Below are 72,089 nucleotides of genomic sequence, written 5' to 3'. Positions count from 1 at the left end.
CTAAGCTAGTTTTGGTTTATGCATAGACAGCATAGTGGTGAGGGACAAACCCAGAATCATTTCACTTTTTTTTTGTCTTATGTTTATGATTTTGTCCATCAACTATATCAGTCATGATATTACTTTACTCACCAAACAGTAGTTCACAATCTGTGTGATCTCTGACCATTCATGTTCACTGGTTTTAGGCCATGGATGTACTGAAGGGAAAGTATCATGCTTTTTATGATTTTCCGTTATGTTTATACTGTTATGATGTCAGATGTCTGCGTTAAACATTGTCAAAAGTCCCGAACTTGAGGTGAATAACAATAAGAAGAAGAAGAATCTTTATTGTACAGTAATGTATCCAAATTTCTTATATTGTTGTCTGACCCTAAATATAATGACAACAAAGTTACCACTACTACTACTACTACTACTACTACTACTACTACTACTACTACTACTACTACTATTATTAAATGTGGAAATTTGCCTTCAGCTTCACAGGTTCACATTACATCACACTAAAACACAATACATACAATAATAAATAACAAATAATACAACATGCACAGTATAGACAACAATAACATACACAGTTTCAGGGTGAATTATGCTTACGAATTTATCAAAGTTAATTGCATATGGTATAAAAGACTTTTGGAAAATGTTCTTGGTTGCTGCAGTGGCTCTATGTCATCTTTACATCTCTTACATACTATTCAGGGTCAAATTTGACCCATTTTTACATTTAAAAGCTGTGAAAACAATTCCTGCATGTTTTTATTAGCTGGACTTTCCCTAATGCAACCCAGAATATACGATAATGGAAATAAAATGCATCTTTTTTTACATTTCTGTGCAGCTGATACACATTTTTGTATATGCAAATGCAATTATTTATAAAGCAATTTATATTTGCAAAGCAAAACTCAATGTGCTACAAGAAAAAACTAAACAAAACCAAAACATAAAACATCAGAAAATAATTAAAATACAAAAGATCTATTAAAAAGAAATGTTTTAAGTCCCTTTTTCAAAAGTCTAAATAGACATTGGCGCCCTCAGCTGTTCGGGAAGGGCGTTCCACAGACGAGGGGCAGCTGAACAAAAGGCTCGATCACCCATGGTGCTTAGTCTAGTCTTGGGGAGGAGGAGGCGATTTGAATTTGTAGAGCAGAGGGGTCGAATTGAGGTTAGTGGCGTGAGAAGTGAGGGCATTGCTATAGAGGCACTGGTGAGTCAGGGCGGAGATCTTGTCATCAATCCTGGCGGAGACGGGAAGCCAATGAAGTGTATGTAGAATAGGTGTGATGTGTTCATGCTTTCGCACTCTCATCAGGATCCTTGCAGCGCTGTTCTGAACATATTGTAGTCTCTGGAGACTCTTGCTAGGGATCCCAATGAGAAGTGCATTGAAGTAATCCAGTCTGGAGGAGACAAAGGCGTGGACCAGCTTTTCAGCATCAGATAAGGTTAATGTGGGACGGTAATAGTTCTAAGATGGTTAAAGGGAAGGCAGAGGTGTTTGATATGGGCTTCAAAGGTGAGCTGAGGGTCAAATCTTACAGCAAGGTTGGTGACTGATGAGGAGAGGGGAGTGTCGTGACCAGAGAAAGTAATGCTGGTTATGGAGCATGACTGGATCTGGGGTAGCGTGCCAACTAAAATTGCTTCAGTTTTTTGGAGCTGTTCAACTGGACTAAGTCGTGTATCAACCACACCTTTATCTCCTTAGCAGGCGGTGAGTGTTGATAGAGAAGTCGATGATGATGATGACGATAACGAAGCTGCAGTAGCTGTCAGTTTTCATGTAAAGTTGTGTGTCATCAGCATAGCAATGAAATGAGATTCCAGATTGACTGATGACATGACAGAGGTGAGGCATGTATAGTGTTAAAAGGATGGGGCCCAGGTCTGACCCCTTGGGGACCTCGCAGGTGACGGAGTGCGTCCGGGACTTTGCTAATCTAAAGGAAATGTACTCTGTTCTGTCGGTGAGATAAGATTGAAACCACTTAAGAGCAGTGTTAGTGAGTCCAATGGCGTGATGTAACCGGTTGAGGAGTATACCATGATCAACAGTGTCGAGTGCAGCAGATACATCAAGGAGGATGAGGAGGGAATAGAATACACTCCTTCTGCTCTCTGACAGCTTCATTGAGGGTTAATCCAACATTTACTAATGAATGACTGTCAATTGGTGTAGAGACTAATAATGAGTCAGAATATGAACAGTATGTAAGGGTTAAGTGAATATATGTAAAATGGGACTTCAACTTGCTCTGAATGCTTCATTTGCATAGTTCCTCTACTTCGATTTCATGATGTTTGTTTGTTCACGCGTGCCCAAAAACAACCGCCCAATCTTTGTTGCTAAGATTTTTATACAGGTTGTTTCCCTTGTTGACTTGATTAGATTCCAGGCTCAAACATGTACGATAATTAATCAGAAGAGAGTGGACTCATTGGGAGGGGGACCTTAAACAGAGTGGAGCTAAAATGGCCTGTTTTAGACAGAGGCCAAACTGAGAGGTTGCATAAAGAGCCAGTATAAAATAAATAAGGAGGTTTTTTTAAAACTGCAAATCATGCAAAGATAACCCTGCACATCTCCAGAATATAAATATAGACCTTAAGAACTAAGAGCTGGATAATGTGTTCCCAGATGACTCACCAATTTGCTCTCTGGGTGCAGTAGAGTCCTTTTGACTGAGACTTTTTTATTGTATTTAATGGATCAAATTATGATGAAATAAAGAGCCGAGAGTGTTTGTGATACTCATAAAAAATGTGTTAATCATTTCACAGGTTTCTTTTGTGAGGAATGTGCATTGTGTCGTTTTGAGCCAGCGGGTATGACATGATCTTCAACTCTGCACCCACCAAGATGACTTCACAGCCCAGTGCTGTTTCTGAGGTTTTTAGACTTTAGTGATGATGTTAGTGAATGAAATGTAAAATAACCACCAGGAATGATAATGGAAAATATTTTTTTAAATATTTTGGGGTGTATTGGGTAGTTAATATAAGATGAAGTGTCCCATACACTCTTGCATTCAGGCTTTCTCTTGGTTTCTCTTTCAATTTCTCTTTCACAGACACACACACACACACACACACACACACACACACACACACACACACACACACACACACACACACACACACACAACACACACACACACACACACACACACACACTGTGTGCGAGGGCACAGTGTTGAGATGAGTGACACCTGAGCTCAGGTGTCCCTGGAGCAGAATGCAGAGAAGGTTTGCTTTGCTGTGTTATTCCCGTGAGAGTGTATCACAGACAACCGCATGAACAAAGACACACGTGAATACACCCGGCAAAAATGCACCACAGTTATGCCCCACCCAAACCCATCTGTATTTGCTCAATTTGAAATGAAGTATCCTGTATACTATATCTATATCCTATGTGTTGAATTCAGTTGTGATTCAACACTTTCTGTTGACATTACCTAACAAAAGAGTTTAATCTACCCAGAGTCTTTTTGACTGTGGATATATAACCTGTGGTGGAGATAGGACACATACACTAACTAACACATACCGAGAAACTGAACACAGGCTATGAGCTTGACATCATAACACCTGCATTTTTATACAATAAAAGACAAGTAAGTTCGCTTTTCTGCCAGATCCCAAAGTGTATGAACTGCATATAAAATACTGTAATTTCCTGTAATACTGCATCTCAGGTTTGCTCGCTCAATTTTCTCACTAATCATATGTTTTAATATGCAGATACAGAATACTTAGTTCTCATGTAATGTGTTTATTCTCCTATGAAATAAATGTAATACATATAAAAAAGTTAAAAATATGCAATGAATTGTTAGTAGAAATGTTTAAAAATATCTAGATTGCACTATACTTTCTCCCTTTTTAAATAACACAAGGAAATAGATAACACAAGTTTAAAATGGTTAATTGTTACCGGACAAAATGTTACACACGTATAAACTCACATTTCTTAGGCCTACAATGACTTTCAAGACATGAAAATTCTCTGTGTCTCCATTTGCTCCCTGTCTTTCCCCAAATTACATTCCAAGAGCATAATGTGATAACCATCGTGGAGGGCCCATCATGGATAATTGCAGAGCTTTCAGGAGAGTGGGGAGACCGCAGATCCAAACAGTGACGTAGGTGGTGTCTGAGGAATTTCCTCCGAGCAGAGGAATCCTAATGGCAGCAAAGTTTGAGATTTATGCATTTATTTACAGTACATGCTCCTTAAAGAAACAGTCCACTCTAAAGTCCACTATAAAGAAAGTGCTCATACATCTTAAAAAACAATGTTTATAGACTGAAGAAAGTATTAAATCAAAAGTCTTATTACAGTATTATAGAGCTGTGTTTAAATATGATAAATGAGCTATAATCTATATCTTTTGTTATGTGATTTTTATCTAAAAAAGAGTTAATGTGTTATACGGCTGAAATACCAACTGATATATTGGGTGTTTTTTGTCACTCTCAGTGAATTCAAAAGGGCAAAGGAGGCCCTATATATATATTATCTCAACTCTAAACTCATACCCTAAAGAAGGCTTTAAGGGAATGAAATACACACCCAGTTTCAACTCAGTTTCGTGTTTTTAACATCCAAATCACATCAATCAGCATGCCCAGATTAACCTGTTTGGTGCCCCGGGGCAAAAATGAGCTGTGAACTCTGTATTTTGTACAGTACTCGTGTGCTGGAATCATATATAGCCCAAACGTTTCTTGTGTGGTAACCTGATTCAACTCAATACATTTAGGAATTCCCCAAATGTACATACAATGTCAGCTGGAAAATACAGCAGAAGTATGTGTTACCAAATAAAACTAGGTTTAAGACCTCAGCATAAAAAAGCAGGAGCAACCTTAAGTATGTCAGTGCTTTAGTTCACATTCCCAAACTAAGTAAAATAAATAAAATTAACACCGGTGAACTTCAGGCCTCTGTCTGGTGCAGCTGTGTGCTTTACCCAGTTGTTCATTTAGTCATTTCCTAGAAGATCTGGGACCACAACAGCAGTGTGCATGTATGTTTGAGTCTTCTTTTTTAGCTATTATGTATGAATCTCCTTTTTTTCCTTCTTTACAACACATCCGCTCCTCTCTGATATCTGAAATGCACCTGAAATAACATATGTGTAACTTTTCAGAGTCATACACACACCAGAGAATCTACTGGGTCTAGGAAGCTGGTTAATGTTTAAAGTCCAATTAAACTGTGCTACGTCATACACACAGGATAAGGTGTAAATAACATCTGTCTGGTCAGTGGTAAAACAACAATTTGTCATCTAGCACTCACACAGTTTCCCTCTATTAACCCTTGATGAATGTTTAAATCTCCATGGACACTGTTTCCTCTTCCTGACCCAAAACAAAAGGCAGTGCAAACACGCGAACCCTAAAACCTGTCTAAAGCTGTGTCCTGATTATGATGAATACACACACTCAGTCACATATTTTCCTATCCAAATCAAGGATATTTGTGAGCTCTAAATTGGTCCAGACACACTTGACTGGGAGAGAAAGCAAAAGGATATTTGCATCTAATATAAATAATAACTTCTCTAAACAAATATGTGCTTTTCATTGATGCACCAAATGTGATTTTATTTAAGACTTTTCATCTCTTTTACATCAGATAAGTTAATGGCCAGATAAAAGCATATCAAATTCAAGTTCAAATATTTGAATTTCAAATAGTTTTTATCAAGACTAATCCTCGTATATTATTTGCGATTTAAGTGAATACCACTCTCAGTTTACTTGGAAAGCCTGACATCAAAGCGGGCTGAAATAAACTATGAAAGTTTGAGTTGCTGCTGTTCAATGAGGCGCGGTGCATTGTTTCCTTTCTAATCTTGCCAGCTTTTGTCCTTGACTGCAACATGAGAACAGGCATCATTTACGGCATTAGATCTACAGAAGGATTTCATTTCGGTGCTTTGCTCACTTCGCTGGCATTAAACTGGGTTTGAAAAGGATGAGTCAGTAGGAATGACTGCAAGTTAAATGAGGGATTTTTTCATAGATAAGCTTCATGGAAACTCGACTCAGCGCTGAAACACGAGAGAGGGAGAGAGAGAGAGAGAGAGAAATACAGCAAGTCTGTGAATGTGTGCAACATTAATAAAGTTTAAAATCACTAATGTCTGTATTTTTACATTTGCAACATCCTAAGACAGTTTTAATCAACACTAACCCAACAAAAATATCAGCAACATGAGTCAATTGAAATTTTAAGCCTTGATATTCTTTTTATTTTGTGTTATTTTAATTCTAATATATTCATACGATTGTATTTTGTTCATATTTTGTACTTTTACTGATCTGTTTTTCTCTCTGTTCATTCTAGTTTGGTTTTTAAAAGTTTTTACACAAAAAGTAAGGATTGGACTTTTCTGCACACTCTTCAAACTTTGCTTAGATATGCACTCACTTTCCTTTATGTATAGTATATTATACTGTATAGTCTACAGTATTTTATGCAAATGGTATATTAGAGACACCTCTCAGCATAATCTAAGAGCACCACAAACAAATGACGATACAATAAATCTCTCTCTCTCTCTGAAATACATGACATTAAAATGGGACATCATAATTTATTGCAGGGCTCTTGTATTACATTGCATTAGTTTTATCTAGGTTTACCTAACAAACTGAGTTTCAATTGTACCAACTAGCGCTCACATGATTTTTCCGTCTGTCTGACTCATCAACAACCGTCGTCTGACAAATCCTGTGATTTCAGCAAGAGGAAGACACACACATGCACGCTTACACATATGTTTACTTAGGCCCATTTTAGGGACACTACATAGACTTTGCATTAATTTCCATAACCACTGACCCAAATATGAGCTTTTTTCCAAATTGGGCTTTGTCCCCAGTTGTACAAGCTGACACCAGTTAACCAGATACCTTTTGTGTGAGAGAAGTCCCCAAAAGTAGCCTATGACACACACCGACACACACACACACACACACACACACACACACACACTTATGCACGATTACAAAACCAAAGTCAGAACATCTGTTTGTGTCCCGTGACCCTCTGGGTCAAATGTTAAAGATACAATCAGCATAATATTTCACTCACAGTTTCATATTTAGTCATCATTACAGAAAACACTTCGGCCTTATAATTAAATGAGATGAGATAATAGGCATGACTTCACTTTCAATTGGTTGATATATTCAATTTGGTAACAGGACATGGGGTAATAATACTAATTATAAAAATAACAATAAAAGTAATTAAGCAATAAAATCACATTTCTTTAAAAAAAAAACATCTTGGTACTACATATCATACACATTGTGTATGTGTATATTTCTTACTGTTTATAAGTTGGATAGATTCAAACTACTTCCTAAATTCAATCATGAGAAGTTCAAATGATGGGCAAGAGCTCGACAACTTTATGGCTGTGAAACACATTTACTCTCAGCGTCAAAGAAATCTGGAAATGACAATGACATCACAAATCACAAAAAATAGAAAACACAGCTCACTGTTGGACTGTGCTGAAAACAAATGATGCAACATACCCATTGCAAAGATATGATGTGCAATCAACAGGAAAACGAACGTCACTATGAGGTGCTCAGGATACATTTCTCTATCAAACATGATACTGAAGTGATAGCTGCTGCATTCCTCCCCAATCAAGCCAGAACATCCTGTGCAGACTGTCAGTACTGTAAGTAGCTACAGTAGCTAATGTTATAGCTAATGATTAACATGTTAACCAGCTCTGGGAACCTGCTTTTGCTTCACATATTGGCCTTGGGTAATAATCTCTTTTCCGTCATGTATACTGTTTGCACAGTCCAGCTTGGCGGCATGGCCAGAGCATGTCCACTGATAGATGGTGAACTCCTACATGCTCAGTCATTCTAATACACTCTCAATGAGCCATCATCCAAATGTTTAAATCATTGTTTTAAGACAGACTTGAATGGAGGATGTCAATCAAGCACAGTTTGTTCACACCTACATAGTCTTGAGAGGAGATCTAACCAAGCAAAATAAGTAAAAACGCCTTTGTGGGTGCTCTATGGATGTGAAAGTGCTTTTCTTAGAAATATTACATTCGTTTTACAAAATCATATTTAAAAACTTGGAGAGTTGTGCATTTATTGGCCAGTGGTCCAAATTGTAAGAGAAAGAACTTTTGACATGAGTGTGAAGAGAATTCACTGGTAGAAAACTGAAGGTGGCATAAAATACATATTAAATAAATCAAGTGAAATTTGAAATTCAGTTCGATATTTTAGAGATATTTTGTGACATTTTGTTACAGACTTTTCTTACAGCAAACATTATAACTTGTCAAACACAGGTTTTACTAACAACAGTAATTTCTGGAGACATCTGCTGCAAGGAAATACTCAAAGACCATTCATAGTAGGAAAAGCACAGGTGTTACTAATTACATTAACGATGGCTCCATATTAATTCAAGTGGCCCAGTTAGCAATGATAGAATGAAAGTGAACCTGCATGCACAATAGAGAGCCAAAGTCAGATGACAAGTTTACATGCTGCTGAGCTTGAAGACCTTTCAGTGGGGAATATATACCTTTATGTGTGTGCAATGACCAATAAAAGAAACGCCAAATGAGAGATTGCATTGAGAAGCTAGTGGAGCAGAGGCTAACCAGATGTGACGTCATGACTTAAGCTTCCTGTAACAGGACTCTGCAGCAGCTACATTTTATTATTTACACCTGTGCTTTTCCTTCTCTGATGTCCTCTTTTTAAAAATGCCTGTGGCTACACCTAGCTTTAACCTGAGCAGAGTTTTAAATAAACTGAATAATTGAAAACACCTGTGTGAATGCAGAACTTTTAAAGGCACACTTCCTACACTGCATGGCAGAGAATTAATGCTGTATCGTCTGCCGGTGGATTCACCTTTACGTTTACCTTGATCCATCTCACTGGTCTGATCAGTGATTATGTTTTATCAGCTGCTTAAAACATAATGGGAGACAGCCTTCTGATCTGCCCCCACCAATGGGAGCAAAAGAGTGGTTGGATTGTGTTAGAGGAAGGACACCAGGGACCCAAAGTCACAGGACCCAAGGATATCGCTGCCAGGATCTGGGCAAAGAGTTACAAAGCTGCTATTGTTGCTCCAAAAGGAACCTCGAGCAGACAAATGACAAAGAATTTCAACCAGCCCTCCACTTACATCCAACTGGTTACTGTAAAACAAAAAGAAAACAAGCTGTAAACCTTGTTTTTTGGTTTGCATGCAAACTATCTCTGCAACACAATTTGCATATACAGTCCCAACAACTTTTAATGTTAGGCTACAACAGCCTGAGTAAAATAAACTGAATAACCAGTTGTGAAGCATGTCCTGTCTTTTGACAGAGTCAAAGGTGTGAATACACAGATGGACACTTTTTTAAGCAGCTTTTTGAGTTTCCAGAGTCCCAAAATCCTTCAGTAGCTATTCTTTTTTTTTCCTTTTTTTTTAATCTACACCCTCTTAGCAGATAAAGGGATAATGGTTTATTAAAGTTGTTCATGTTATAGAATCTGGGTTCTGGTTTGCTGGAGGATTTCTTTTTTCTTTTTTTTTTCACTTGAGAGTGGTTAAGTGTGTCCGAATTGTACTGTGTCTGAAGCCTGACTGTGGTTACAGTGTCTGTTTTTCACATTTCATTTGAACCGATACGTGACTGACTGTCACCTGACTGCAAACCACATTTGAGCCTTCGGAGAAAATAGACAGGAAGAACAACTGATTGAATTCACTTTGAGTTTAACAAACTAATTAAGACGCAGTGAAAACGAAACGAGAAACGGCAGCTGGTAAACTTCTTCAGCAACACCCCCATTGTGGTTTCGTGCTCATCTTGTTGACCTGCATTCCATTTTGCTGCACATCCCACCCACCAAACGTTGGTTGGGAACTGCCTCATCAACAACCACAGGCATCTGCTTTAACCCCAAACTACCTCCTCCTAACATATTTAACATACCGGGACTACTGACTGGAACTGAAAGAAACAACCGACATAGCATAATGTATTTCAAAACATATTTCCTCTTAAAACATTATTAGTTATATAGATTCAAAGAATAGATTCAAAGAATAGATTATTATTATTTTAGGAGACCATGGCAAACATAAACTCAATAAATACTTCCATCTATTAAAATTGCGTAGGTGGAATTGGGTGCTTCTGACTGGGGTCCCCAAGGAGCCTAATATATTGGTATTTTTAAAGTACTAATTAAAACAGAAACAGAAAACAATGATATGAAATCATAAAAAATATGAATAATAGAATAAAGCACCTGTGAGATATGACATAAAGTATAGCCCTGGGGTCTGTGGGGTAGGATTAGGGTCAGTAGATTGTGCACTAGTGCAGAACTATGACAAAAATAGCTCATATTTATAGTTCAACTGAAATCTCCGACAGCAGATATGTCTGCTCTGTAAATAACTTGTCATGTGTTCTCCTTCGAGGAAAGAAATCAGAAACCCAAAAGGGAGATCATTATTTTCCCAAATCTTTGGATTCATAATTGTGCCCAGTAGTTATAATTTCAGTTAAATATCATTCTGTTATCTGCCTATGTAGTTGTAGACCTTATTTCAATACAGCAAATCAAATCTTGAATAAAGCAATAAAGCAACGTGGTGGATAGTCAACAGTCACACTGAGCCTTCATCCTGCTACACAACACGAGAGCCACAGACTGTAATCATCAATCCACTCTAGCTTTCCTGCTAAAGTTTACTTCTTATCTATCTTACAAACATGATCACACGTCTTACTCTGCACTATAGCTTGTTGAACGAGCTTCCAAACAAACGTTCACCAGGGAAAAGTGCTGAGAACATTAAATAGCATGTAGGCATACCTGAAAATTGGAACCATTAGATGCTTGTTTGCTCGTTGCTCTTCAAAATCCCTGTTAGCGACACAGCTAAAGGAGAATTCCTGACATTTTTTCTTTATTTAAATCATAAAAAAAACTTCTACCGATATGTTTAAAAACGTATTGACATTATTTTTTTGAACACAAAGAGGTTTCAATGATGATTAAATGGGAGAGAAGTTGGACCTCAAAGCCCGCTGGTCAAATCAAATGAGTGTATCACCCAGGGATTCATCATGCAGCATTATCTAAAGTATTTTCCCATGACACTGACCTGTTGCAAATACTACTGAGCTCTTTCCCCATGTTTTTTTGCTTTTTTTTTTTTACATGAATGTTATATGAGGTTTTGTGTGCTTGTGTGACTGAGACCACATTAGATGTCATACCTGATTATGAGGTCTCCCTCCAGCTTGACCCAGAAATACAATGTCCCTGCGGCTCTGAGACGTCTCGGGAATTTCCCCTCATAAACTTGGATTCCCCCGACATCCGTTTTACAGCCGTTTGTTGTGGTTTGGATGTCCTTTGTTTTCCTGTGTGATCCATTGTCTCCTTGTATTTACAATTAGGGTTAAAGCATCCTTTTTGGGAAAAACTACTTAACAAAATGTTGGCATATATCTCTGACAGCTAACAGACTTTATTTTAATGACTGTGGTGCTTTTTTCTCCCCTGTCTTTAATCAAGAGTTTGTTCTTTCAGTTTGAGAGCATGATTTATTGATTTCTCATTCAGACCTTGTAAAGCGTTCCCTAAACCCTGCCCTCACACACTAATAGTTGCCGCTTGCATATAGATCTGCTCTGCTTCTGCTCAGACTGTATGCTTACATACGCTTGCAGCTTCAGATGTATTGTTGATTGCACAGATTTCCTGTTCCAACTTCAGCCCTTTTCCTCGTACTCAGGGTGTTTCTTTGTGCTTCTGAAATGTCTGCTCTCAGACTTTTTTGCGCAACAAACCAGTCAAAATCCCGTACAGGCAGTTTCTCTTTTAATATAAAGATATATGTATGTACAGTATATATTGCTAACAACCGCCTTATGAAGCAAGGGCAGAGGCCCATTGGTTCATTTTCTATAATGACACTAGGCTGGCCCAATGACATCTCTTACTGGGATCCCTCCCCCCTCTGTTCTCTCTCTTTTTCATATGCCATTGCTCTGAGTCAAACATCCAATTTTTAAGATGGATAAGCAAAAACAATAGAAGGGGGATGCAGAGAAATCCAAAAGGCCAAAAAAATTAAGAATCTAGTATGGATGCAGATGCTGCATGGGCTGCAGCAGTAGCTTTAACATCTAAAGTGACAGCAGCACCCACCTTTATGCAAAAACAGGTGAAAGGAGGAGAGGTGGCTGGTTATGGCCAGGAGGAGCAGAGGAACTGAGTGAAGAGGAGAGTGTAGTAGAAGTGGTACGCTTGGAGTGACATGAAGGGAAACAGGGAGTCTCAGGGAGGCAGGCTAGTGTGTGTGCCATGATGACGATGATGATGATGATGATGATGATGATGATGATGATGATGATGATGATGATGATGATGATGAATTCAATTACTGACAATGATAATGAGTTGGGATAATTGTAACACTAACTTCAGCTGAACATTCTAATGGTAACCAGCTAATGTTAATACAGTTTGAGGCGGACACGCACATCCAGAAAGACGAATAAAGCAGGTGTTGGACCAAAACAACAAATGAAAAACAAGAGAAAAGTCTGCACAGTGCAGCTCCCAATGCAGGTATTTATTTGGATAACACCAGTGTGACGTTTCGAGCTGAAGAAGAGTATTGTCCTCTAAAAGTCACGCTGGTGATATCTAAATAAATACCTGCATTGGGAGCTGCAGTGTGCTAACGTTAGCATTTGGCAGTGAGGGATAGTAAGCAGTGATATCATACTTTTAAACATTTTTGGCTAAAAGTTCCCTTGATAAAGATCTGAAAAAAGGTTGTACAAGTTACATCTGTAGCATATCTGTGCTCAAATGTATACCTGCTTATGTAATAGCCTAGTAAAGGAAAAAAGTTTTCATTTCCAACACAGGCAACAAAGTTGTCCTATGTTTATTTTTAAACAGTGAATTTAAGATTGTGTACTTGTATACTCTAATTTTATTCATTCATTTGAAATGATACTTTGACTTTGAGCCAAGCTTTTTCTTTGACAATTACTTTGATTTCTACTTGAGTATGGATATTGCCAGTACACTGGTCCATTTTTCCACTGCACTTGATTCTCAGACTTGTAGTGGTTCGGGGGAATAGTCCAGTATGCATATTTAACAGGACCACAAGGTTGGTGAAATGGTGGGTGGCGGTTGACCGATTGTGAAGGGTTGGTCTGGACCAAAATTGCCAGGGTTGATTTCCAGTCTCAGTCCAGGCCTGCTCTCATGATTTCAGCCCTCATGAGTGGCTTCAAATCCTCAGCACTCAGTGGAAGAAGCTGCATGCTGGGAAGTGTCTCATCTTTCATTTGTACCTACATGTTTCATGTTGGCAGGGGAAAATTTCCCTTACATTGAGGTTTAACACTTTGCATTTTGCATTATTATCGCATGTTGTCACAATAACCATTTTATTTTGTAAACAAAGAGTTTCTGCTGTGTAAACAACCACCGTCCTGAGAGCTGAGTCAGACAGGCCTCGACTCTACATTAGCTCAGCTCAGCATATCATCATGATTTTGAGTAACTTCAACACCATTATCTCACTTAAACGGTGAGATAATGGTTATTATTGGGTTGAAACAGGTCTGTCAGACTTTTACCTACTTTGAAAAACAGTGAAGTTATATGTATGTTTTTGGCAAAAAATAAAACATTTGCACCTCCAAGAAGAAATTAAGTTACTTTTTATAATTTAAAGGGCAGATGTTTTCTCTGTTTTAATTATTTTATTACACTATTAGATACAGAACAGATACACATCTCCTCAGATAGAGCCAATAGACAGACGTCCAATGTTTCTAAAAATAAGGTCTAATAAGGTCAAACTCACTGTAACAGTTAATAATTTGACTAATTTCAGATAAATTGAGGTCATATTACACCATTCATGAGGTGATAAGGAACATTAGGGTCAATCTATGTGTAAGATTAGATAAGATAATCCTTTATTAGTCCCAGGATGGGGAAAGTGTGTGTGTGTGTGTGTGTGTGTGTGTGTGTGTGTGTGTGTGTGTGTGTGTGTGTGTGTGTGTGTGTGTGTGTGTGTGTGTGTGTGTGTGTGTGTGTGTGTGTGTGTGTGTGTGTTTGTGTGTTTGTGTGTGTGTGTGTGTGTGTGTGTGTGTGTCCGTGGCAAAGGTTTTCTGACAGACTGTTGAAGCCCAATACAAATTTTAACACATGTAGTTCAGTATTACAGAAATCCACCTTTTTATAGTTTCCTGCTTCTCTGTTGATGTCTTACAGGAAGTAGGCGTGTGTGTGTGTGTGTGTGTGTGTGTGTGTGTGTGTGTGTGTGTGTGTGTGTGTGTGTGTGTGTGTGTGTGTGTGTGTGTGTGTGTGTGTGTGTGTGTGTGTGTGTTACAGGGGTGGGTTGGGCTCCTGCCATTAGCTAGACTATGGAAACTCCATTGTGTCAAGTCTTGGCTCAGTTACCCTGTAGGCTGTAATCATTCACACCATCTATAATGGAGCGGCATTGCACTCATTAAATAATATAGATGAATGCCGTTTGAACCCCAGAACCAAAGCAGCATCTATCAGACTGTGAAAGCTCCGTCAAAAGACAAAATCTGGAGAGAAATGTTTATTCACACATAACAGAGGCTAAAATGGAAAGAGATGCTGTGCTTTCCAAAAGTGGCAGCTGGAATCAAAGCAATATTAAAGCATATTACGAGTTATCACTGAAGTTGAAAGTTATGTTAAGACATTTGTTTTTGAGATTTAAGAAATATGTAATATTTCCTAAATCTAAAAAATAATTAAAAAAAATATATAATAATTTATTAATAGTATATTTTTTGAATGAAGAATGTTTGATTTGGGGTGATGTTGATGCAGTCTGTGTAGCTTAAACGACGTCATTGTGGTCCCTGGATAAAAGTCCACTCCTTATTAAGATGATCATACATATTCTATCAGGTGTCAGCCAAGATAAGAAGTCTTCCTACTGTGATGTGATCAAAATTAAAGTGATTAAACTCGTCAGGGATAAAGGCAATTTAATCTGTCAAAACATTTCTTGTTTGATTCAGTAATTTCATCAGAGCTTCTTGTGCTCAGCAACCCATTTGATTTCTCGCTCTCTTCTCCTGCACCCCATTAACAGTGGCGTGTCTTAGCCCCACTTTGATTAAACCTGAAAGATAAGCAGTTGGGTGGCAGCGGTGGCTACAAGTGCCAGCGTGTGCTCTGCAGACACCCTTGGGGGATCACATAAGCAGCAAACAACGCCTCACTGACCACCTGAGACTCTAGTAGGCGGATGGAAGAGACACCTGAGTCCTGGCTGTCTGTGGGCTCCTTCACACCCGCTGCTCCGTATCATCTTATCCTGTCTCGTTAACGTCATTAGCTGCTGTGAGCATGTGTGCTGCCCTCTGTTCTGATGACACAGTGATCAGTGGAGGGCTCTAATGCACATGGAGAATTAACCCTAATAAACAGCATGGTATTGACCGTATGCATATAATTATTTTCTTATTCTATTCTATTTTTAACTGTTTCAACAAATTTCCTTCCTCCTTTCAAATGTATTAATTGATTGTATGTCTGCCATTTCACTTTGAGCTGCATTTAAGGAATAAAAGGTGCTTTATAAAAGAAATTTGAATAAGAAATAAAGTTCATTCATGTATTCACATATATGACAGTAATCTTCGAGAGAATTTATGCATTTACTCTTTGTGGTAATATCGGCAACTATGTTCATGTTCTATTCAGGAGAATACAATTTGATGTGATCGATTAGCCTTAAAATATTAATACAGTATATATTGATTCATTCTGTCAGTGAAGAGCCACATTGGAGGAAGCTCAGGAAATATATGATAGCCCTAATTGGACAAATATATATTATTCCATCATGTCCATTAAAGTATAAGCCTGGCATTATTTTGCATCTTTGTATCCACTTCCCTAATGAGTCTAAAGCCCATTTATTTTCTTGATGATTTTTAAAATGGAATCACAAATGCATGATTCATTTTTAAAAAGGCCAAAAAATTCCACTTTGACAGCTGGACGCTGTAGTTTTTAGAAAACAGGAAGTAGCGTGTTTGGGTTTTTTTTTGTTTTCTTTACACATTCAGTTTGTAAGTGAATATTTCCTGCAGCTGGACGGCGTAGGTTGGACTGATCAAAAAAACCTACAGTGTGTGGGTTCATTGTCATGAAGGAACATGTTGCTTGGTGTAATGAGCTGTTTTGTAATTAACATGATAGTTTTTTAATACCACCAGCCTTTTCCTTTAAAAGCCAACAGTTCTCTCAAATTGTGTAAATATTGGCTACTAACTGCAGCTGGAGGATTAATGAAGACTAGATCTACGAAGGAGCTGGGGAGCCAAGGGGGAAACCTTTCCCATCAGCTTTCCTCAAAACAAGAAGTACTATAAACCATTTAGGGGCAGTTGAAAGAAGTTAAGTATTTGCGAAGATGAACTGTGGATCATTGATCACCTAGCTTTCTTAAAATGTCAATGATCAGTCAATAACAATCACCACATGTTTTTTTATTGCCACAGTTTTCACAGCTTAACTATTCTTACCTGTAACTGGTAATTTATAGTCAGCTTTACTCCCGTTAACTCTGTGTTTGTTGTTTTTGAGTAAATGTTTAAAGTCCCTCTCAAAAATGTGTTTTTCTTCTTATTCCTTCAGTTTAATATTTATGTACAGAGTTTGACACTTGAAAGCTGTTTTCACATTCACCTGCTAGTAGCTAGATTTTGAAGGAGGTATTTGAACTGTTTTGAGGTATTTTTAAGAGTTATTTTTAAGAGTATTTTATATATTTTCAAACATATCTGTAGAGTCATATCTGTAGAGTCATATCTGTACATCAGTGAACAAACAAACCTATGATGAAATATTGACTCACTTCTGTAATAAGCAGCATGGTGTTAGCCGTGAGAGCAGAAAGGAAAAATCGCCACCTCAAAACACACAACCGCGATGAGTGAGTGCAAGTGCAACGTATTTATATGTGCACCTCAGGATGATTATGTATGAGGCAGGGTGTCCATTGTTTCCATTGGGTGACCAGCTGTGTGTCTGTTCACCACAGAGAGGTAGAGGCTCCAGTTCTCCACACAGCACAGCCCCATTGTCTTGGCCTGGGTCATTAGGAGTAGACAGCCTGGGGACTGGCCCCCTGCTGTTTGGAAGACCCCCACACCCATCACACACACACACACACACACACACAAACACATACCTCCAACTTCCAACTGCCATCTGAGCGCTTCTTGTTTGGTTCCTTCAGCAACGTTCAGTGCACGTTCTGCTGCTGAAGTGTCAGGTTAAAGTAAGAACAAACAGGGACAACAAGTTCATACAGTATGTTAGCATGGATGGAGTATAATCTGGATCAGGATATACAGGATGAAGTATCAGTTCAAGGGGAGAATAACCAGACTTCTTTTCCTAGACAGGAAATATGTAAAGAGGAAATACTCTCTTTGTTTTTGTTTGAATTTGTGGTTTTTGTTTAATAAATACTGCAGGGGAGGCAGAAACACTTTGTAATTGACCAACAGTAACTGTTTTTTCCTTTCATAAACAATAACAAATAGCAATGTTTTTTGAACAGAAATAACAATAATAATGACAATAATAATAATAATAAACTTTATGTATTGAGCAACTTTCATACAAGGCATGTAGCTCAAAGTGCTTTACAGATAAAAACATAATAAAACAACAGCATTAGATAAATTAGCCAATTAGTTTTAAAAAAAAATACATTCAGTAAAAATAAGTTAAAATGACACTAATTAAAAAACAAATTGAATAGATACTGTATTTTTTCAGCTGTCATTTAAAAATGTTCACCGAGCTCACATCTCTTATAGCTTTGGGTAGACTATTCTCGTGAGGGATTATAAAATGACAGAGAGTGTATGTGATGTAGGCCGGTCCCCAAAAACCATTCAGAGCTTTAAAAACAAGTAAAAGACCCTCAAAATCTATTCTAAAAGCCACGTCATGATAGAAAGCTGTCTTGGTCACTTTCTTTAAGTGGGAATTACATTTCAGCTCTGAATCGATAATAATGCCCAGACATGTCACCTCTGGTTTAATCTTTGCAGCAAGCAAGTAAGACTATAATGGCAATAAAAACTAAAGGAAACAGACCTTATTTGCCAAATTTGCTGTGATTTGTGAACTGTAATAGGTGTAACTCATTTCACAGACTGATGACAGTCACTGTTTGCATGTAATTTAGCAAAAAGCCAGAGAAAGCTGCCTGAACGCTTGATGAAAAATCTTTGATGGGTTTTCTTTTCAAACTGCAGTTGACTCCTGGTTCTAGCTCCTCTGAGAGTGGTATCAATCAAGTAAGCAAATTATCATATTTCCTTGAATGTCAAAGTCTTTATGTTTGCTGAAAATAGCCACTATACATTTGTTGCTGTTGTTTGCGTAGGTATTCACTGGGTGCTCCAGTTTCCTTCCTCCATCAAAGACATGTATGTTGGGTTTAATACTCTTGTCTGCGCCCCTGAAGAACTGGAGTTGGACCCTGACCCCTGCCCGCTGCTTCTCGTATATAGGATGAGTCAAATGCAGAGAATACGTTTCTTGAGTGTTGAATGTAAAATTACAGTAAAGAGGAACTCACTTCTAAATGAAGTTGCCAAAGAGGTCTTAAAACTTGCCAAACCAAATGACGCAATCACTAATGCAATCATCTAAGGGAACTTGTGAGGTTGCATTTCTGACATGAGAAGTAATCAGGATGACATTCGAAAGATAAAATGTAGAGTTCATGTCAGGTTTGATGAATAGAAATGAGAATCTTTACCACTGGTGAGTGTAAGGTGAGTAAGGTATAACTTTCAGCATGGGTGTGTGTGTGTGTGTGTGTGAAGTGATGATCATAAAAATAATCAATTAAGTTAACAATGAATGTCTGTTCATCAGAGACAATGAGACAAAGAAGCCAGGTGTCAATAATAAGGTATGTTCCGGCTGTAATGTCAAAAGAATTTGGCTTCAAACAAGCAATCAGGATGGCATTCGAAAGATAAAATACTAGTAAGCTGCATATTTTGGAGCTTTCGGGAAAAAATCAGTTTCCCAGCCATAATTACAACTTGAATGTTGACATGAACGCTATTTACAAGCCGAAAACTGATACTGTATAAGTCCTGAGAACACTTCCTGCTTAACAATTGACAGCCATGGTTGTTGTTCCCTTTGTAAAGATTGTCCATTTTAATTATAATAGGCCTTCATTTTTATTCATAGCGCTTCCTACTGAAAGATGCGATACACAGAAGAGGAAAAATCCTTACATCATGTTTATGAATGATGGGAAGTACAGATTTAAAACAATAAACATCACATTTACATAAATCTAACTATTCTCACAACCTTTTTGAAAGCGCCACGATGGCAGCAAGTGCGCCTCATTGAGTCACCACATTGTGGTTGATTTGTGCATTTGTTCTGTTCCTGGGGTGACTTAAGGTTGAAGGACGCCTACAAACCAGCCCAGTGAGTTCATGCAGCCCGGAGTAGTTTCTGTTAGGATGTCAAGTTTTATTGATTACTATTTATTGCTCATAATAAGCTAACCTGCTCAGTTAGGTATAACTGTCAACCTGGGTGTGTTTGTGTAAAGTTATGCTCATAAAATGAATTATGTTAAGAATGAATGACTGTTCATCAGAGACAATGAGACAAGGATGCCAGGTGTCAATAATAAGGTTTGTTTTGGCTTTGATGTCAATGATTGTCACAGTTGGCACACATTAACAAACTTAATTAAACAATTGCATCCTCATTCTTCTTAAATATAAACATGAGTAAACAGTATAATATTCATTATCTAAATTTTGCTTGGATTCTTTTTTTAAAGACCACGATGGAAACAGATGTGCCTCATTGAGTCTCCTTGACACTGTCATGCATGTGTACTTAGACAATGGATGTCAGTTAATAAGTGACAAACTGAGCCAGGTGAAAATGTCAATAATCAGTTTAGTTTGGGCTGCAAACAAGGGCCACATTCAGCTTCGACTGCCATAGTTTGCACAGGCTAACAAACAGACATTTTCACATCCCCTTTCTTGTTAACAATAAATTGTTACCTGCAACTGGTCAGCTTCATAGTCAACTTTACTTCCATTTGTACAGTGAACAGTAAAATATCCACTATCTCACATCTTACAATTATCTTACAAATTTGAAAGCAGCTTGACACCTAGTTTTGCATTTTGAACAATGGATGTTAGTTAATTAGGGACACTGACACAACCAAGTCATATATAGGACTAATTATCATGTGTAAAGTCAATGCAACTTGACAAAGATATAGCCTGACATATTGTGTGTGTTTGGAGTAAGAGAGACAACCTTACCTACAACTGGTCAGCTACAGGGTCAGCTTTACTTACATTTGTACACTATCTCAAATTTCAAAGCACCTTGATACTGTTGTCCATATGTATATATGTGTGTTTGAACAATGAATGTCAGTTAATTAAAGACAATGACACAACCAAGCCAGATATGTCACTAATTATCATGCAACTTGACAAAAATATAGCCTGACATCTTGTGTGTGTTTGGAGTAAGAGCGACAACCTTACCTGAAACTGGCCAGCTATACCTTATACCCTATACTTTACATCCATTTGTATAGTGTGTTTTTAGATTTTTGCAATTTGTGCAATTTGTGTATATGCACTGGAACAATGGATGCCAGTTCTTGTTAACAATACATCCCTACCTGCAATTGGTCAGCTACATGGTCAGCATTACTTCCATTTGTACAGTGAACACTATAATATCCACTATCTCAAATTTCGAAGCACTTTAACACACTGCTGTGCATTTGTATATGAGTATTTGAACAATGAATGTCACACCCAAGCCAGATATGGGACTAATTATCATGTGTAAAGTCTACGCAACTTGACAGAACGATAGCCTGACATCTTGTGTGTGTTTGGAGTAAGAGCGACAACCTTACCTGCAATTGGTTATCTACACGGTCAGCTTTACTTCCATTTGTACCGTGAACATTATGATATTCACTATGTCAAATTTCAAAAGCACCGTGACACATTTTGAACAATTGATGTCATTTAACACCTTTCATACTGTTCAGGGTCTTTTTTTTTAGTTTTGTTTACATTTGAGGGCTGTAAAACACCATATACACATTTTTCTCATCTATGCTTTTCCTAATGTGACCCACAGTCTACAAAAATGGAAATAAAATGTATCACTTTTTTTTTATTTTTATTTGTGCATCAGATACACATTTTTATATATGCAAATGTACAAATTTGACTTGTGTTTCTTTTTTTTAACCCCCCCCCCCCCCCATAAGATTAATCAAACATAAGGATTAATCATATAGACTGACGGGGGAATTTATGAATGTAAATTGGAGTAGAGACTTATTATGAGTTAGAATATGAACACAGTATGTAAGGGTTAATTACGGACATTGACTTGGTACAACCAAGCCAGGTATCGGTCTAATTACCCTGTGAAAGGTCCATTGATTGAAGCACCTTGAAGCCCAGAAAGAGGGAGAAACAAAGAGAGGTTGGGAAAGGGAGGGAGAGAGAGAGAGAGGGCCCACCTTGCTCCGCCTCTTTGAAGGCAGCGACTCCTCGGGGTGAGAGAAATAGAGACAACCCCTCTGCGTACAACTCAGTGTTTCAGTCGTCTGCACAGAGCAAACTCAACTCAGCTCACGACGTTCAGACGCCGACATTAAAAAAAAAAAAGACACATGGATTTATTTAACTTTTCCGCTGTTCCTGGACTCACTTGTTGGGGCTAAAAGCAGGCAGGGCGGCTTCAAAGCAGCCGAGTAGATTTACTCACCCAGGAGCAGTTTCTGTGAAGAGGACGCTACGTGTGTTTTTTTTAATTATCGACGACCATCAAACAGCTCCGAGGAGTGAGCTAACCTGCTCAGCAAAAAGGTATGCTCACTTTTAGCTTGGGTGTGTGTCGGTGTGTGTCTGTGTGTGTGTTAGAAAAACAACCTCTTATGAAAACAACCCGCTTTTAAATAACAGACATGTGTAATTATAGTGACTAAGCTCCGGTATTCTCATTATAGGAAGATTATATAAACTATAAAGAGCAAGTAAAAGAAAGTAAAACATTAAAACTCATATGTTACAACTACGCTGTGTTTTATGGCAACAGTAGCTTCGAGTAGTTACACTTATGTTAGTGTTTTACATCCATTTAAAGACTTGTAGCCAATGTTAGACTACTAAATAAAAGCCAGAAACTTCCATTTATCTGTTTTATACTAACATAAGCGTAATGTCTTTATGTTTTGGGGGGTAAAGAACAACATTTCTCAACAAGGTTTTGACTTTGTTGAAAATGTCAAGTAGATGAATCCGTAATGGGAATAGTTATTTTCAGCTTGTAAAAGGTCAGTATAAACATAAGGTTTATACCACACTCAGTGATAAGTGTCTCTGTAACGTTGGAGACACAAACACAAACATTAATAGTAGGCTTTAATCCAATATTTAAAGGAGAGAAATTGAACGGTGTTTTTATTGCCTGCCTGTTCACTCTCTTTATTTTTATTTCTGTCAACATTTTAACCTTATACTTTGCTAAACTTGCTTTTTTGTCTTCTTCTTCTTTCCTCCTACTCCTCCTTCCTCTCCATTTCTCTCTGATGCCATATGTACTCTCCAAGATAAAAAGTTTTTAATCACATGAGTAACATTTTCCAGGGTTTGCAGCAGATACAGATGTGTGTGTGTGTGTGTGTGTGTGTGTGTGTGTGTGTGTGTGTGTGTGTGTGTGTCAGCTCTGAGTCCCATGCTATGTTTACATGGAAAAGTCCAAACCACACTCTGGTAGGCGCAGTTTCTCTCTTACTGGATAAAAATGGGGTTCAACTATGATAGGATTGTCAATATCATGGAGGGAAAGAGAGCTAAATGAAGATATATAAGCCTTTTTTTTTAATATATATCATTAAGGATATGAATATATATTTATATTCATATCCTTAATGATCATAATCCAAATGATAACCCTACATAATGCTGAGTCCTCACAGTTTCCCCAGTGGCCCACTTGGCCAGTAGATCAATTATACTGGCCCTTTTGTATATTTTCACTGGCCCAGCAGCCAAAAAATGTAAATAACTCCTTTTTCTCCCCATAATTTTAGGGATTTATTCATTGTATACATAATATGTACAACAGTTAAGCTCCTGTTTTGTAGATGGTTGTTTTCCTTTAGTTATCTAATATTGATATAGTACACAAATATGAAAATACTAAGCTAAGCACATACTGGATCAGTAAATAAATGTAGGTTTCTACAGGAATAAACAGGCTGGAAAGAACAGAGTTTATGATAGTAACATATCAGCTAATGGATAACCTTGGTATTAAAACTCTTGTGTCAAGTACTGAGACAGTGCAGAGGGATCTGTAGAAGTGTACTTGTTAAGATAAAAAGCAGTGAGAGAAAGTACATAACGGCCTTTGTTTGTGTACGTACGTGTTCATTCCTTTCATGCTGTCTGTCTGCTACTGTGCACCTGTCTACTGAACACATGGAGCTGAACTGTAAAGACTGAATGGAAAGTGGAAATGAGTAAGAGAGGCAAGAAAATGAAACTTTGAGCATCGGTCTCCACAGTGAAGCGTCTAACGGCTAACTTTATATACGTGCTTTAGGATGTAACCACAGTGAAACAGTCAGGTGGATTATCATTGGTTTGTTCTCACTATCGCTGCTCGCTCTCCTCACTAGACCACCGCTGTCGGAAAGCAGACAGAAAAGCCTAACTTTACTTTTAACTAGGGGTCAGCAATATGGCAAAAATATAATATAACAAATTTTCTTTTCAGGCAAGATCTTGAACCACGATCCTCTTTCATTTTTGCAGCATATGCAGCAATACTCAATTGATGTCGTGCAGAAGTGTGCACTGTGTGGTTTTGGATAGCTAGCAGGATGTGCACTATTTTGAATAAAAGGCAGAAACACAGAACGCCAAAGAAGACATCATGCAACTTTGTGGCATGACACACCTTAGTTCTGCCACTTAGCAGGAAAGCTAACCACTATAGAGGGAGCTGTGGCTCAGGAGGTAGAGGGGGCGTCCACCAATCGGAAGATTAGCAGTTCCTCCAGTCCACATGTCGATGTGTTGTTGCTCCCTTTGCTGCACCAACAGGATGTATGTATGATTAGTTTTCTCCTGATGGTGGAATGTGACATGTAGTGTAAAAACACTTTTGAGTGGTCAAAAAACTAGAAAAGCGATGTATAAGTGCAGTCCAGCTGTCAGTTTAACATGATGTTCAGGCAGCTTTCTAACTCCCCTCTCCTGCACCCTGCCACAACAATTGCTCTTTAACAAATGACCCTTTTTAAATGTTGGATTTGGTAGGAAGGTTCACACTCGCATATGGATACATGATCTTAGATTCATATTTTGTAGCATCTCTAGCTTTCCGTTCTGCACAACAGGATTCAAGTCTCTCCTTTATTCTCCTGTGAATCATGTCATGTTGTAATGACATGATCGTTGTAAGCTGCGCTGCATCTACGCATGGTATGCATAGTAGCCCAGTACAGAACAGCATGTACATATGTCTCGTGGTTAGTTGCATTAGAGGAAGGAAGTTAAAATAACCACTGTTTGTTGGTGTGTGTGTGCGTGACGGCTAGAGGTTTTAGCGAACGGCTTCTTTTTAGAAGATCCAATTAGCTTCTCAGTTGCGCTATCAAGTTGCTATTTTAGAGGAACAGATATTAAGCTTTGTTTCATTTCATGATCAAAGATGACAGCAGCCGCTGCAGTATTGCATGATTTTTAGGCTAGTTTGTGTGTATACGCCACTGACATGGATTCCCAAATGGACTTACTGAGCTTCTTTTTATTCAGAAACAAACATCACTCAGCATGAATAGCCAATCATTTGTACCCCTCATCATTTGTAGAGACATTTGCTGATCTCCTCCAGCTCAGCAGCAGTCAGCGAGTCGGCTTGAGCTCCAGTTTCCAGCTCAAGGACACTTTGACCGTCACATAATGTGCATTCACCTGTTGATTCAATCAAGCCTGTGACCCTTTTTTTAAAGACATTTCCCCTACCAATTCTTTAATCCCCCTCTGTATTCATCTGTAACCTAATGAACTGTTCCTCATTATGAGTCCAGACACTCCTGATAGCAGCTGACTAACAGTTTCTAGGAAGGCGGAGAGGAATAGCAGTGAGTAATAAATCATCTGCATAAGGCATGGAGTTTTTCCCTAGAACATCAACACAGGCTGATTATTCATCAGATCGATATGTGTGATTTTTAGTTGCAGACTCTTTTCAGCTCAGTCCTTTTTGGAGGGCTGCATTATTAATCAAAATACAATTACAATTAAGTATACAGGCCTCTATATAATCAAATATTAATGTGACAAAAATTCAGACATGTTTGTATTAGTAGTGAGAGTCACTGCATAAAAGTAAACACACCTAATTTCTCCCACAGCTGTCTCAGACAAACTCCACGGGTGGAGAAGGGCAAATAAATAAATCGCATAGTTAATGCTGACAAAGAACAATTTGCATAGGAAAATATGGTTTCCATGAACATTGTCATGAAAATATGGTTACCTAGTAGGTAATGCTCTTATTGTTTGTACTGTCTGGATTAAGATAATATTGATTTCAGTTTTTTTGTTTATGAAATGGTAACCCTAACCCTTAAGAAACATGGAAGAAAACAAGTGATACTCATTTTGACCAGAATCAATCAGTACAATCAGTTTATTTTAATGAGCATTCAAAGGTTTAACTTGTAATTGATTAAATTAAATGAATAAATCTCTGCATTTTTGGCTTAAGGCTGAAGCGATTGCCTCTGATTGTAAAGATCCAGCTCACTAATAGACTTCTTCACACTTCTTCAAGGTCAGTCATTTCAGCACATCCCACATGGGAGACCTGCAGATGCCCAGGGGTGCTGCTAATTCTGGTGACATCCCATTAAATCTGTACTATAACCATACTGTAGTCATTCATGTTACAGAAATCTTGCCTTGTCCTCTTTTTAGATAGCCTGTCCCACAGTCCCTATTAGTACCAGCTTTCATTGCAAGCAACTTTTCCAGCGGTGAAACCAGACCAGCCTGAGCTCCTAATAACTCCCAAATTAAATCAAGCTCGCCTAACGCGTCTGCAAACAAGACAGGCATTGTGTGGATGTTTATGATATGGAACAACACAGAAACAAACTGAGCAGCTGAGCAGATGGTAAGACTGTGATAAAACAAAGAGCATCCCCTTTTTAACTCTGCTAACTAGCCTTGGTAAACAGATAAGACAGTCAGATTTAGCAGTAACATGAGCAGAGGACACAATTGCAGCCAAATAAACACTCAGCAGTCATCAGGGTTTCCATCAGCTGATTTAATTGTATGTTGAGGCAAAATTTCTCGACAATCACGCTGCCACTATCTTTCTCCTTATGTCAGCAAAAGAAATGATCACATTCGACTTAATGACTCACTTTTAGCTAACATTATTGTGTAACCTGAGCTGAAAAACTCCCATTTGGCTGCTCCTACACCAGCTGACTGCCAGCCAGGAGGGGAGTCAGCCTGAACCTTTTGTTACAGGTTCTGGCTCACAGACCTCCACTTTGTCTCAGAATTGACAAGATGTTTAAAAAATTGAGGAGTTCATCTTTTGTTGTTATCTTAACTAGATGAAAACATCAATGTAAATGTAATCTCTGTACATTCATTTGCAGCACTGACCGGTCACCAATGTCCCAGTGTAAGAATCAGCAGCTTAAATATGAGGACGGCACTAATGAGATGCTGTCTGCAGACACTGAGCGCAGCTGTCGTCTGTCAAGGAATAGTTCCACTGCATGTGCTAAGTGCTCAATAAACCACAGTGGCCCCTGTTCAGTTTCCATATGTATGAAAGTACAACGTGAGCCTTTTAGACACAGAGCTTGGCTCACAGTTTTCACTCCTCAAACAAGCAGATAGTTTGGGGTATTTTTTTTCATGTAGGATACTAATAATCATTTCCCCAGCATCAGCGTTTGAGACTAGACATACAAACCAACACAAATGTGATTGTTTATCAGAGCCACTACACACCCCCGCAGGTGTTTACAGGTTGAAAGTGATTCAAAGCAAAATTATCTCCTTGAACTAATCAGAGTAATAAGGTCAGACAAAACTAACAGGAACCTACACAGATCCTAAGAAGATGCCTAATCATCCAAATATTAAGAGTCTTTTATTAAATGCTTTGTAGGTCATGTATTTGACACTCAGTCTGTCTTAAATCACTCCTTATTTACTCCACGGTGCATTTTATTTGAGTGTCCAAATTCTGGATGTGGTGATTGATGATTAGTAAGTCTCAGTTTACTGCTCACTATTGAGTAAGTTATTGATTGTCTGTTATGTAGAGAGAAGTGAATGAGTGAAAGAACAAGTGATTGATTTGGGACACAGCCTCAACATTGAGTAACTGCCCAGCATACCAGAAGTTAGTTAACATACTTTTGTTTTGTTTTTGTTTTTTTGCAGAAAGTACAAAGGTAATTCATGGCCAAACCAATATCTTTAGCAATGCTGCATGATGTCGTATTTCCCCACTTCCTTTTTTGTCGTCACATGATATCCACTTTTTCCCCTTTTAGGTTACCTTTGTTCTGGCATGAATTGTTTTTGTAATCACCCAATGAAGACACAGCATTTATGAATGACTGCTCACTTTAACTACTATGATCACCAGGTCTATAGTATCAATTTTATTAGATATGAGACACAAACTGAACAGAAGTTCTTTGTCGAACCAAATTTCATTCAAACTTCTTACATAACTGAGAGCCGGGGTAAGAGGGCAGGTTTCTTTATCACCAAACAACCAACCCAAATTATATTTATTATATCCGCCCTAGTCAGAATAAGCTGCTGCCATGAATCTACTTCGCTCCCACTGTTTCCTGAAACATTAAAAAGAGTTCACAGTGCTGCATGGACAATCCTCTTCCATTATGTTGCAGTCAGCTGTAGCTCCTGTCTGCTGCAAATACATCAGGGGGTTTGAACTCTTTTTAGAGGCATTAATGGCAATAGGAAGAACATGTATCTAAGTGATTGAGTACTGGAGCACATTGGATTTGAAAAAGTGAACATAAACTTAAAAAGACTCATGTTTAAAGGACCATACTAGTGGTTTTGCATGTTTAAGCTTAATAGCTAACATCTGCTCACACCTTCTGTTAGTGCCGGTCATTTTCACAAACAGTTATTTTGGTAATTGCAACTTTTCTCATAAAACAATCTTTTATCTGGAAGGTAATTGCAATGAAGGAGATATGCATTCCTTGCTCCAGCTCCTCCAGCTGTGTCTACAAAATGTCTCTTTCAAGAGTGTGATGCTGTAGTTGATCCAGTGTGGATGTTTTTTTCAATTTGGATGTATTAGCTATGTTGAGAAAGATTCAGGTCTCTGCCAGATGAATTTCATGAATGGAAACCAATGGGGGAAACGATTGCTTAAACAAGACTGGGTCAAAACAAAGCATAAACAATGCTTTTCCACTCATATCTTGGGTTGTTTGATTTGAAAGGGAACTATTTTCATTTTAATTTTAATCACAACTGTTCTAATTATATGTTAACTCCCCCTGCTCCCCTCCTGTTTCTATCTTCAGATGCCTGCGAACATATAATCTCATCCATACTTTTACATAGGATCAGAATGCTAGGCTAACAGTCTGTCAGCTCTGTAGCTTTATATCCACACTGTAAAACCTTTCAGAGTACACAAACACACCTGCCGTCTGCAATCTGCTGTTAAACTGGAAACACCACGGCTACACGGCTTATTTTTATAGTCTATGGGCCAGCCATGCTGACAATCTGCTAGCTGCCATGCAGGATGGAAAAATTGTCTCTTTGCATCCACTGTTTGGTGCTCCTCTGTGTCAGAGCCTCCATGTGAGACGGTTCACACGGTCAATGTGCATTGTGAAAGGATCACCGGAGTGGTCCTTTTTAAAAAATATTTGGTGGCAAATACTATGGTGGCCGATGACAACCTGAAATCGAACACACATATACACAGATGCTCTGCGAGGACTGTCCTGCAGACGCTTTCTTGCTTGTTTCAAAGGCTATTTGCTCTGTCTGGTCTTCAGCATGTGAAACTGTTGCTCAGGTGGTTTTAGGTTAGTTTTCTTGTGCTTCTTTTTGGTGAACTATGTATAAAAGTGGCTACTGAGCAGTCACACCTAATAGTGATTGTTACATTCAGTTCCAGTGTGCTAAAAAAGACTCGAAACAATGAAAAACATGTCACTGGTTTGTGTCGTCTCACTTTGAGAGACACATTATCACTAATGCTTATCTCTCTCTTCTGTTTGCCTACTTAATGCTATTATGTCTGTTGAGTCCACTTAACTTTCACTTCTTGGTCATAGTCCATTTGCTTCCCAGCAGACTCACAGAATGAGTAGACAGGAAATGCACTAGTTTTATTTCACTCACTGTGGGAGTTCGTGTGGCGTTTTTCCGTCATTCGTGGTTGAACTATTCCACTTCCTGTGGTTCAGTGAGGACGGGGTTGCCCCTCCACACATGCTGGGAAAGCACGGACCAGAGACGGTTTTTATTAATTGATTCATTCATTTGCTATACTGCTTATCCTCTAGAGGGTCACAGGCTAGGCTGAAGCCAATCCCAGTTGACATTGGGCGAGAGGCGGGGGTTCACCCTGGTCAGGTCGCCAGACAGTCCATCACAGGGCCGACATATAGTGAAACCAACCAGTCACACTCACATTCACACCTACGGCCATTCATTTAGAGTGACCAATTAACCTAACCTACATGTTTTTGGTCTGTGGGATGACGCCGAAGCACCCAAATAAAACTAATGCAGTCACCCGGAGAACATGCAAACTCCATTATCCTTTGAATTAACAGGAAATGTGCTATATTGTGATATGTATCATTGTCTGGATTTAAAGGGACTTATATCAAGACATTTTTAACTGTGCCAAAATAGGTCTTTACCTCATTTTCTGACATTGTAAAACCAAAAGTAATCAACACATTAAAAAGTACTTGCTAGTTGCAGCCTTAAACTGGGCTGGAGCTGGTCTGGTGGTCTTTTCAGCTCCATTCTGTCAACCTTAAATATTGGTGGGACCCTCCTGTTAACTTTAATGGTACTGATCTTTAAAAGTTATACAGTGTAAATGTGAAAAAAAAATCAGTGATGGAGCTGCTTATTTATTATGTTATCTGTTATCTTTCCCACCAAACTGTGCCTAAAAATGACCATGTTTGTCCCTGTGTTGCCTTTTTGATGATAGCACATATCCAAAATGTTCTGGTTTATAAAACACATCGGAAGCGCAAGGCTGAGTCTGGTACCACAGCCTTACAGATTTGTAATAGTTCCTGTTATGGGGAGCAGCAGGATACAGGTTGTCAAGTTCTCGTAGTGGAAACGTGCCATGTGACAGCCAAAATATGTCACGGATGCCGTTCCCTTGGAGGTTGTTGGGGTTTTGTGCTTTGTTTCTGTTAAATGTTTGGCAGTTTGGTTAATGAGGCAGGTTTCAGTGCTTCGGCAACAGGATATGATTGTTTGGACTTTGGAGAGTTGTGAGCTGTCGCTACGCACCAGGACACACAAGGAGATAACACAGCCTTCGAAGAACTAGCTCGCCACCAGACAATTTTACACCAACACACATTGCCTTAGAGTGACCTAAAAGAAGACTGATATAACACAAGTTCAGAGTTTAAACTAGATTCACTGATGCACAGAAATACATTGAGAAAGAAGTGAAAAACGTCATTTATCTATTTGTAGCTACACATCTCAGCATCGGTTGCCCCCTTCCTCTTTCTCTGCTCGACTCCTTCTTCCAGCCCGCTGTCCCTGAGGATATGTAACATACTTTTTTAGCAGTTTATGTTTCATAATCAGAGACGTAAGGCTGGATAGTCCAGTTCTGTGATGTTTGCACAGATATAATCAGACTTTCTGATCTTGTTCCCATATGGCTCTACTTCTGAATTTTCTTTTTAGTTATTTTCTTTATAATTATTCTTTCAAAAGCATAATCCAACTTTTTACAACTTTTGTCCCTTTCCTTTCATGTCTGCTGAAGACTCATCTTGTCTTTTCTCTTGTATACAGTCCATTTTTGCCAGTCTTAATCCAAGGTCTATGCCTTAGTTCTTAGATAGTGAGTGGCTCTACTTTTACAGTATTTGCAGGCCTGTTTCTTTAAGGAGTTGCATAAAAAAGAAAAGAGGGGTAATGTGAGGTTATCCAAAGCTCTGGCCTCTTCTTTACGTAATTACCCACATGCACTTAATGCACATGGAACATTATAACGTGATTATCTTCATGTGATTTTGCTCTTAATTGAGATTAATCACAGCCCAATATTAGGTACTTAATTTTATTACTTTGATAGTCACAAGCTAAACCCTATTAGACATTTCACAGAGTTCAGGGTCATGTTTTGAAATACGGTCATGTTTGCAGCTCAGTGTCATGACAGAAGAAGGGCAAGTGTGCTAGGTTACGTGGTGAGTAGGCATTTTTCAGATTATCAGAAAAACCAAAGAAGCACTGAATGTTTTACTGGAGAGCTAAAAAGAAAACCAGTGGTCTGTTTCTTTCACTGCTTAAAATCAAGAAATTCTTTCATTCGATTTTTATCCCTGGGCTTTGTCCAAATACATCACATAAACAGCTTAATGAGACTGTTGCCTTCCTCACTGCATTAGCATTAGTTGCATTATTACTGTAAACACAGCCGCTCTGTATGTGTGTCCCTTTTCCCTAACTAGCACACATTTCCTAGACTGCCTCATCCTATCTTACTGGCTATCAGTTTGATGTTTTCTTGTGGCCCGATCTTTGTGAGAGGATGTACTCTGTAATACCCGGAGACTGTGTTTCTCTGGTTTAGAAGAAGAAGAAAAAAATCCCCATCTATTTGCCTTCTAGTAATAACTGCTGTCATTAGCTGCAATTTGCCATTTTCCACTGCTAGACTGCACAAAACCTCAACCACAGCTCTTGTGCATGCTTTATGTCAGTCTATCTTTTTAATGCATAAAATTAATAAATGTGGAAATTCAACGTCCAACAGGAGAGAAGCCAGAAGTCTTTTTTTTTTTTTTTTTCTTCTTGGTAGTTGCATCATCATCCCAAAAAGTACACAAAATGAGTTATTTATACAATTAAATTTACCACACTTTGCTGCTGTCTCAAATTGCGTACTTCTGTACTTACACTTAATATTTTGAGTGCATAAGTGCCTTCAAATTGACAAGTATGGAAAAATGCAGTGCACTATGAGTACCTGGTTGATGCACTCAAAACAGTCAAAAAATTGTGTTTGGAACTATGGACACTTCTCGCCCTCAACGGTCGCCATCTTGGCTCCGTAGCAGAAGGGGAGGGACCACTTTTCAACCTGGAAACTACTGTGAACATCGCCACATTATACATGTGTTTTTTGCACTAAGCACCACTATACCATTGTCACATATAAGCCATCATTTGGTTTATTGGGTAAATTTAGCAGTGTGTGATGACTTGGCACTAGCTAATTGTCATTTCTGGTAACAGTGCGTGAAAGCAGTGTTTGATTTGAGACAACACTAACATGTCGAAATCGGTGCACTACACAAGTAAGTACATAGTGTACACAGTGTACTAACAGAAGTATGTGATTTAAGACACAGTGTTAGGTAGAGCAATCGTCGGTACTTTGTCCCACAGATCCGATATAGATTGTCCTAGATAGATGATCTGATTGCCTTTTTAATTATCATGTTTTTTGTCAATCACTGACATAAGTGATAAGATGGAATAATGAGAACACAAACATATTTTCTGTAAGACATTCATGGTTGTAACGGTGCGGCTTGCTTTGAATTATAATCTTGCCTTTTTTTTGTTTTTATCCCACCACTCTACACATCTTACAACATAAAGTACATGATTTAATTTAGCAGCCTTACATATGCTCACAGTGTCTTCGCTCATCAGGTCACACTATGAGTCATGTGCTAGGTTTAAACTCAGCATGTTTGTGTAATGCATTAACTGAGCATCGTTATGGACGGTGACACACACGCACGCACACACACACACATCTTTCAGTTTAGATTACGTTGAGTGTGAGTGACCAGATCTCACCATGCTGACAGTTGACCTTAGCGTGCCGAGTTTGAGTGACAAGGATTTGTTGATAATAAGAAATTCCTTTCTATTTTAAGTGTGTGTGTGTGTGTGCGGGGAAGGACTATTATCAGCTCATGTAAACTTCCCTTTATTCCACCATCGTTTCAGCCCAGTAATCCAAGTTAGAACATTTATACTGGACAATTGTGCACCTCACAGTTTACAGTACCAGTCAAAAGTTTCTTCATTAAAGGAGATAAGAAGGTGTGTCCAAACTATATACTGGTACTGTATGTCCAGTGCTAATATAGGAAGTAGACTGCATTCACACAGAAAACAGTCCGGCCTTAAAATAATGTAAGTGTGTGTGTTGTTTAAAGTATCGATGAGAAAATGAAATGCCACCCAAGAAGTCCAGTTAGAGCTACACTTTTATCCTTAAAGTCTTATCAGATGTGAAAACACTGCACTGACTGATTTTTACAACTCTGGAAAGTTATCGAGGTGGCAACTATTTTATCTTTCGTAGCAACAATTGCGAGGTAAACACAGTACAGAAACACAGTGTCCACATTACAAAATAATCCACCAGGAATGTGAGCTTGCACGTACAGTACGTGAGCGGCCAACGCAGCAGCGCCTTGCCGGATAACGTCACGTTGCCGGAGCTCTCTGTGTCAAAGCGTCTTGGTCACACACTGTATGGCTATTCTGATCATATCTACCCCCCCACTTCTTTTTACTTAGGGAATAATACAGTAATGTCAGCATGTAGTATTTTATTTTATTTATTTGACAAATTTTCTTATAATTTTGTCCAAATTCTATATTCATAGATCCAAATTTTCCAGCCAAAATAAAAACAAAATTCCCAATACAATACATTTCTACACCTCTTATAGCTTTAAAATATTTTTATTTTGCTGTTTATTTCTATTCTTATTCCACCTGGCATGGTATTAACTGTGTTCCTTGTTCTCAAGTTGCATACACAAATCACTGTGAATATGATGCTACTTGTTTCAATAAACCACTTTTTTTTTCTTTCTTTTTTTTTTTAAAGCTCTTTGCGTAAGTGCACTGCCTAAAATACCCCCTTTTACAGTATTTACTGTTAAGAGAGGTATAAATTAGAGGGCTGTATTTTTTGTCGCACTGGGCTAATGTAGGTCTAAATGTCACTGTAATGTTTCTTTTATGTAGTGAGGTGGAACAGAGTTCGCACCATCATAATTTTGCCTTTTTTTATTGAGTTATAACCTTGATTTTATTTATTTATTTATTATATATATTTATTATTTATTTATTTATGTATTTCTGTGTAAGATGGTATGAGGTCTAGCTGTGGCAGAAGTCTGTGACTCAGGGTGCTTTTACACCTAACCAACCATTTTTCCCAGTTGGTGCCGCTCATTTCGGCTGTCGTGAAAGCCGTCCATTGAACTCTGATGCACGACGGTCTCGGTTTACCACCAAATAGACTCTGGTTTAGGCCTTTTGTGGTTTTAATGCAGTGTGAGAAAAATAAGCTGCATGCATGCTGAGTCATAGCTAACCTGGTCTCCACAGGGATCAATAAACAACCCTTAAACAATTAGCAAAATGTATCTAATAAATTATGACGGTGAGGGAGTAAAAATGTAGTCTTTCTACAAATAAGATCCTTCAGTGTCGGTGGAGTGTCAGATTTTAAGTGCAGATTTTTTTAAGGTAATCGATTGTCAGGGCCAAAGCTTTCATGGGACCAAAGCAGTATTTAATTTGGCCCCCACCCCCACCTCAACACTGCCAATACTAAATGCTACATCATTCACACGCCTACTGTAAATCTAACACATCCATTAGCAATTTTATTAATTGTAGCTGTGTCGCTTACAAAGTATCAATGTTAGCCCCTCTATGGTTTTTAATCTTTAAAAGGTATCAAACTCAAGAGTGGTCTGGTATTAATTTGCACTTTACGTGGACATTTAGAGCAAAAATTACTGACAACATCTTAATATCTGCTATTGTTGGTGTGAAATGCATTCTTGGATACTTAGGCTTCAGTTTACCAATGTTGTAACATATCAAGCACTTTTGGAGGCCCTCTGGTGACCACAGTGACCCTAAAGACGCGCTTAATTGGTTGAGCGGGCCCTGTACATTGTTATACATTAACGGTACTAGATCTGTTTTGTAGTTTGCTGACTAATAAAGATACCACAAACAGCCGTTTTCAAAAACCACAAACCATCAGTCAAGCCCACGGGTGTGTGGCTAACAGTAATAATTTAGGTCATGCCTTTTAGCTCAGTGCGAATACTCGTGTTGACTGTAGATATTTGGTGTGCACACACCAGCTCAGACAACATCTCGCCTGATTGCAGCCCACAGGCTATTTATGGCACTCTCTTTTCACACCATGTCGCCATTAGGCCCACATTCCCTCATGCCGTAACATCCTCTTGTGCTTTTCTGACGCGGGTCAAGTACTGCTCGAAAATATCTCCAGTAGTTGTAAGCTACACGGGTGGAGAACGGACCGTGTGTGCAACAAATTGCATCACAGGAATGAGACGAATATATAGGCGGGGCAGGTTTATTTAATAAAGCACAATGCATTACACAAAGGCTATTCAGAGTGTTTCACATAATGCGTAGGAGTCATAAAATAAGCTGTGCAGCAATTAAAAGTTAAAACACAGATAAATGCCTTCAAGGTAAAAGAGATAAAGGACTTCAAGATGTATTTTCAAAGAATAGTAAAATGTCTATTCTTGATCAGGGTGACGGACAACAATTGTCTTCAGAGCTGCAAATAGTCGATTAGTTGTTATTCAAGCAAAAATACAAAAAAATATATTCTTTCCAGGGTTTTCCAAACCATCATAACACTTAAGTGTAGCGCCCGGGTGTGTTTTTTTTTCTTCACAGCGTCTAAGCCAAATTAATAGAAAAAACTAACTATGTTCAGAGTCTTTACTGTCATTTATGTTCACACTAGCAGATAGGTGGAGACAGTAAACCAGATAAAGTGAAAGATAACTTGACATTTGTTACTGAAAGTGCAATAAAACCTTCACAACTAAAAAGCCAATAAGAGTAATTTATCCAAACACCTGTCTTGTGAACTTGGCTGCTGGCTGAGATGGCAGCACAACTCCGCCTCTGCTCTCTGCTGGCAGTGAATCCCCCCCCACCTACACAACAACAGCACCTAAACCCTCCAGAAACCTCGGGGGGGAAACCCTGATCTTAACGTTAATTGTGGCTTCTTTTCTTTGTCTTATGTGATTGTAAGCTAAATATCTTTTTAGTTTTGGACTATCTGTGACAAGACCAATCATTTCTCCTGTATATTAAAGTCTGACAGTATTTCAAGCAGACATGTTTAATCTGCCTTGTTTTTTTGCTTCTTTTCCACACTGAGAATGTCACCAGATCGGAGAATATGACTTTAAAAATGCGACCTATGATTTTGTTATATTGTCCAATAACTGGAAGGAAAACTGGAAATTGACATCTTTTCTGATTCAGAGCCAAGTTTTGATACCCAGCCCTAATGGTTTTAGTCAGTGGAACAGAGATACCACACATAGGCTCACCCAGATACTATAAATGTGCCTCTCTGATTGGCCAGCCATCCATTATATCTTTTTTCTTCCTCCCTGTCTATCAGTATAGCGTTGAACATTGGCCAAGACCAGGGGCCAGATGCATAAACTGTAAACACAAAAAAACGAAGCATTTCCCACACACATATACTGGTATATATGAACACAGGATGTGAACACATGACTTTCTTCAGAACAGGTGTACACATGCTTCTCTAAAGCGATATGAGGGTGTTGTGATGAAATAGGTGAGAGATGCCACATTTTAGTAAAATATTGTTTGTTTTGGTTGGCAACCAGCTGCACTGATAGTGTGATTTGTAAAATATAAGTCAAAGACACATTTAGAAACCTAATTTTAATTAGTTTTTTGTGTGATTCATTTGATATTTATTTTAATTTAGATTTTCATCTATTTATGGATAATATAGGAGTAAAACTGAGGCTCCAGTTCCACAACGACTTATAGATTTATAAAAAAAAAAAAAAAAATATGTGTACACACTTTCATAAAGCTGATTTAAAAAAATGTGTGCACTCAGTTTTCATCATGAATATACAGTTTTATTATGCATCTGACCCCTGATGAGCGACATGCCTTCTCATTTGTTATCTCACACACACACACACACACACACCAGATATACACACACACCAAAACACACACGCAGCAGTCAGCACTATAAACATGAATCAGCTTCACATTTTGTGACCTGATGACTTCATTCACATTAGTTACTATGGGGGATAAAGGTTTATTGCTCTGCTCTGTGCTCATGAAGAGTGAACCACAAATTTTACTCCACACACAGATATTAACCGGTCAGTGTCGGATGTGTACTCTCACACTTTTATGACCTTTTTGCATACAGTGACTGGAAATGAAACGCCTCACTAATTCTGAGCGTTGGCATTGGAGTTTGTCTAACAGAAAAGCAGGTTGCGCTAATCAGTGCAGCTTCATTAGTTTTGTTCTCGGCTGCTAAACAGAAAAGCCATTCAACGTGACCTTAAACCTGAATCTTACTTCCCATTAAAAAATGATTGTGTGTATCTGACACGTTTATACTTGATAGTTACAAAGACCCAGAAAATTATTTCAAATGTAAGGAAACCTCAAGCTCGAATTCTTTGTGGCAGTACAAAAGATAAAACGCTTATTTTTACATGCAAATGTTGCTCTGTTAAGTCAATTGAAAAATAAATATGACTATAACTTTCAGGCCTCAGACCTGCATGAGATAATCGCCCTTCTTAAGGTTTAAAACATTGTTAATAAAGTGTGTTTAAGGATGGAGGGGATTCTTTGGTGTCTTCTTCAATCATTAGCATTAAAAAGCTATTTTAAAATGAGTTAAAGCAGCTCCACTACATGTTATTTTAAATTAGAATTGAAGAATAGAAACCAGGAAGGAAAAATGGGAAATTTTAAACAGACTGTCAAGTGAAGAGGTACTTTCTTCTTTCTTTTTTTTTGAATGAAACAGGAGTAAGAAAGGAGGAGAAAAGCAGAGTGCACACACAGGTCATAATGAGATCAGTCTCACTGAGGACATCCAGAAACCATACACACATTCAACAGCTGATTAACTCTTCTGCTCATGCTTTCTTTGGGTAATCTCTAATTTCAGTTAGTACATTACTGCGCTGAGAGGTGATATGTATTTGTTATCTGCTGATGCCCCCCCCCCCCCGTATCTAAACGAGCACAACCTGTGGATTAATGATTAACAAAAACCCAGCCGTGTGTATTAAATTGAGCTTTCCACAAGAGCAACTTCGTCACACAAGCTAAGGATTATAGTTGTTTTGAAATGTGCACCAAAAACACCAACCCTACAGGCATTTGGTGCTCATATGGTGCAAACCCTGCCTGTTTTATTACCCCTCACTTTTTATTATTAATCATTTTCATTTTACAGTCTGTAGACAGCAGGCAGTAGTGTTAGCTTAAGACATAAAGCACCAGTAAAGAGTTTGGACCCACACTTTTTCTCATTAAAGTGAATGAGAAGGTGTGTCGTAACTTATGACTGGCTCTGTATTCATAGTTGGTGTGCTGTCAGGCTTAAAAAAACAAACTGTACATAGGAGTTTACAGGAATGGTGTGTACCGCACTAATGGTTTTTGTTGTTGTTGGTTTTTTTCCTTCTGCATTTGGCTTTCACGCTGTTTGCTCTGAACATTAAAATGCATCCTGTTTTGATTTGGATCACAAGCGGGCAACTCTGACACATAGTAGTTTTCCAAACTCTTGAGTATGGTTTCAAAGTCTACGAAAGTACCAAAAGGTCTCTGCAGACCTCCTGTTTTTATTTTCAACTTCCCAGCCCATAAAATTTAATGTGAGAAAAAGAGAAGTTATCACAAATAGTCTGAGCTACAGCTTGAGACATGCAGTATTTAAGCTTAGATCTGAATGGCAGATACAAGATGTGACCCTGACTTTAGAGTTAACCTCGTCCTCCACCGGTAATGTTAGTGTTATCGGCTATTATATACACACACTTCCGAGTAATGGCGGCAGTGCCTTTTAGACGTGCTTCACAGGAAACTGCAGAGAACCGTGGTGCCGGGTCGTACATTGAGAACGCTCAGCTTGGTGGATCTGGAGCACAGCGGACGTCCAAGCAGCATGTTTACAGTATGAGTATGAGAAGCTCAAACATAAGCCTGAGGAGGAAGGATTACATGTACGAGCACAAATGTCTGCAAGCTCATGAAAATCCCTGAAAACAGCTATTAGACCACCCGTTTGTTTCTGTGGTGGGAAAGACGTCTGTGACTTTGTCTGGGTCGTCTGGTTTAAAAAGCAGTAATTCCTCACATTTTTCCTCTACATGTAGGGTCAGCGTCTGTCTTCTGTCTTGAATGTTCCTCGTGTGCTAAAACATTGACATTTTGTCTTTTATTCTCACCGTGGCTCTGTGTGCTTAGCCGTCAGTCAGTGTGTTTACATGAACTTACATAACCAGTCTTCAGTTTTGGCAGTGACATGATATATTTAAAGGGAAACTATTACACTTTTTATTGTCAGATGTTTATATTTAATGTAGACAAAGTTTGAAAAAATGAGGTAAATGTGTGTATAAGTAATACGTTTTGACTGCTCTCAACTCTCTGTTTCCAACGTTTTTTCTACTTTAAACTCAAGCTGACATCAGCTCGTGATTGCTTTCTTTATATTGTCGTCCTCTCCACACACAGCTCACAACTTCACCGCTCCGCTCTATTAACATCATGGCATTTTTCTCTCTCTTTTTGGCGGGATAGTCACACTGAGCCATGACTCCATTACACAACATATGGGGAAAAGGGATAAATGTAGGTTAATTAGTGCGAGTTTAGTTTGATTTATGTCCACTGTACGTAATTTGATATAAAGACTTTTTTTTCCTAACAATGAAAGCTTTGCATTTTGTACTTAATGTAATGCAAAGCTTAAATTCTGATGATAAAATATTAAACCTCTCCTGTAGATAAACTTTTATGCTGAGCTGTTATTCATATTGTGTTGCAGCTTCATCATCAGCCAGAAAAATATCCAGAGTTGCACAGTCCACTTATCTTAATAAAAAATAGGGAATTCACACACTCTACTTCCTGCTCAGTTTTTGATCAGTTTACTAGCTTTTCCAGTGTTCTTCTTTGTTCCCATTTGTTAGATTTAAAAGGAATAGGCACTCAGCTTTTCAGCTTGTACTGAATAACAGAAACAGGGTGTTAGAATGTGTGGTAATATTTGTCTAGTTATTTTCGTCAGGCAATGCTGCTCACAGCTATTTACACACGATTTCTTTCTTCTGTTTTCAGGTGCAACCCCCACCCTTCCTCCTCCTCCCCCTGTCAGCTTCCTCCCTTCCTGATCCCTTCTCCCCATTGGTCCTTGTTCCCACCAGGGCGTGGCTAAGTATGGGGTAAGAGTGCCGACGGGAGACACAAAGAGAACAAGCACACGAGCGGCGCGGAGGCCCACTCACCTGCACAGGTAAGATCGCTCTTTGTGCCCACACACACACACAGACACACACACACACACACACACACACACACATACACACACACTTTCAGAAACATGCCTGGCATACATGTAGCATGATGTTTAAGTGGCACACTCTTTTTTTGAAAGAGTTGGTGGAAGAAACACACACACACACACACTGAGAGAGAGGTAGAAGTCACATCAGATTAAGACATACAATTTCATCCTAAAAAGTATTTTATTACTACTAGAAACTCATTTAACTCCCTTCTTAAATTTAAATACACACAAGGACACACACAATGACCTGTTACTGCCATTGTTTTCTACTGTCAAACACCCCAACCCCCCTCACAGGTGGGATGTTTCACCTCATTGAACCTTTTATCAGGTGGACGCCACAGTGGCCAAACACAGCCTGGCACTGTCTATTAAGATTATTGCCAGATCTAATCAATATGATACAAACCTGTTTCCTGTACCAATCAATTAAACTGCAAACAGCATCATTGTCCATCTGGCCCATTGATGTTACTAGGATCCAGAATACACCGTTGATAAATATGAAACTGCTCGTAGGTTTTAAGACAAACAAATATCAGCTGGTTTATTCTGTCTTAACATCTTTTTTGTTGCTCTGTGAATTTATTCTGGTACTAAAAGAGGAGAAGGTTCACTTTAAATTACCTCAGAAATACACTTTTTAATCTTGTTATATCCACATTCATGGACTGCTGCTGTAGCTGAAGTACCAGTGGCATGCTAAAACTGCATGCTAAAATGAACATAACTGCATAAATTAGTACCTTATTAACCTGCTGATCAAAAAATATCAAACACTCCCAAACCAGTTACAACACTAAGGGGGAAATAAGGACTTTACTGCCTATTTTGTTTGCAGAGTTATTCTTTTTTTCGTCAGCAGAGATTGCATACATGTAGATGACAAACATCTGCACTGCTTAAAACAGTTATACTATATATAACTGTGTGTTGTTATATTCATCAAACTGATTATTATAGATATAACTACTGGCTAGCCAAACATACACATTTGCATGCAACACTTAGGTTTGTGTTGTGAATCGTTAAAAATAAATGTGTGTGATGACAGAATGTCAGACACAGCTGCTGCTCAGTATCTCTGTTAATCTGAAGTTACAACACATGTCACGAAACGCCGTCAATCTACTCCACTACCTGGTCTCTGATGGTGTTGATAAAACACCAAGAAGTGTATCATCGTGCCAGCAAAGGCAGAGAAAAGGCTGCAAGCTAGTAAACAAGGATGTAAGCAATCCAGAGTTTAAACTGCTGTTAAAAGTCAGCACGTTTGGTTTAGTTCAACATATTGAAAGTGTGTTTCAGTGAGTAACTCTGAGAGTAAACAAAATCTTTTGTTTATGAGAAGTCCACAGTGTGTGTTTCCTGTTTGAGACTTGAGTGAATTAGAATTGACATCTGCGATTTGTGGTACCGTCTCAGTCTAACTAATGTTCTCTATGTTTACACAGCCATCATTTTCACTGACTTCACATATTAAGAATTTTCTGATTAACAAAACCCAAGCAAACATCACAGTCAGAGTTAGTCAGCAATGACGAAAAAACACTCACTTCAGTAGAGAACCACTGAGAGTGTGAGTTCTCCTCGTATGTCGAGTCAGCATTGGTCCAATTATCAGTTTTAGGCGATGGATAACAACCACTAAAATGTTGGAGAAATGTCAGCTGGGGAGGGGGGGGGGGTGTTGATGCAGGTGGTTAAAAGGCTGGTACAGAATACTTTGCAGTGCTATACAGAACAAATCAAAGCCAAATGTAATACTGTTGAAACGTAGCACCAAATCGATTAGCCGCTGTGTGTGTGTGTGTGTGTGTGTGTGTGTGTGTGTGTGTGTGTGTGTGTGTGTGTGTGTGTGTGTGTGTGTGTGTGTGTGTGTGTGTGTGTGTGTGTGTGTGTGTGTGTGTGTGTGTGTGTGTGTGTGTGTGTGTGTGTGTGTGTGTGTGTGTGTGTGTGTGTGTGTGTGTGTGTGTGTGTGTGTGTGTGTGTGTGTGTGTGTGAAGGAGTCGGACGCTGACTATTGTAGTGAGTCATGTTAGCAGTGAATTTAACAGTAAACATACATATAAATAAAAATGAAACCCCCCAAAGAGCCTTGTTCACCAGTTTGCAAGATTTGTTTACCAGCAGCTGAGTCATAGTGATGGGGGGAGTTAACCCTGAAGTTAGCTGCAACCTGTCACCGAATGCTTGTTAAATTAATGTCACTAAATACCCAAAACATCCCAGGAGTTGTTGGGAGCACAAGTTGGGAGCCACCAGCGTTGTGAGGACATTTTGGCCGATCGCAAAAACTTCAAAGAGGAATATGAAGGTTAACATTTGGTTTTAAGGTAATGGTTATAATTAGGTTTAGGTTGAGTTAAGGGTCAGGGTTTGGTTTAGTCATTAAGTTGTGATGGTAAAGGTTAAACGAGGGATATAACAAGGATATAAAGGCAAGTGTATGTGTGTGTATGTCGAGGTATATGTTACAGTATACTGTGATATTGATTTTCAAAAGATATCTCCCTGTTCCCGGTCTTTTTATTTCCCCTATATCTGAACATCTCATACTGTATCACTTTCATGCATATCAGTATACAAAAAAAACCTAAAACTCAGAAATCCAGCCAGATGTTCGCCGGAGAAGACGCACCACTCTATCTGTCTACGATGGTTTGATACTATTATTAAGTACAACCATGCTGTGCTTCCTGTGCAGCTACTTTCTAACTGTGCGTGTGTGTTCTGCATTTTAATGTGTTCTCATGTACATCTGCAAAAAGAACATTTAAATGCAACACTTTTGTTTTTTGCAAAAATTTGCATAAAGATAACCACAAGAGTGAACCACCGAACAAAACTGAGTTTGCACTTTAAAATGTACGTAAAGAGGCCTCATTGGGGTGTAAATCTGCTCTCTTTTGTGGCATTAAAACAGGAGTCTGACTGGAATATGTAAACATCTTAGACTGTAGGCTGGTAGTCAAATTATTCTAGTCAATGTAAACATATATGTAGATGCCAGAATCAGATCCACTGATCAGAGCATCATTACAGCTTAAATAAATGTTTTCTAACCAGCCACAGATGGTCCAGGAAGGTGTGTGTTAAGCCTTGGACTGTTGATGGTAAATTAGACATCCGGAAGCTGCTTCTGCCTCATCAACATGTTGTTCAGCTTTCTTCTTTAGAAACCCCCTCCTCCCGTCCTTGCCCCACCCACTCATTTCCCAGAAGTCTTTTTTGTTTGTATGGCGATGCTGAGGACAGGAAGGAAATTATCATTTAGAAAAATATGGGAAGAGAACGCAGGATGTCCAAGGAGGAAACTCCAAGCCTCTGCTTGTCTTTTTGTTAGTAATATAACACTGATATACCTTCAGGATTATGTTGTCATCCTGTGTTGCTGCCACTTGTCTTTTGTCTCTCTGTTTACACGTAAATATGAGCAAAATTTAAGATAACAAAGGGGAGGACAGAAGAAAACAGACAGTAGAGGATGAGGAGAAGGAGGAGAGGAAAAAAGGGGGAGGAGGGAAGGTAAAGTAGCGTAGTGAGTATGGGGTTAAGGAAAGAGAGCAAACAGGAGGAGCAGCAGTGCAGAGTTGTTGCTAGGAGGCGGAGAGAGCAACACGATACAGATACGGTGCAGAGGAGGGAAGTCAGTCACTTATCCATGTTACATGTCAAGGAGAGTTTCCTCATTACCAGAATAAAAATTCACTTTTCTCACTTTCATTTTTGTATTTTGTGTGTGTGTGTCCTTCACACTATCTCTACATTTTTCATTTTGTGTTGTTTCCTTTCTTTAGTTCTCTACATCTCTCTTTATCTCTCTTTCCTGTTTACATCATGATCATTATCAAAGTCTGTGATTTTTCACTGCAAAGCAGCAGGCTTGACATGTTCACGCAGTGTTGCTCCACTACTTTGGTGCAGACTGAAACATCTCAACAAGTATTGATTTGAATGGATTGACATGAAATGTTGTACATACATTCATGTCCTCTGCTTCTGGATTAATTGTAATAATGATGGTGACTCTTTAACATCACCTGCAAAACTAATTACATTCTTATCATTGTCAGCTGTCCTTTTGTGTTGCATGCTAATTAGCCAACAAGCAAACTCAACATGCTGAACATTAGGCAAGGCAAGGCAGCTTTATTTATATATTTCATAACTAGGGGCAACTCGGTATGCTTTACATAAAAACATTTAACAGTAAGAACTGGAAGCATAAAACATTCAATTAATAAATAAATAAAACCCAATTATTGAAAAAATTGGAAACATTAAAACAACCTTTTTTTCTTTTTCTTTTTTTTAGAAAAATAATAAAAAATAAAACAAAGTACAGAAAAATAGAAAGAGAGAAAATAAAAAGCTAGACTAAAATGAGAGTGATTAGATTCAAGATTTAAGCACTCCGTTGTCATTGTATGGCACAACGAAATTACTTATGTGGCAACCCCAGAAGTGCATTTAAAACACCAATACAAACACATAACTAAATAAATAGATAAATACAGTACAAATAAAGAATAAAGACAACAAATCACAATATGGTAATGATGCCAGGCTCAGTAGCACAGATTGTTATTGCACAAGTATCCAGCAGCATTGTTATTGCACATATTGTGAAGAGTGTATTGCACATTATGGACATAGCTTATTGTCAGAGCTCAGAGGGTTTATGGTAGTTGGGAAGAAGCTATTTTGTAGTTTGTTGTAGCTTAAAGAGGTTATGTCCAGGATGAGTGGCGTCTCTGAGGACCTTTTTTAGCCCTTCTCACACAGCGAGTGTTTACGGAGGTGTTCAAGTGACAGCAACTCAGTGCTCTGTGCTGTTCTTATAACACTCTGCAGGGCTTTGTTTTTGACAGCTTTGGTGCAGCTGCAGTACCAAACTGTCAGGCAGTGTGTTAGGATGCCCTCTGTGGTACATCTGTAAAAGTTGAGCAACAGTTTCCGGGGGAAGTTGGCTCTCCTTAACCTCCTCAGAAAATAAAGGCGTTGTGGTAGCAGACACCACTGGCATTGTCATCATGGCTGTGGGTACATTTGACAGTTTGGGATAAGAAGTGAATAATTTGTTGCCCTCAGGTAGGGATTTCAACAGGTAACCATTAATCAAGTTAACCACTAAGACAAGTTGCGCATGTTGGTTTTCCAGATTAATTTGCATACTAGGGTGGGGTACTGAACTTGTTACTTCATGTTATCCACATTTAATTAATCTGTGCCAATTTTTGGTACCTTGTGGCAATGATTAGTTTTAAAAACAAACATTTTACTGACTAAAAGAGGCACCGACACACAGACACAAAGAGCACTGTTAGCAGCTGTGTGTAGTCCATAAGGTGTAGCTATTAGCAGTATTAGCTTCAGACAAACCTAAACACATTTTTGCACAGAAGGAGGCTTTTTGATTTTGGCCCCAATCACTTATTAATGCAGTTGTAAGTGCATTATGTTTCATCCTAACAGTCTGTGTGAATAGGAGGTATGATTATGGCAAGAAAAACCTATTCCAGTGTTCATATGGACGCCTAATAACTATTGAAAAATTGTGAACCCGGCTTTCAAACTAAAGTTCAACAAGTAGTTTTTAATAGTCATGGTTGATTTTGTGGTTAGAGTCGTTCAGTGTTTAAAAGAAAGGTCAGCACCACTGGTCTTTTTGAAATAACTGAATGAAAATTCTGCAATGACTCAAACATGTGTGCAAGTGAAAAACTGGCAGTGTGGCAACCTCGCTGGCAAGCACAATACAAAAAGAAAAAGGATGAAGAAATCTTGGAATAAGAGGCCCCGGATAGAGCGAGGGGAAGAAGGCAGGATACAGACGTTTAACAGTAAGCAGAGAGAAGAAAGTGAGACATGGCAGAGAGAAAGTTGTCAGCGAGGACGTGCAAGCCGGCCAAAGCAGAAACCTGAAGCACACTCAAACCCTCCTGAAAGGCTGTATTGTTTGCATGAATCCACCACTCACATGCTGTCCTCGTTTTTTTTCTTTTTTTGGTTCCACTCGAGGGGGCTTAATCCAAGGTGATAATAAATCCTTAAGTATTTGGCCTCTTTTTCAAATCATCTTCTGCCACATAAACAATAAATCATCATTAATAACAAGACACTGCAGCTGTTGGAGCGAATGTCTGCGATACCTTTTTCAGAGACCATGCTTCATTACACAATAACCCTCAACATGAACTTAACTTAACCTCTTTTATAGCGGATAATTGTCTAATTGTTTTATTGTGTTTCGTTTGGATCGTGGCCAGATCTGAGTTTATGCGTTCACAATGCATGATAACCATCTGTCATGTGAGTGCGCGCATGAACACTCTGCTGGATCACCTGAATGATGTCGTCTGGTTGCTGATTTGTGAAGTATCCACAGTGATTTTCTCTCTTAGTGTCAAGCAAAGGGTGTAAACAATTACAGACTGTTCTTACCAGGAATCCCTATTAGGCAAGGATGTGTGTTTAGACAGTAACACCCTTCTGACGTGTCTTGCGGGACATTAGCTCTTGTTTTGCGTAATATCTTCCCATTAAGCGCTGACATGAGTGCAGGATAAGAGAAGACAGATAAACGGTCCAGTGGAAAACATCAGATAGTGAATAGAAAGCCCTGATATCACATTACATGATCCAAGCTGCTTCCACCGTGGCACAAATTTCCAGACAGACAAGTGTGATGTTGGCATTCCTGGTTGTGACTCACCTCCCGAGTCCCGTTCAGTTACCTGGGATGACGTTCAGCTGCTGAGCCTGACCGCTGACCCCCCCAGTTAAGAGCAGCAAGCAAAAACCGAGCCATACAGAGATCAATTGAGTGACTGTAACGCTAATGCCTCCATGCATTAATGTTCTCTCTTAACAAGCATATCCTCTGAAGTAGGGATATGTTGCTTTGGATCTGTCTTTACTGTATATTCAAATCATTTAAATACACTAAAGATAATGATTAATGATTTCTGTGTTATTTTAGTCTATAAAAATATTAAAAATCTCGAGAGAAAAAAAAAAAAGTTTGTGCCACCTTTCAAACCCCGAAGTGATGTCTTTAAAACTTCCTGTTTGTTCCAACCAACCTAAAGATATTTTTATTAACATTTTTGTTGAATTAATGTGTCAGCACTTAACAGAATATTATAGATCTAAAACTGAAAAACCAAACATAAAGACAGTACAAACCTATCTGCAAATCGTATTAAGTACACAGCCTAATATTGACACCACCCTTATGTGTGTGTGTATATACATATATGTGCTAGATATGGTGTAATCATATGCACAGATGCAAAGCAGCAGCACATATAGTTTATGTTGTGAATTGTTAAAAATAAACACGTGTGTGTTTGGTGGCCACAGACAGCAGCTGCTTAGTATCTCTGTTAGTTTAAAGTTACGTCACACGTTCAACGAGAGGCCGTCAGACGCTCCCACAGAGTTCACTATGGCGGAGGATTAGGAAGTGTTTCATTTGTTTGTTGATTTAGACTTCTTCATATTAAATTTTTGGGGTGTTTTTTTTTTTTTTTAACCTCTAGCAGCAGTAAATGAACTTCTTTGTCGGAAACAAACCCTCATGTGACTTCGTGTCACGGTGGTCTTGTGGTTGAAACATCTTTTTTTTCTCCTTCCTTTTCTCCACCAGTTCTTCTTTAACAAAGAGAGAAGTGCTGAAGTTACACACTCCACTGCTGTTCCAACAAAACTGCAATTAGTATCTTGTTTTCTCTCAAATGGAAAGCGCATGATCATTACCCTGGAAAATTAATTGATTTTTTCTTTCCATCAGGACTTCCTGTCAACACTGACCAGCTCTTAAAAGGTTTAGCTACTTGAAAGATCTATGACAGGCACGGTTTTAGCAGTAGTTAATTTAACATTGATCGAAAGGATTGTTGTATTGACTATAAAGACATTTCCAGTCTGTTATATTTGTTTGCAGCCCTACAGAACAGAAAGATCAAAACTATCAATGAATGAATGCGATGCACATGATGACAACTTCACTCGTGCTTTTTAAATTTAAAAAAAATTAAAAAATACAGAAGCTACACTGTGATGGTTATTTCTGTTCACTGTTGAAATCTGAAATCATGTGGGAGAGAGAAGGTTGCACTGCAGACAGTGGAGGAGCAGCTTACATAACTCTTTGGTGGCTCCACAAAGAGTTTCCTGTAAAGTAAAGCCACCTCTTACGGAAGCGTTGCGTGCCACGCTCTACTTTTGACTGTCTGCGGTTTTCACAATAATATTCATTTCCAAAGAAGAGATTCAGCCAGTTCAGTAGCAGGTTTCACTTCATTGATCTCTTTAGAAGTTGGTTTCCATCCCTTCACCTTTTTTCTTGGAAATTCTGTGAGTGAAAGGAGTGATGAGCAATCCCTGACATCTTTTTATCTTCTCTGTTTCTGTTCAGGTGGTGACGGGTGCAGGAACTGTCATGGCGCTGATGCGAAGGAGGCTGAAGCTCGGGGTGACAGTGATGATGATCAACGTCTTCCTCTTCATCATCATCTCCCGACACAGCAGCCAGGACAAAAACGGGCGTCACAAGATCGTCATTCCTCCCAAACCGTTCTGGACCAAACTGGTACTCAGCTCGTCTTACTGGAACCGCCAGCAGCAGATTCTGGACTTAAAGAATAATCCAATCCTGCTGGCGAACTTCAGCGTCTCAGACTTGCCTGACTGGCTTACTGATCACAATATGACCTCTGACCCCTGCCAGCCTGACTTGAGGGTTACCACTCAGGTGAAAGACTACAACTCGCTACCGAACCGCTTTAAGGACTTCCTGCTTTACATGCGCTGCCGCTCTTACCCGATCATGGTGGACCAGCCTAACATCTGTAAGGAGCCGCCGTTCCTGCTTCTGGCCGTTAAATCGCTCGCGCCGCATTTCGACCGCCGTCAGGCCATCCGTCAGTCCTGGGGACGGGCGGGTGTCATGGCCAATCAGTCGGTGGTTACTATCTTTCTTCTTGGGAACGCCACAGCGGGGGATCACCACCCGGATCTGTCCGAGATGCTGCGCTACGAGAGCGAACGCCACAAAGACATCATCCAGTGGGATTACAGGGACTCATTCTTCAACTTGACTGTCAAAGAAGTCCTGTTCCTGGAGTGGATACAGACCCGCTGTCCCGGCGCTCGCTTCATCTTCAAAGGTGACGACGACGTCTTTGTCAACACGTATCGCATCCTGGACTTCCTCAAGGGCCTCTCGCCGTCCAAGGCCAGGGATCTGTTCGTGGGTGACGTGATCACCAACGCCGGTCCACACCGAGACAAGAAAGTCAAATACTTCATCCCAGAGAGCATGTACAAGGGGGCGTACCCTCCGTACGCAGGAGGAGGCGGGTACCTTTATTCTGGTGACATCGCTGCTCGTCTGCATAATGCGTCGCGAAAAGTGGCGCTCTACCCGATAGATGACGTCTACACAGGTATGTGTATGAGGAAGATCGGGCTTTCTCCAGAGAAGCACAAAGGCTTCAGGACATTTAACATAGAGGAGAAGTACAGGGCGAACCCATGCGCCTACAAGAGCTTGATGCTCGTTCACCCGAGGACCCCGCAGGAGATAATCCAGATCTGGGCCTGGCTCAGTAGTCCTGACCTGAACTGCCAGTGATGGCTCCACAGCAGCCAGTGTGGGACGGACTTAAATGACCCCTGGAGATGAGGGTTGTTCCAAAAGGTCAAAGTTAGAAATATTTAATGTTGAACAGGGTCGTGACTTTAAAGTTGGCAGCTTTAAGTTATTGCAATGGTCACTTGAAGCCTCGTCTTGGTGCGACTTGATGCATCATGTACTCCTGAAAACAAAGACGCGCTCATATCACGTTTAGCTACAGTTTCCAGAGTGGCCACCATAGTATTTTGACTCGATGTCTGTCAGACTTCCACAGATGAGCTAATAACCTGCATTACAGTCTGTCGAATGAGCTTCACCCAATGTGACCGTGTCTGTCTGTCTTTGCGTGCACATATTTATATCACAACTATTTATATGGCCTTTATAATGCTTTAACACTGTGTGTCGGCTCCATTACGGAGCGTCTCAATGCTGTATTATAGAGATAAGGAGACTAATGACTGGGGCGTGTTCATCTGGGGCTCTGTTTGTTGTTTGGGTTAAGGGAAAAGACGCTGTGTCGTCAGTTATTAACAGTGAGGACGGAAAAAACAGTTGTTGAGAATCTGAACTTAAATCAAAGAGTGAGACATACATTTTATGGCTGCTAACTCTAGAGGAGCTTCCTGGTGAACACATCCTGGTAACTGTTGCTGGAGGCTTAGTTTGTGCTGCTATTCCCATCTACACTCCTTAAAGTATTTACACGTGACTCGCTCCACCTCAAACTCAACCAGTTTCTCCTCCATAAAGACTTGAGAGAAGTGTAAAAAAAATCCAGATACTTATTATAGTTTCTCTGTTGCATTATCTGTGCTGTCTGTTATGTTTGGACAAAACTTGTAATCATTGTAAAAGCTTTGAAATGGTGTGTTTTTTGGGTGGGGCGAACACACACTTTGCTTTCAGGAAACTGGAGGAATAGGAGCCCGGCGGGTCTGGGTAAGGTCCTTACATGGATGGAGAGAAATCCAAATGCTGTCTTAATGTCGCTTCAGGTTTTCACTTTTACACAAAAAAAAAAAAAAGGAAAAAAAAAAAAACAAACGCTCATGTAAAACCTGAAGTGCTTTTTTCCCCCAGAGAGATTATATTTCAAGCTGCTAGAGTAGCGCTTCTGTCTAAAATACTCATCATTACTCGCCTCATGTGTCTGGTAGACACTGTTAAATGTTGCTTTAATGTGATATCAGTCAGACAGTTAAGACGCCTAAAGCTTTTTGTTGCTTGACAAATTGTCTCTGAAAAGTTCACTGATCACATTCAAGGCTTCATTTCATAATGTTACATATCCCTTTTTTTTTTGGAGGAAAAGATCGGAGATGGTGTATTTCTTTTATTTAAAAAAATGTTAATTCATGAAGAACTCTCTCTAATTTAAGAGGCTCCCATTATATTCAGGAATTTATTGTTACCTTCTTTCTAGACCGTGTTCAGGAGATGGGGAAGGGTTTTAGAGAAAATGGTGGATGGCTCATTTCGGAAGCATTATTTGATATATTTGAAGGTTAATGCTCAGCTCACTACTGTATCGCTTTAGCACAAAAAAATTGGTGTGACTTCTTTGTGCTCACTTTATGAAAGAAATGCTGTGCATTGACTCTGCGTTATTGTAAGAAATATGTTCCTTTTTTCAGCTGGATGTGAGTCTCAGACACTTATCAAGGGTGACACATGCTGGTTACACGTTTTGTTGTTGTTGTTTTTGGAAAGCTCAGAGCCTGACGGAAAAGCTCGGGGAAGAGTATTACATTGAATGTCAGATCTTTACCTAGGTCTAAGGGTCAGTCCACTTTGATTCATGTAATTGATTTCAGCTCAAGAAGTGGATTTTTTCAGTATTTTACACTCAGAATGTCACTGGACCCTGATCCGTGAAGTCAACACTGAAAATAAGTCGTATGAATGTCGGTTTCAGACTTTAAAATTGACCCTGAACCTGAACTTACATCATTCACGCTCCTACTCCTCCTCTGTCAGAGCTCCCCCTGCTGGTCAGGGAGGACATCTTTAAAGTGTGTGAGACTCAGAGCTTTATACAGACACTGGTAACTCCAATGGCTCGTTTATTTATACATATTTTTAAGCATCCGTTCATTATGTTGGCCTTTGACTCCTCAGATTCCCCACATCATCACTCACAGAAACTTTTCTCTGCTTTTCACTGTTTTATAAAAAGCTCCTCATGGCAACATCAAAACTTTTTTTTAAATCTAGACAATCACAGCAAGGTTATAAAAGTATAATTTTGTACTGTTTTTTTGTGGGATTACCACCTGATAGACACTATTTGAATTGCTCATGTGGTAGTATCAGTCTATCTCCGAGTGGGATTCAACAAACGCTAAGAAAAGGAGAGAGAGAGATGAAATAGGAGCTGAGGGCTGAGTGGAGCTAATTACATACTTAATTAAAGAAATATTTAATTGGTCTCACTGTGGGGTCGTTTATCCTCAATATGTTCACCCCTCATATCCTGAATTGTAGGTTTTGTTTTGTTTTGTTTCCGTCACTGCAGAGTTTGTGGCTACTTGAAATGTTTACATGTCTTCGTAAAAAGTCACCATCACTTATTTTTTTATAATTGGTACTCCTGTCTGATGATTGGCTGTGTGTGTGTGTGTGTGTGTGTTTGTGGCAGAGGGGTTGGGGTGGGGTATTTTTCCAGGTCTAGGGCTAATAAGCAACTTCCTCCTCCTTTTTTTTTGTTTTTTTATTTTGAATTTAAACTTTCAGCCGTTACCGCGCTTTATTTTTGTAAATTTTTGTTTCACTGTTAGATGCACATGTTCACTGTGTTTTTTTGTTTCATAGTTTCTCCGGTCTTAGTTGCCAATATGTGTATTTTTTTTGTCTGATCTTCTGTGAACCAGTGGGTAAAATATAAACATTATTATTTATTTATTATAATTTATATGCATTTAAAGACCGTGTAAAGTGACATTTTCTAATAAAAATATTAAATAGGTCATAAATGTATTTCTAAAAAAGGTGTAAAAAGCAATTCAACCATTTAGATTTGAATTGTGAAGTTAGGCTTCAGAAACTGTGTTTCAAGATTTCTGTGTCTGGATTTAATGGGCGGGTCTTAAAATCACCACCGCGTTTACCAATAGCACGGTTACACACCGGAGCATAAACCCGCCCCTGCTGCTGTAGGTATGAATACATTCAGCGCACACTACTACTACTACTACTACTACAGTTAGCCAGTTAGCTGCCGAGCTAGCAGCTGAGTTGTTGTTTTTTTAATAAAGCTTTTTTGTTCAACAATCATCATTTACAGAAACAACATTTTTTGAAACAGTAGTTCTCAGACCTAGCGTCCATGTTTCTGGTAGAGGCGGTGACTTTGATAGGTGACACTTGGTAGGGGGCGGGGTTTCAGCGGACTCGATGGGCACTCCCACAGCGTTTGGGAGAAGAGAAAAAAGGCAGACTTTTACACAACTTTGAAGCCTAATTTCATATATTTGGCAGGGTGGTTAACAACACACTTTTCTGTGATATGTCAAACTCAGAACACATATTTATTCTTACTTTACACAGACTTTAAATGTCACAATAGCTTCAGGGTGATGAATCAGTTCAACCCCAGGGTCAAAATATTGAATAAAACCTAAGTAGGGGAGGAGTTGAGGAGTTATCATGTCATAAAAATCCCTCAATTTGCCCAACAAACAGGATTTGGTCAATTATTTGGCTATTATTAGATAAAATCTTCAAACAAATTGTTATTTCTTTTATTTTTTGTATTTGTTTCATGAGACATCAACTCAAACATACAACCTTTAATTTTTTTTACCGTACATCTCTGCATTAAATCTCCTGTTAACACGTTAACGTCAGAGAACCCGTTGTTACTGTTATACAACACCTGCACTAGAGTCAGATGATCACCAAATCTGTGCCTGATGTTTGTATGTAATGTATGTGTGTATGAGACTATCCTTCAACCATGTTAAGTGTGATCCCTTTTTTTTTTTATTACCTAGAATGACTTGATTAAATAAAGTTATATTTTGCTGTTTTTTGTATATACTGTTCAATGCATTTTTATTGTAAGACAAATAAATTATGTGAATTAAAAAACCTGTGACGTCTTTTAATCTTTTTTTACATTTTTTTTTAATGAAAGCTATTTCTGAATATAATATGTATGTTTGAATGGGAACGCTGCTTTTATAAAACAGGAAATTTAACAAACTGTGTTAAAATGCTGCTTTAAACTGTCCGGTCGAAGTGAAAACTCACTAAATTGTCTAATTCTTATTTTCGTCAGCTTCTGAACCACTGATTTACAACTTTTTTTGGCATGTGACCCTGTAAAATGTCTACTATTGACCTTTATTGCAGATTACAGGCTTTCTGCGGACATGATTTGTGAGCAGTTTATCCAACGATTGATTTTCTTTCTTGGATTGTTTCATTTAAAGGATTTTGGTGGAAGTGTTCAGTTTTTTCACACAAACTAAAGCAAAATCAGAAAAAGGTTCATATTTTGTGTGACAGAAGTATCTTTGTCTCTATGGCAAACACTATTTAAACCTACTTTATCAAGCATAAAATTAGAGATTTATTGCTGAGGAATAATCACAGTGTTACTGCAGCAATAAAACATGTCAAAATGTTATTCAGAAATAAATAAATATACTTAAGAACCATAAACTGATTATAAAATCACATCCGAGTCAAATCTCATAGTTTGCTCACGTAATGACAACTTCTCACCTGCAGAGGGCAGCAGTGTATAAACTGCCTGACACTTTTTAACCCAGTTCATAAAACCTGCATGGTGCAAACACCTTTCCACACTTACAAATAAAGATTTGACTCCAAGAGTGTAAAGTCATTTACTAAGAGGGGGCTTTAGTGTAGTATGCAGCACCAAAAGCTTTCATGTTTTATTATATTTAATATAATCATTGAGTCCAGTTTTCCATAAGGTTGACATAACAGGCTGCAGATCTAATAAGTTTGGTTTATAGAAGTAAATTCAATAATCGCATCAGTCTTCTGTACTGTTAAACTAAATGATGGGCTCATATTGGACATTAAACAACGTGCACTTTACCAGGAAATGAAGCGTAATGGTAAAAATTGGATTTGGGACATGGATTGATGTTCAGTGTGCAGTCAGGATGGGCAGTATTAGCAATAAATCTGAATCAGTGTTCAGTTGTTCTGCTCTGTATGAAAATATGTTTCAGTTTGGATCGTATTTGATGTAATTAGACTCTTGAGTCATCCTCAGGCTGCCAGACACAGGTACAGAGACACAGAGCATGTTTCAGGTATCAGAGGGTCGCTAGTCAGAGCTGAATTACATCATCTGGAGCTTCAGAGCAGTTATTCGGACGTTTGATGCCTCACTTCAGCAGAGAAGATCCTGGAGTTTGAACTGAACTGTTCGTTAAATGTCAGCCATCCTTCCCATCACCTTAAAGTGACATCTTTATATTAACAATGCATCAAATGACATGTGTAATGTGACAGCGGTAACTCATCATGATGAATCTCCATAGTGACTCTGCAGCTTTACAGAGCTTCATAGTGAGTTTCAGCTCATTTTTTAGCTGTCCAACTGCAACTTTACTGTTTTAGTTCTCTCTCAATGCTCTCATAGTGTTGTTTTCAACCACAGCAGGCAGCTGTTTTCAGAGAAAAAGCTCTTAGACATCACTGTACACTACCTGCTCAGCACCAAATGGAAAACAGACACTGTTAGTAGATATCTGGCGAACGTAGTGGAGCATTTAGCAGATAAAGAGACCCTCAGGAGTTGGTAGAGAGCAAAAATAGAACTAAAAGAGAGTGAAAATTGGACTTACATTACAGGTGACCATGAACATGACTCCAAATGAATGGTAATGTTGCTCCGTAACTGCTGGATGTGAAAATAAGCAACTGTTTGCTAACATATCAGCTTAAAAGGTGTTGATATGACAGTTAATGCAGGTTTAAAGCCACCATGTGCAATGTTTATGTCAATACATGGATGGAAATTAAAATTATACTTCTGACATAAAGTCTTGTTGGAAGTAAAATGAGACTATCATGGTTAAAAAAGGGTACAGTCTATGTGTTGAATTTAGCCCATTCATTTCTGTTTTTGATACTAGCTATTCACTGGGGGTTTAACATTGTGTACAAGGTAGCTTTAAAAAAACAGATGCTGCCCCAAAAGGTCAAATATACACAAACAGCTCAAAATCTGCAAACTGCTGACAAACACACAGATAGAAAGAAAAAAAACGGGTGTGAGTGAACCCTAGAAAAAATACTCAGACAGAGTCTAGCAGGGTTTTTCCAGAGACGAACTCAATGCCCTTTCCTCTCAAGGGTGTTTACCCTTTACACCTCTTGACACGGGGGAATGAGGGAAAGCTGGGACTAGGTTGTCATGATGATCATATTCCCGAGGCGATGGTAGACATCATGTGGTGCAGGTGCGGGAGCGCAAGAAGCTTCACAAGAGAGATATATAGTGTGTGCGTGTGTGCATGTGTTTTCTCCATGCTCTCACTGCGTACTATTATCTAACTGATAATGATCCGATGGCCTTATAAGGAAAAACCTTTTAAAAAGACAAATGGTTTTGGGTTTTCAGCTTTGATATAATAGCTCATGATCTTTGCCAGGAGAGATACAGAGTCCACTTTGTGAAACTGTTTCAGCCAAACCAAACACAGCCTCCGAACTGTCTGAGACAAGAGCAAGATAACAGTAAACCGGTCCACTTTCTGTATCACAGTGTACAACTATTTAGCAATAAATTACAAAATCCTGCTAGTTAACATAGGATCGTAACATCATGTGGATAGTGAAGCATCCATATTCAAAACTCCACCTCAAGACCTGAATCTACACATCATGGCATGGCATCATCGTGGTGTTCTTGTGTATTTTTAGGTCTCTATCCTTGAAAACTGTTTCCTTTTCCTTTTAGACTCCACAGTCGCATCCTGTTGGCAAGGATTTTTTCTCAGGAAGGCCGTAACATTTCTAGCACCTCCCAATTAAAGTGTTTTTTTAATAAATATTTGAACATCTTGATAAGTTCTGTGTGCTTGTGTCATGTCCTGCCGTGACATCCTGCCTCAACCTGGAATATATTCAGTTAAAGAGGATTTCAGGTTTTGTGTGTGGGTCCAAAAAGAGTCAGTAGCTTGTTTATGGTAATGTGATAATACTGTATGCAATGAGGTTAATGCAGCAATAACACCCAATATGTGCTGCACTGCATAAGCATCTTAGTAAACGTGCAGATTTAGAAATTGTGTTTGGAGACATGCACAAGAGGGAAAAGTCCTGATTATGAGCTACAATAAGGGGTTGTCAGACCTGTAAGTCAATGTATTTATATAGGTACTTGAGGACAAGTTAATCTAAACTTCACAGACTTTAAGTTCTTTGAATGCAAAAAAAATGACACGACATTGAAAAAGTTAGATTTAGTGATTCTTACAAAGCCGACACACAACCTTTTCAATGCATATACCCAATAATTAAAGTCCCCCTTCACTAAAAAATGTGTTTATCTTCTTGTTCCTTCAGTTGGATGTTGGATGTGCTTCGCTGTGCAGAATGATGTATGTGCAGAGTTTGATACTAGAAAGCTGTTTTCACATTTATCTGCTTTCTCATTTATCAGATTCAAATATTACTTCAAGCAGAGTATTTTTATACATCTTACAAACGTGTCTGGAAAGGCACCTTTAAACTTTGAGTGGATACTGCGTTGCACATCATGTCTGCCGCTGTGAGATGTAATTGTCATTCTTCTGAGATTTTCAGTGGTCAAAACTCAACACTTGAATATCTTTCATTCCCACAGCGGTCAAGTCCAAGTCCTCATTTCAGAATTGAAAAATTGGGCTCAGTTGTGTCTCAGGAGGTAGAGTGGGTTGTCCACTAATAGGAAGATTTGTGGTTCAATTCCCAGCTCCTCAAGTTCACATGGTCGAGAGTCCATGCGCAAGACACTGAACCCTAAATTGCTCCGGATATCTGAGTGAGTGTGTGTGAACGATTAGATCCTCCTGTTGAGCTGGCAGCCTTTGCCATCAGTGTATGAATGTGTGTGTGAATGGGTGTAGTGTAAAAGCACTTTGAGTGGTCAGAAGACTAGAAAGGTGCAGTAAAAGTGCAGTTCATTTACCATTTGACTTAAGTCTGACTCCAGTCCAAGTCTCAACTCATACAGTAGGTTAAACCCTTACATACTGCTCATATTCTAGCATTTCATAATTAGTCTCTATATTCCTTACTGAGGATTTAAGAGAGCAGAGAGAGTGTAATCTTTAGTTTTTACACTTTTTGTTGATACTATATAACAGTGGAGAACATAAAGCTTTCGATGAATGAGGAATACTGTATAATAACTGTTTCTTTGAAAGTTTTTTTTGAATGTTTGAATAAATATGAGGCAATCACTCAATGAAAATGGGTCAAATTAGACCCTGAACAGTATGAAACAGTTAAGAGCTCTGTGGTTCAACTGTGCTGGAAATCAAATGTGAATTAGAGTCTTTGTATAAAACTGCAGGATATATGAATCACTGAATCCCTGGAAATAACTCAAATGTACACAGCTGAAGCTTTAAAGAAGAAATGTTTTGAATATTAACTCCTACTGTGATGAACACTTCAGTAAAACATACAGTGAGTGCAGGTTCATCATCACTGCTGCTGGATATATTCTGATGAGGCCTTTTTTTTGGTCAGGAGCAAAAAGGTCCCTTCTTGTGTTTCATTTCTTCCCTTTTTGGAAACACGAGGATTATGGGATGTTCAGATGAGACCAGAGCTGGAAAAAGAAAAAAACAGGACACAGGACCTGTACTGTATCCTGACACACAGCCTCTTCCAGAAAGCTTGGATTGATTTTCTGTGATGGATAGATGGCTCCTGACGTTACTGGATTCAAAGCTAAACTCCACCCACCTGGTGATCCACGAAGGATAAAGCAAACACCAGGAATAATTTAGCACCGCTTCCTGAACCAGGTCTGGATGAGTCTGAACCAGAGAGCGACAGCTGAGTCAATCTCACCACTGAGATCTTTTCCACTTTCTCTTCCAGCCGAACGTTTTTCAGCACATTTTATTTGGCTGACTTTACTAAGAGTGAGGAATTTATTTTAGAGCTCAGTCCAATTACACTTTGTCAAAGATTTAAAAGGCTTCTTCTTCAATCCTCTTTTTTTTCTCTTACATTTTTTTTCCTCTGTCTGTTGCTTTTTATGAATTCATCATTTTGTAATAATTACTGATTTATTATTGAATTGAATTTTTTATTGGGAAAAACACCTTATTATGCCTCTAATCCTGTATTTTAGGGTCAGAGCTGCAAGTTTTATCTCTATTCAGTTTATTGAATATATTAAAAGTATATTAAACCAGTATGTGATTGGGTGTTTGGTTGCATGCAGTTTGAAGTTTCATTATAGGATTTGAGCAATTTGAACTTCACACACACACACACACACACACACACACACACACACACACACACACACAAATATATCAATTACACAAAAAAATAAACTGGCATGCTCATATATTAAACTCATCATCAGTAAATAAAGAGCTGACTGTGCCCAGTCAGGTTCTGTTAAGTCAATCAATCCTGAGATTGGAACAAATTAGAAAGTCTGACTGCTGAAGATGATGATCAGGTTTAAATGGAGGCAAGCTGACCACATCCTGACTCGTGGATGACATCAGCAGCACGCTGCCGGGAAGCCAGGATGATAAACCGGAGTTTAAGTAATCGGAAATTGATGGGAGCAGCGATTTTCTCTCTCTCGCTCTCTCTCTCTTTCACACACACGCACACATAAACACACACACACACACACACACACACACACACACACACACAAACACACACACACGCACAATGATGAGCTAGTTCAGGGTCATGTGCAGGAAGAGTCACTTCCTCATCTGTCAGTGAAATTCATTTAATCTTGGACTGAAGTAGCAGCACCCATCGCTTATCGTCGACCACCAACACAGATACAGACACCTTTCCTGCCTTTCTTCCTCACTTACCCTATTCTTACACACACACACACACACACACACACACATACATTATGCAAACACAACACACATTTTAAACCCTGTAGGGGCTGCAGAAGGCTGCTGGCATCAACTGGCTGTACCCAAAGATGAAAATACAGGAGAAAAGTGATCAGAAAACTCTCTGAACCCTTCAGGCTGAATGGCTCTTTTTCCTGCAGCGCTTTAATGAAGGAAGAAGAACTGATATTAATCATACAGAGCACTTCAGCTCAGACTCCAGCAGTGCAGTAGAGGAAGAGAAAACAGCACACACACAGAGCTTAAATTGTGTTTTATTTTCTATTCCTAAGGTTGCATCTTTACATAATCGCAAGTATTTAAAGATGCAGCCCTGGCTTAGTCTATATTTTTACAATGTTATTTTACAACAACAATGCGTCTAATGACAATGTGAATGAAGTCTACAGCTAATTACCACCTAACTCTGCAGCTGCCCTAGGCTTTAAGGAGTTTTACAGCAAGTTTCAGCTCATTGTGAAATTCTCCAATAGCTGTTTCGCTTGTTTTATTTCATTTATTTGATATTTATTTGACCATAAAATCTCCTGATTGAAATAGATTATCGTTTTTACAAGGGAGACCTGGCTGAAATAGCTGCCTGCAATTATAGGCGTCACAAAATTGCATAAAAACACATCCAACACAACAAACCAGGACCTGACGTTATATACACAAACAATTACATTCCTTATGAAACATTTTAATGTGGTGCTTGAATGCCTGATGTGAAGGTTTCCAGATGAAGTTTAGGGTTTGCAGGTTTAGAGCAGAATGAAGGGACACTGAAGTTTATTTGTCTAGATCAGAGGTTTTTAAAGTGGGAGGTGGGTCTCTCAAGGGGGGCTCCAAACATTTCAGGGTTAGGGTTAGGAAGTGAAAAAATATTACATTAGTTATAACATTAGTCACAAAAGAGAACACGTAAAATAGCCTACCTAAATGTGTGTAATTTGAAAAAAAGAGATTCACAGATACCGTTTACAGTTTTTCACACTTTCCCAGAGTCGGAAACCAACGAATGTCTTAAGACAAACTTTTTAATGTATTTGGTGTTGTTTTATGCATGCAAAACGGGACATTTTTCAATTTGAAAATGAAATGGTACATCTGATCCTTTTCATTAATGATACATGTTACAGGGATGAGTTCTTACTCCAGTGTTCAAAAAAAACACAGAGATGAATAATAGAGAGGAAATGTTGAAGGTCTAGTGTTACTGTGGGACTGCAGAGGGGTTTTATAAGGATCTTAATAAGCTGAAATAAAGAGACAGAGACCCACATCCTCTCGTTGTGTCCTTCTCTGTCCTTCTTTTATTCGTCTACTTTCTCTTCACTCTAACTTTCCCGTCTTTTTCTGACAAAACCTTCACACATTATCCATTTTCAGTTTGCTTTGTAGCCACCTGTGTTGTCAAAGCATAAAGAGAGACATAGAGAAACATGCATTTATTTGAGAAACTTACTCTCATTTTCCAGACTGGAACAAGTGGAGGAAACAGTCAGTCGCAGTGAGAGTGGCGGTTGCTTTGGTACGGATGTAACATGGAGGGAGTGAGTCACCCCCCTGATCCAAATCTCCACTCTCCAGCTAAATCAACCTAAATGCAGGAAATGTCTGTTTGTTGATGTTTAAATGCCACCGTACAACAGGTACTTTCAACCCAGAAATACTGAGATTTCTGCCACCACCACCTCGATATAACGGGGGAGAACTGAACAGAAACATGTTTTTCCAGTGTCCCTGTTACAGTTTTGGCTTAACTAGTGGAATAAAGGTTAGAGAAACAGACTCAAACACTCCGACTCTGGACCTGCAGGATAAATCTGGAAGGGGAAAGTGGCAGAGCTTTCTCCTCCCTCATTACCATCACTGATGAGCAAGGCCCTGAACGCTCCCTGAGTGCTCCTGTGGAGCTGCTCAATGGCCAACTGATTGTGATTGTACTGGGAAGCTTCCAGGAGTTAATGTGTGTAATTGTGTGAGAGCGATCAGGGTGATCCTGAAAAAATGCAAAAACACAAATTCAATGTCTTTTATGCTGTAGTCTTGATGTGAGGAATTGTACAAATGAGGATATATCTACCATGGTTTGAGGCTGAAGTTGATATTCAGAAAATATGTTTGAGTGCAAAGCCAACAACGGACACTAGATATTATATTTATTTCAACAAGTCATTAGGGTCTAAATTGTTGAATTCAGGTGTTCTAATAAATGTGCTGGTGGTCATATTTTGGTCAATTATTGTTCTTTTTTAGATTTGAAGACTTATAGTAGCTTTAAGGTCTGCCGTGTTGGCGTTAATTGACAGCTGTGATTGACAGTTCACTCACCTGCTGTTCTCCCTGCAGTGAGTCGGACTATTGCTGCAATATTACCATGAGTTTAATGTCCTGTCCTGGTAGCACCATTTAGCTATAACGTTCGCCCAAGTGTGCACCAGTCAGTATTGCTGCTCTGGGCCAAGGTAGCAGAGTGTGTTTCCAAAGCATGAAAGGCAACACACCAAACTCCTTATTTGGTCCTGGCACCCATCATAAGCTGCAGCTCTGGCCTTCAAACTGGTTCCAGTGCAAACCAGTGGGTGATGTCACACTTCAAAGTCTATAATTCAAATATATATAAAAAGATGTATGATATTCAGTAGATTCTTTAATCAACACAAACTCAGCAGATCTACTTAGAAAATCAAACCCTCAACTCTGCCAGAGGATGATGCTCTCCACCCGCTGAGTACTGCAGCTTATAAAGAAACATTTAAATAAAGAAGACTTATTACAGTAATTATTATCTTGTTAAATGTGAACAACTGAGATGCACTGTTTACCCAACTCAATTGTACCTACCTCTGAACATCACCATGAAGCTCTCTCTGCTTAAAGGTGAGCACAGAGGGGCAATTTACTGCAACACAGTGTTGAAACGGTGTCCTGAAGGTGGAGGCAGTTATGATGGATGATCCACCCCGCTGGTTTTAATCAACATATAGTTTGCAGCTTTCCAGTGGGTGTTTCCGAGGAAGGAAGTTGTGCTCTAATTCTCTGCATCCTTTGGGGAGAGGGGGAGAAATAATGAAGGTAGGAAACAGGAGAAAGCAAGAGGGGAAGTAACGGAGAGGTGCCGGCGAAGAAGGAGCTTTGGAAATGTGGAAATAAATGACAAGAGGGGGAGAAAAGAGTAACATGTAAAGGACGTTGGAGTGAAAAATGAGGGAAAGGAAATGCGGTAACAATCAAAAATGGTCATTACAGGCAGGCGGGGAGTGGAGGAAAAGAAAGAGAAGGGGGTCGGAAATACGAAGAAGGAAATGAGGGTATAAAACAGAGCGCCCCCGGAGAGTTGTAGCCGAGGATATCACCACCCTGACTCTCACAGAGGAGAATATCAAAATGCAAAGACTGCAATTCAGAGCGTCGCTGCAGCACATCATGCAGACTAACAATGTGCTATTTACATGACTCCACCCTGCTGCAGCACACAGGAGAGGGAACTACATTCAAATACTGCAGAACACTGGTGTTATACTATATATCACATACATTTTTTAAATGAATACTGAAATAAAACTGAAAGACAAGAAAGAGCCTGTTAAACAAGCTCAGAAGACACTTCATCATCCGTAAAGACACAAGACAGAGGTGAAATGTTACAGGATCTGTGACCTCGACAATATGACGAAGTGTGCGATGCTGCCGCCCCCGCTCCTCCTGTCCTCTTGAATCATGCTGACCTGAAACAGACTCAAATAATAAGGAGACTTTCCAGATAGAAAGGAGCCAGTGTGCCACAGAAATGTCTATTGTCAGTTGCTTTTTTGGCTTCATAACGAGGTTTTCTTGCAAACAGATTCTGCTTCATTATAGTTTTTTCCTGGCAGAGCTGAGCATGGATTGTCACAGTTCTTCTAAAATAGTTCTAAAAAGTGAGATAGTGAGAAACGGGCAATCCAGTGTTCAGCAGAATTATTCGACAACACAAATGGAGTTTACTGAGAGTTCAGTCAGGAAAATTTTCATTTATATGCTCAGGTATGTAGTTTTACTTCCCATCCCTCACACATGCTCACTCTTCCCTTGGTGTCAATTAAGACTCTATTTTTAAATATGTTTTCTCCCTCTCTGCTTAAGTGCTTTCACTGTGCTGTTTTGCCCCCACCACCACCTCCCCATCACTGGCCAGTCTGATTCATCAGCATCATCAGCCATTCTGAGTCATCAGAAGTCATCAGCCACCAACATCAATTTCTAGACTTCATGGAGGGGATTTATCTTGCTGCTGCTCAGGACTGAAGTGCTTCTATTCAAAATCTCCCTGTAGAGTCTGAGACCTTTGTTAACTCTTAATCATCAGTATCACCTTGTATAACAAACAATTCCTTTTGCTTCATTCGCTTGTCTCACCTGACTAAAATAGATGTCAGTGGGTTTAAGAGGCATTAAGTCACACAATGTCTAATTCAGCCTCAGAGCTCATATGACCAAACCACTGAGCTCTTAAAATCTGTGCTGACTAAGGCTTTTTAAATGTTTTGACATCCCTCTTTTGTAACTTCATCTTTAATGAATGAGCAGCTACTTGAGATTCCTTCCAAACGTGTGGGGAGTTTTGAGGCAGTAAATCTCAAAGTCTGACAGCTCTGCACCTGGCTCATCAATGTTTGATTAACTGGCACTTTAATTGGTGATTCTGGTCCTGCTGTTGCTTTAGAAAAACTGAGAAAACTTTTCATGAAATCATGATTGTGGATTTCCTTTCTGAAACTGTCATGATTATTGATGATTGGACACAGCTCAGTGAGAAAACTATCCTAAAAGAAAAAGAAATAAAAGTGACTTGATTCATCCTTCACTGTCAGCACAGCTGCCCTTCATCTGTCTCTGTCATATTTTCTGGCAGGTTAAAGCCAGAAAATATTACATATATATTACAGTCTCTTCTTTCAATTACAGTGAAATTCTTTAACACCATCTTCTCCCTTCTACCCTTCCCCTCTTTCCCTCAGATGACGTGACCTGCGTGGTGACAGACATCGCTCTCCCATTGCGTAGCTCAACCTGCGTCCGCCTTCTCACTGTGTCAAAAGCAAACAAACACAGTAAAGCACTCTGTATCTTCAGCTTGCTTTAATAACTGGAAGGATAGTGTTTCAGGGTTCTGTTTTATCTCCCTCAATAAACACAGATGTGGTTTTTATTATTATTATTATTTCATGAAGGCAAGCAGTGGTAGAGTCTCCCAAGTGTCTCCCATCCCTCTTCTCACTGCTCATCCTTATTCCTGGATCCCTGATGATCACATTTGTCTTACCTGTGCTGTTTAATATCAGTGTTACACACCTCAGATTGCACACTCTTGGCAGGTTTTCTAAGATCGGTATCAGGTATGAAACTGTCAGTGATCTGAGCTGCAGCTGCTCTCATTTAAAGGAGAACTGACGAGTCCAGAGACGATACTGTGGTTAAATCACATGACTATCTTCTCCTTTTCTTCCTTCCTTCTTTTCCTCAACAGTGAATTAACATAAAGCATTAAAACATTTTCACATTTAAATGTCTGTTCCATCTAATGTGCTCTACATGCTCTTTATTGTCATTTTAAATGTTGTATAACAGAGATGAACCTACATCAAGTTCTTAAATCCTTTTACATCCATGGTTATAAACATCTTGTGCCCACCTGGACCATGATACAATTTAATCTGTAACAATAGGTCAAAACAACCTGAACTGGACTATATTTCATCACCTGTCATCTTTCAGCTCCGAGTAAGCTTATTGTCAGAGGCACTCAAGTTGAAAAAGTGAAAAAGGCACGTTCAAAACCAGCTGATACAAAGGAACAAAAGGTTTTAAGGATGAGTGGACACACAAATACACATTTTTCCCACACAAAAGGAAGCACAAGACCGGTGTGATTACTTTGCAATGAGACAGAACAAAGAGACAAAGAAATCCCACTACGACACCAAACATTCCCATTTTGAGCAAACTATCCCTATTTGTACATTTCACAGCATAAAAAGATTGTGTATAGTATAGATGACCCTGAGGAGAATGAGTGTGTATAGAAAATGAATCTATGAATGTAAACATGAACAGTTAAAAAACTCAAACTTCCTCAACAGATAAAAACATCACAATGCACATTAATTCATTCAACACATCACTGACTGAAGAACAAGTGAAGAACAAATCAATTATTAAAAAGTAGTTCCACAATAACTTGAGGACTATATAGTAGATAATAATGAGTTAATATAATGGTATAATAATGAATGATGAGGTGATAATTAGTTCATAATTAACTTTGAATCAACACACTGACTTTTTTTATGAGTCTCTCCTGATTAACTCATTAATAATTCATCTAAATCATCAGGTAATCTTTTTGTGCATCGTGGAGTAAAGTGACACATCCATGCTGAGTACCTACTAAGTAAAACCTCATTACGTTATCTTACCATTATTCACTTCTTCTCTGTCATCCAAATGAGCTTCATCACTATGGACCCACAACCTGTTTTTTTTACAATTAGGAGTTTTCATTTTCTAAGCTGTGTAATATTTAGCTTTGAAAAGATGCAGCGTCTAAGTTTCACGTCAGCTGTCAGTTCAGTTATGTAGCATAAACTGTTTGAAATTCACTTACAGCGGAGCCGGCTGTTAGGCAAAATAAATGAATTGAATTATTCTGATTTAGTTACCCAGGAGGGTCGTGTTTGTTGAACATAATTGAGTTGGTTTGTTGTTTGCAGCACTTCAAACATTTGATTCTCAAAGGAGCACGAGGTGAGGTTGTCGTAGTCAGCCGCTGACAAAGTGCTTGTTTAAAGGATTTAAGTCGTGTTTCTCAAGAAGACAACAATGTTAACAATAGTTTATAACCATATCACATAATTATACTTGCAAATATACATGAGGAAGGAGGGGAGCGCTCTGTCGCAGCTCTTTAGCTTCCCTCTGAGACCTCAGTTTCTCTCTTCAGAATCAGATACAAGCTGGGAGCAATTCGGTCAACCTAAACTAATGATCCATGTCCATAACAGAGCAATCACCAAACCCAAAAAGAAGGATTTATCATTTTTGTGGTATTTTTAGCTCAAAATCTCCGGAAAGTCTGTTAAACTCTGGGGAATTTGTTTTTACTCAGCAATAATACCACAAAAGTTGATTTATAATGTGATTATGGGTCAACGGGATCACACAGTCATTTCCTGCTGAGCTGCACAGTCTGTTACTTGGTAGTGTGTATGTGCATTAAAGAAATCTAGTAAATATGTATACCATAAAAAATACTTTGACTTAGACCCTCATGCTTCATCGTACATCAGTAAGGTGATGGAGGAGTTTATTTGCCACAAACATTAGCCATACTATATTAACACTTAACATCTGCCATGCTTTTAGCCTGGGAATCCAGATGTTAAATGAGCGCCCTCTGTGACCCGGAGTCAACGACCATCTGGTTTAAGTTTCCTTCAGTTCAGTTTACAACAGTTAAGTGGGTAGCTGTTTATCTGATTTGTGCCACTTTGTAATGCCTCACGCACGAGTGACTTTGACTACAAGGTGCTTAGATTCAACGTTTGCGGGATTGTTGCTACGCTGTTTGCTAACTGCAGGCTCGATGTCATCATGTAACTCTAGAGGGAGACACTGAAGCTGGGATAGCAGGATAATGAACTCTTAAATCTGACCTCTGACCTCTGACATTCAGTGGAGGAGAGAATTTTGCCTCCAGACATTTAAAAACAATTATCAATATTCTCCTAATATCTACAGCTTAATTGAAGCATATTAAGGATTGATTAAAACTCACAACACAATACTAATATAAGACTGCAAAATGCTTGTGCCAATCATCGTGCCTCAGCAGATCATGTACTGGCTTCAACGTGACAGGACAACGTGATTTAATACAAGTGAACTGAAATGGAGCCATAAAAGTAATAATAAAACAGGAGTGGAACAGAGGCTGTATCTTGGCTCATCTATTAATGGCTGATGTCTGTGTCTTTACAGCGTAGAAAAAGAGACAGTGATATGAGAAGTTTTACTGGCTGAGCTGCTTGGAATGACTTACATTTACAGCGGACCACAGCTGAGCTGCTGCTTTCCAAGGGAGAGGGAGGAGAAGGGTGTAGAAATATCTCCTCTCTGAGCTGCTGAACCCCCAACCCCCGAGCTGGATCAGTCCGTGTTATTACACCTGCAAGCAATGAGCGGACCAGTGAGATCCGCTCCACACTGGAGATCAACTGAGGAGAACATTAGACCTTCTTCTGTTGAACTTTCTCTCTTTATTCTTCACTTTTTTTTATTCTTTTGCTGCTACTTTTCTCTCTAGTCATCACATTTTTCCTGCTTTTATTTTAAACCTTATCAAAGCATGTTTGATGAGTGTTGATTCACTGTTTCGAGATTAAATGTCTCTCTTGAGGGTAGTTTGATAGTAAAAGGGACTCCACACTCACTGATCTTGTTCATCAAAGGCTTAATAAAAGTTTCTTTCTCAAATATGTTCATAAACTCAAGGGTCAATATTTTTTATTACCTCTTTTCTCCCTCATCTTCTTTCTCTATTGTTGATTCCTTTTGCTTCAAGTCTGTATAGAAAGCCTGCCAAGAGTATCTGCCAAGTCTTCAACTCCTCGCTCCTGCCTTCAATATGTTTGGACAGCCAGGGAGGGAAAAACTCCTGATAATAAACTCCAGAACAGATCAATTATCCCTGTGCCAATCTCAGTGTGTGTGTGTGTGTGTGTGTGTGTGTGTGTGTGTGTGTGTGTGTGTGTGTGTGTGTGTGTGTGTGTGTGTGTTTGTGTGTGTGTGTGTGAGAGAGGGGACAGAGCGAGCTTTTCACAAAAACATCAGCAACGTTCCTGATTCTGCAGATCGTGCAGAACAGAGACGGGGTTTCACGACCCGCATTATCAAGTCAGCCAGGTGTTAGTAAAATACCTTCTGAAAGTTTCCTTATTATCAGCACTCATCAGCGTGACTGCTGAATCATCTAATACTGATATACAAGCTGTGTTTTACAGATTGAAAGCAGAGACCGTAATTATGTCTCTCATGCAAGAACCTCTAGCTCATGTGTGATGACTAAAACATCACACATGAACTAACAAAAGTACACAAACATGACAATAATAAAGAGCAAAAATTCACACTAAACACTAAAAAAAGATTACTAAGGGAACTCCTGGTTGCCATTAAAGTTGCCATAGCAACCAGTATAGGACCAATCAGCACAGGGCAGTATTTTGGTTATATGTTATACATGTAAACATCATATTAAGAACTTGGATAAGCCCTTATTATATATATATATATATATTTTTTTTTTTTTTTTTTTTTTAACTTGGATATGCTAGTTGGAGTACTCTGGCACACTGTGGCATATAAACACTGCATCCAGGTTTCTGTAGTCCATCTGCCATGTGTGCTGCTGGGTTGTCAGCTCATGTTACTTTGTAGTCAGTAAAACAACAAACATTAAGGCGAATGATGTCATGATGATCAATGTGCTGAAATATGAGAAAGTATATGAGAAATTGTTTTCCTCATTCTCTGTTGCTGGTGATCAGATGGAGAAGTTAAAGCCAGTAGAACGGTAAACGCAGGAAGCCAGAAACCAAACTGGGTAACAAACCAGTGGCTGAAATGTTGATGAATGAAGACATCAACATTTGTGTACAGAAAGCTGAAGAACCAGGTTTCCATGTAAAAGATATGCCAAAAAAACCAGGATGAGACTCGAAACTGGGATACCAGTATGCACATAAACATACTCCATCACAGCGTGTCAGTGAACTCTCTGTAAGATTTATTTTCCAGGTTTTCCAGGTGTATATTTTTTGCGGCACACTTGTGCAAAGTGGAACTGAGTGGAGACACTTATTCTTGAAGTATTCTCCTTTATCTCCTGTAGCTTGGATTGTACCTCATTTGTTCTGCGTCTGCGAAATGAATAAATGTAACTGTATACTGCGCCTGCTAAAAGAATCACTGCTCATCAACTGTGTTGTAAAATGTTCTTTGTATGTCACCACCTTTAGACACAGTATCTGTGAGAGGTGACAGAAGGAAAAACGCGAACACAGTGATTACAGTAACATCTGTACTGAGTTATATTGATGAAATGAAACTGACAGAAGTATTATGCACAGTGAACTTGTAACCTCACGAAGACGCTGCAGCGACTGTTCCTCAGAGCACAACTGTTGTGAAATGAGGGAAGAGGGGATTTCACTTGGATCTGTTGCCTCATATTTTTGTGCTTTGATTTGACTTGTACGTGTGGCTCAGACACAATTTGCTTTCTCCCATTCCCTCAGCTCCACATCATAAATCACTGTCTCCTGGAATAATACTTCACGGTTAATACTATACAGACAGGAGCTGCTCTTATCTCTTTGTTGACAACAGCAGAGAAAATTTGAAGTTTTCTTCCACTGTGCATTTACTTTTATAGCCAGGGGGGAAAAAAGAAGAAGAAACAAGAGCTTGATATTTGGGAATTCACAGCCACCTGCTCTGAGCCAAACATCCAATAAACTCATAAACATCTGATTCTTATGTTTCAAGCACCTCTGTTGCTATTTTTCAAACTGTAAAGAGACTCTCATGTCTTGAATGCAACTCTTGAATAATGTGCTGTTAGAGTGGAGAACAAATACTGCTGACTAAAAGTGTTGAACCTTTAACGGTTTGTACACTGTTGTGTTGACGTTGGAGGAAAACAAGAGAAGTGGCTTTGTGACTGGAAACAGGCCAGCTCAAATCAGCAGAAAATCTACAGAAGCGAGTAACACTCCCTCTTTCACTTGAAACTAACATGAATAACACACCCTCCCCTTCCCAAAAACAGCGACCTATCAAAGACCTCCAGGTGTCTGCAGAATGTGTCCTCACTCATCTTTGGTTGAGTGGTTGAAGACAAAAAAGAAAAGAAAGAAAGTCATTTATAAGCCCTAAAAGCTTCTGTAGTGTCAACCCAGATCTTCACATCTGGATGCATTTTCAGATTAGCCCCTAATAGCTGATCCTAATGCGAGATATTTGTCAATGTGTCAAGTTTTCCACTCAGAATGCAACTTGTTTTCTCATTTAAAGGGGGAAAAAAACACAATAAACAAACCTCCAAGCTGAAGAAACATGACTTCGATTAAGTGAGGAATGATGAATGAACACACACACGATCACACACACATTGTCCTCTCATTTAAATTCATACATTGTTATACATATGCAGCATGTTTGCATTAGCATGAGCAGCAAACCAAATCTGTGAATATTCTTATTCAAGTTAAGTTCTGAAATCCAACACACCTTTAGATTCTGACTATGCTGTATATTTTTTTGCAAAATACACAAACAAA

General features: G+C 39.0%; 1 protein-coding gene across 1 annotated transcript; it reads left to right on the top strand.

Annotated features, from left to right (window-relative positions):
* Positions 1 to 21,825: 21,825 nt before the first annotated feature.
* b3gnt2b (UDP-GlcNAc:betaGal beta-1,3-N-acetylglucosaminyltransferase 2b) lies at positions 21,826 to 54,698 on the top strand. The gene is made up of 3 exons (XM_062429956.1): positions 21,826 to 22,067; positions 40,740 to 40,914; positions 49,394 to 54,698. Exon 3 carries the CDS (start codon positions 49,418 to 49,420, stop codon positions 50,609 to 50,611), a length of 1,194 nt encoding a protein of 397 aa, XP_062285940.1. The 5' UTR covers positions 21,826 to 22,067; positions 40,740 to 40,914; positions 49,394 to 49,417; the 3' UTR covers positions 50,612 to 54,698.
* The last annotated feature ends 17,391 nt before the right edge of the window (positions 54,699 to 72,089 follow it).

Source organism: Scomber scombrus, chromosome 12, assembly GCF_963691925.1.
Source record: "Scomber scombrus chromosome 12, fScoSco1.1, whole genome shotgun sequence".
Classification (NCBI taxonomy): Eukaryota; Metazoa; Chordata; class Actinopteri; order Scombriformes; family Scombridae; genus Scomber; species Scomber scombrus.
This window is presented reverse-complemented; position numbering and strand designations above follow the sequence as displayed.

Bases quoted from the DNA above. Each gene is read 5' to 3' on its own strand.
- b3gnt2b (XM_062429956.1), top strand. From the start codon at position 49,418: ATGGCGCTGATGCGAAGGAGGCTGAAGCTCGGGGTGACAGTGATGATG.